The sequence below is a fragment of the Glycine soja genome, chromosome 9 (assembly GCF_004193775.1).
Source record: "Glycine soja cultivar W05 chromosome 9, ASM419377v2, whole genome shotgun sequence".
Classification (NCBI taxonomy): domain Eukaryota; kingdom Viridiplantae; phylum Streptophyta; class Magnoliopsida; order Fabales; family Fabaceae; genus Glycine; species Glycine soja.
The window spans coordinates 28,457,009-28,529,097 of NC_041010.1; the positions used below are offsets into that span (position 1 = coordinate 28,457,009).

At 35.0% G+C, this 72,089-nt stretch overlaps 2 protein-coding genes and 1 long non-coding RNA gene across 3 annotated transcripts; 1 reads left to right on the forward strand and 2 right to left on the reverse strand.

Annotated features, from left to right (window-relative positions):
- Positions 1 to 24,092: 24,092 nt before the first annotated feature.
- Positions 24,093 to 29,434, reverse strand: LOC114367275 (probable peroxygenase 5). The gene is made up of 6 exons (XM_028324426.1): positions 29,291 to 29,434; positions 28,937 to 29,056; positions 27,888 to 27,973; positions 24,862 to 24,956; positions 24,645 to 24,770; positions 24,093 to 24,530 (listed from the first exon to the last, which is right to left on the reverse strand). Exons 1-6 carry the CDS (start codon positions 29,328 to 29,330, stop codon positions 24,383 to 24,385), a joined length of 615 nt encoding a protein of 204 aa, XP_028180227.1. The 5' UTR covers positions 29,331 to 29,434; the 3' UTR covers positions 24,093 to 24,382.
- Positions 29,435 to 35,009: 5,575 nt separating this feature from the next.
- Positions 35,010 to 35,435, forward strand: LOC114367742. Its single transcript, XR_003657261.1, has 3 exons — positions 35,010 to 35,038; positions 35,126 to 35,191; positions 35,353 to 35,435. It is a non-coding gene; the product is annotated as an uncharacterized LOC114367742 (long non-coding RNA).
- A 34,128-nt stretch (positions 35,436 to 69,563) lies between these two features.
- LOC114368315 lies at positions 69,564 to 70,157 on the reverse strand. The gene has a single exon (XM_028325625.1). The coding sequence runs from the start codon at positions 70,155 to 70,157 to the stop codon at positions 69,564 to 69,566; it is 594 nt and encodes a 197-aa protein (XP_028181426.1).
- Between the last annotated feature and the right edge of the window lie 1,932 nt (positions 70,158 to 72,089).

The following is a 72,089-nucleotide window of genomic DNA, read 5'->3' on the forward strand; positions in this document are numbered from 1 at the left end:
ATTGCCAAATGTTCTCTCAACAACTCTTGGGCAAACACTTGCAAATCTATTAAGAGTTCATCCAGGAACTTCAATTGTAATATCATTCTCTTAAAGAGAGAATTCATCTTCTTGCTCTTCTTATTCGAAGATATTGACTAAGGGACCGAGGGTCTCTTAATTTGTAAGGATTCCTGAATGTTGGATCGAGTGGCCTCAAAATAATTAAGAAGGGAGGGTGAATTAATTATTCCTAAACCTTTACTAATTAAAAATTACTCTTTTAAGGCTTTTACTAAATTGTTAAGAGAATGAAGAGTAGAAGAGAAACTTAACAGAAAGTAAAAGCGGAAATTAAATGCACAGCGAAAAGTAAAAGAGTAGGGAAGAAGGAAACAAACACACAAGAGTTTTTATACTGGTTCGGCAACCAGTATAAAATCCATTTACAAGCGACCTGCGGTCCTTGAGATTTCTTTCAACCTTGTAAAAATCCATTTACAAGCAAAGATCCACAAGGGATGTACCCTCCCTTGTTCTCTTTGAACCTAGTGGATGTACCCTCCACTAGAACTGATCCACAAGAGATGTACCGTCTCTTGTTCTCAGTCAAACCCAAGTAGATGTACCCTCTACTTGTACCACAAAGGATGTACCCTCCAATGTGTTGAGACAAAGATCTCAGGCTGTTAAACGCTTGATACTTTGTGAATGGGGATACAAAAGAATTCTCAGGCGGTTAGTCCTTTGAACACTTTTGTATTAGGGAATGGGAAGAATCAAAAGAATTCTCAGACTGTGTCGTTTTGAATTCTTTGACAAGGGAGAAGGGAGACACAAAAGAATTCAGGCGGTTAGTCCTTTGTTCTTTTGGAAAAGGGAGAAGAGAGACACAAAAAGAATTCAGGCGGTTAGTCCTTGGAAAATTCTTTTTGGCAAAGGGAGAAGAGAATGAAAAGATGAATAGCACAAGTTTTCAAGGTTTGGAAAACCAGAAAACTTCAGAAATCTTTTGGTACAAAGAAGAAGAAGAAATTCAAAGAGAGTCAAGGCTTGTAAAGGATTGTTGAATAAGTGTAAAAGTATGAATTGATTGAATTAAAAAATGCAAAACAAAACCTTGCTTTTATAGACTCTTCATGTCTGGTCAAGAAGACCATTTAAAAGAGTTATAACTTTTAGAAAAACTTAAAACCAATTTGAAAAAGTCAAAAACCTTTTGAAGAGTTACATCTTTTGATTTATTCAGAAATAAACACTGGTAATCGATTACCAAATTAGTGTAATCGATTACACAAAGCTTTTGTATGAAAGGATGTGACTCTTTACATTTGAATTTGAATTTCAACGTTCAAAGACACTGGTAATCGATTACCAAAACATTGTAATCGATTACAGCTTTTTGAAAATAATTGGAACGTTGCAAATTCAATTTGAAAACTTTTTCAAAACAATTTTGCTACTGGTAATCGATTACAACAATCTGGTAATCGATTACCAGAGAATAAAAACTCTTTGGTAAAGGGTTTTCTCAAAAACTCATGTGCTATTCAAAGTTTTAAAAAACTTTTTAATACTTATCTTGATTGAGTCTTCTCTTCATTCTTGAATCTTGAGTCTTGAATCTTGATCTTGATTCTTGAGATCTTGAACCTTGAACCTTGAATCTTGATTCTTGTCTCTAGACTTTCTTCTTGAGTCTTGAATTCTTCTTGATTCTTATCTTGAACTCTTGAATTTTTCTTGATTGATCTTTGAGTTTTTTGTCATCACCTTTGTCGTCATCTTTTGTTATCATCATTGTTATCATCAAAACACCTTTGAATCACCTTTGATTCACCATGAAGCTTTGCTTCTACACTGAACACAAGAAAAAGGATTGTCCCTGTGTGGTTCAGACTTTGCAAAAGGAGTTTTTACAAAGAGAGTGGAAAATCTCAAGTGGATTACTTGAGGACTGGATGTAGGCACGGGATGTGGCCAAACCAGTATAAATCGAGTTTGCATTTCTCTCTTCCCTTATCTCATTTATTTTATTGCAATCAATTTTGTCTTGCATGTTTAAAGAACATTATTAAATTGATTGTTGCTTCTTCTTCTGCATTCTGAGTCTATCACTTAGAAGGAGGGTTAAAAGTTTGTTAGTGGGAAATTAATTCACCCCCTCTTAAGTTATTGAGGCCGGTGGTCCAACAATTCATTATCTTTGTTAGTGGCAGACTAGTAGTAACAAACGTGTTTATATTTTTCCTTTTCTTATGATATTTATAATAATAGTATCTCACATTGAATGCCTATGTTTCATGATTGTGTTGGTTTTATCTTGCTAATTAGTTTAATAAAATCCACATAAAGATAAATGTAAACATATGTGTTTTAATTAAAATTATGGTGTTGAAATCTTTGGCTTTTTTTTTTGGCAAATGATATTATAGTGATGACTCAATGGTTATCCATTAAGCCTCATAAAAAGTAAATTGTCCTTGCAACTGTGTCGTCCTTGTTTTCGTGATATTGTAAAGTTGGCATAACCTACACTTTTTAGGCTATTGTCATATTTGATATGTATGCATTTTTTATTCAGGTTGATTTGTCGGATTATTTATTTATTTATTTTTAATTTCAGGCCTATAAAGACTTTCTAAGACGGTTCTTTAAAGAACTGTCTTAGAAAATAGACTTTCTTAGACAGTTTTTTAGAAAACCGTCTTAGGATCTTCAATTTTTTAAAAAATTTTAAAACAAAGAAAAGAAATTCTAAAATGATTTTTATGCAAACCGATATAGAAACTGAGTTTCTAAGACGGTTTAAAAATTGTTGAGAAAATGTTGACTTTTCATGATGGCAGTTTCGAAGATAGTTGAAAACCATTGTGGAAAGTATCATATAACCAATGTAGAAAGTCTTTTTGTAGTAGTGAGAACTTCTACCTACAAAAACATGGTATGAAAGCACCGAACAATGTTATGAAAACTAACTTAATCCATTACTCCACCTTTACCTAATGAGAAAAAATTATTATTATAGTCGTTTGTACTTATTTCCTGCTTTTAATTCTTCAAAAGTCTTGTGATGCTCCACCTTTCTCTATTCTTCTTCTTTTTTCTTTTGGCTCAGCAAAAATCATTATTCATAGAGTACCAAAATGAAAAAAGATGATGGAACTCACAAATCAAGATGGGGGGTGAATTGGTTCTAAATCAAATCAAACAAAAGAAATAGAGTTTTGAAAAAAAATTCCAAGGATCATATCACAAGCTTTTGTTAAAACCAATATTTAATCAATCACCCTTAACACAAAATCCTTTTGTTAAAGATCTTATTCAAAAAGATATTTTCTTTAACCTTCAGCAAATCAAGAATACAATAAGAAAGAAAGATAAGATCAAGAGAAGATGTACATCCATTTTTATATTGGTTCACTCTCTATCTCTAGAGAAGCTACTTCAATTATCTAATCCAAAGCGAATTAGATTTTCACTATGCATATAGAATTCTTACAAGCAATCACAATCAATATCAGTTCCAACCCTAGAAAAAGAGACTACAGTACCCAATCCTAAGGTCTTTTATGAATAAAAGCCTAAGAGAAATCTACCCTTAGCCCAAACTAGAAAAACCTATCCTAGCATGCCTTAAAAAATTCATGATATGCTAACAACATGTAAAACACACGAAAAAACTCGAGTCAAAGAGAGACAGAACCTAATGAATCACACACAAGAACCTTTGATTGAGTGAATGAGTCTATTCTTGATCTCACAAGAAATTCAAAACTCACTTTTTACCATGAGAGCTTCAGAAAAAATAAATTCTAGAAGTTTTGAGTCATACACTTATTCTAAGCACATTTTCTTCTCTCTTTTTTCTTCATGGAAGTGAGAACACAAGGTGGTTATTCATAGAGAAAATAGTTATAACCGCTTGTAATGGATTAAATATCCAATGTAATAAATTATATTTTCATTTCAATCGATTAAGGTGTTCTTCCCAACATTTGGAAAAACTTTCAAGAACAATGCAATCGATTAGATTCTTGATGTAATCGATTAAAGTGTTCTTGATCACTTATGGGAACATGTTTAAGAACAAAGTAATCGATTAAAGCAGAGACTCGTGAAATACCATACATGGTCTCAATTAAGCTATGTAATCGATTATGGTTAACTGGTAATCGATTAAATTGAAACTAGAATCTCTTTGCAAGCTACAAACACTTGTGTAGTCGATTACGATCAGCCTTGTAATCAATTAAAACATAGAGTTTTATGCACAAAAGAAGATTCTAACTTTAGAAACAATCTTGTTACCTTTGCATGATGATGCATGATGTACATATGAAAAGATAGAGACTAAGATGCGACAATCAATAGAAATGTCTATCAAAGAGTTGGACATATAAAAAGACAAAACTTCTTCAAACTCCAAAGCTTAGTCTTCATGTTGTTCCCCCTATCTCTAACAATCTCCCCCTTTTTGGCTTTGATGATGCCAAACTTGAATTGTCATTTGAGTGCATTTGAAGGGTCTTGAGAGTAGAGACTTTTCTTAAAAAACCTGAAATTTTCTAAATACTAAGAGAAGTGTCAAATCATGTCATCATCATCATTATTAAGTAGTGTTGTATACGAATGTATGTATGCAATGCACAACTTCTTCCTAATGCAATGTTTCTCCCCCATTTGGCATAATAAGGCCAAAAAGTCACAACTACTCATAGAGTAAACAAACAAATATATGATGTGAATAAGGGAAAGATCATAGCATTTCATTCGTAGAAAAACATTACTACTTAATCATTACAACTATTATAAGAAAGCATAAATACTTAATCAAACATCACAAAACAAGTGATCAGAGACACAAAAACAGAATTAAACATAATAAGAAAGGACAATTAGACAAGCAAGCACTTAAAACACAACTAAGCTTCATCCTCATCAAGGTTAAGGAGGTTGCTAAGGGTCAGCCTAGTCTCAATGTTTTCCAGCCGGGTAGTTGTATTCTCTAATGAACTATGAACTTCAGCTAAGTGCTCTTGATGGAGGTGAAGCATAGTGTCCCTGTTCTGAATCATAATTGACTCAAAAGGACTCCATTGATGTCCAGGTTCTTGTGGAGCTTTAGCTTTAGCATTTTCTTCCATTTGGTCAAAGTTTCTAACTGCCAGCTCTCCAACCATTATCCATTCATAATCAATAAACCTTATTCCAAGCTTCTTGAGATGTCTTTCGATAATCTCACTAGATGCTTTGGTAAAGTCCACAATCTTATTAGAGACATCAATAGTGAAGTAGTCAATGAATCTTGAGGCAAACACAACATAAGGAAATTCATAATCCACTTAGTGATGACTCTTTAGCATAATGTCTTCAATCAACAGTACCCAGTTCATCTTGATACCTAATTTCATACCATAAAAATCTTTAGATCATCATGTGTTACCTAAGCATGATTGCTTGACCTCAGAGTGAGAATGTAGGTAATGAGGTAAGCCAACATTCTATCTTCTGCAATCAGTCCACCAACTCCTAAGTGATTCCTCAAGTTCCTAGCTGGGTCAAGAAGCATTCCTCTATAGGTCTACATCTTGTTGTACTCATTAGGTGTTTCATCAAACTTGCGGGCTCCACCCATGTCCAGGCCAACTACTTCCTTCCATACAGTAGTGTCAATGACCATGTCTACTCCAATTATAGTAGAGAAGAGGTTACCTTCAAGGTCAGCACGTGCATAGGTGTAGAAAACCTTGACTAACTCTTGATAAAAAGTTTCTTTCATTTGCACCAACTTTAATAATCCTTGTGCTTCCAGCCGATTAAGAAAGTTGAACCATTGTTGAGAGAATCATTCCAAGTCCAAATACTTGAGGATCCTCACGTTTTTTATAGCATATATCATCTTGTAGTCATTCTTCTTGCTTTCATCTGTGAACCATGTGTCCATATGGTTGAGAGTAGCCTATGAGCATTCACCTTGCTTCCTCTTAGAGGTTTTTTCTTTCTTCTGTGCACTTGAAGGATTGTTTGCCATCTTGAAGAGGAGATAGAGGGTTTAAGAGCAGAAGATGTTTGTGTTCAGAGAGGGATGGTAACAGGAGGTTTTAGAGGAGGTGTTAGTGTGATTTGTGGATAGGTTTGGGTTGCCTTATAAATAGAGGCTATGGCGATTTGGTTGGTAGAGATGGGTGGTAAGAGTAAATGCAGTAATAAAGGTGGTTGATGAGGTGAGCATGAAGAGATGTAATGGATTACACAAACACAAAAAACATGCAAGTAATCGATTAAAATTGAATAGTCAGCGATTAAATTGGCCCCTGTTTTCACCCAAAACCAAATGCTGATATAAGTAATCGATTAAAACGTAGGTGTAATCAATTAAATATGCTAGAAAAACTCCCCCTGCGGCCTTTGTAATCGATTAAAACATAACACAAAGCCAAAATAAGCCATAAACCACAACATGTAATTGATTAAAACAAGGCAGTAATAGATTACAACAGAACACAATGCCAGAAAAAGTTTTAAGCCAAACATGTAATCGATTAAAACAATGAAAAACACGAAATGATAGAGTAAAACATATTTTTTTAAAAGATATTCAACCACATATCAAAATGCTAAGATATTGAACATAAATAACAAACATAGAGGGCATATATAACAAGCTACATGTACTAAAACATAATATCATTCAATACTAGATCCATCTAAGATACCTAGTTCATTCCTAATAAAGAAGAACCTATCTCTAGCAAGAAGTTTAGTAAAGATTTCAGGTAGTTGGTGTTCATTATCAACAAACTCAATGTAGCAATCACCCTTTGATACATGATCTCTAAGAAAAGGATGTCTTATCTCTATATGTTTGGTTCTAGAATGCATGATAGGATTTTTAGAAAGATTAATAGCACTTGTGTTGTCACAATTCAAAGGAATGTGATCAAGAATTACTCCAAAGTCTTATAGTTGATGTTTCATCTTTCATACCCTAATTTTGTTTGGGGACTATCATTCGTTGATCTTTTGATCCTTGCTAGTCGACTTACAGTGTTGAACGCCAGTTACAGTACAAAGCAAGGAACCATTTGGTGTTTCGCTCAAGAATACAAAAGATTCCAAGAAAGGAGGGCAAAAGGGTCTTTTCCTTATTTTTTTCTAGGCCCCAGCTTGCCCAGGCCAGCATTTGGCTCGTCTGGGCCACCAAATAACTTCAACGCTAAGGGACTAGCTCACCTGGGCAAGCTGCAACTACCTCAAGGTGGCCTTTTGCCTAAAAATAGGCATCCTAAGGGTGTTTTAAAGGGTTCCAAGGTTTAGTACTTGAGGGAATTGAGAGAATTGAGAAAGAAGAAGAAGAAAGAAGAGGAAACAAAGCTGAGGAGCTACCGAATCATGACTGTGATCGTCCCTACGTCATTTCTTGTTCGGTGTTCTTCGCACCAGTCGGTTAGTTTTATTTTTAGGGATTGAATGTGATCTATGTATCCTTAGTAGTCCCCCTTGTTATTATGTGCACATTCATCTTCTTCATCTATCATCAGCAATCTCTTTTTCTTTGTAAAATTCAATCTTAACCAATCACTAGTGCAGTAAAATTGTCTTTAAAAAGATTGAAAGTTAATAAACAAAACCAAGATAAAACCAACTCATAACTAAACTTCATTTCATCAAATATCACTTGAAATCTTTTCAAGGTCCAACACCTTAACGATTCTCTCCGCTTTTCAAAATTTAAAACATCGTTTCGAGGTCTAACGCCTTAAATGACTCTTTGTTCACAATTAAAATAAATCTTTCAAAAACATAAAATCAATTTAACACAAACATTTAGACTTAAAGAACTACGTAGGTCTGAATTCCTCATTGCACTTGAGGATACGTAGGAGTAAGGGCAGCCCCCTTGTCGACCCCAAAAAAGTAAAAAAATATAAAAAAAAAAGGAAAATACATAATTTTGAAGTGACGTTATACACACTCGATTAAAGGCCGCCGTCCCTTGTGACAGGCGCGTGGGGTGCTAGTACCTTCCCCATGCGTAAATAACTCTTGAACCCTTATTTTCAAAATTCCCAAACCTCTTTTTGGTTTTTCTAAACATTTTCCTCGAATAAACGTTGGTGGCGACTCCCATACATTTTTGCTTTTTGGAAGACACTCCTTTGGCTTTTCGCCCACACTCTTGTCGTAGGGTAGGTTGCAACATTATCCAAAGACTTTGAGCACAACAATTTCCAGCTGCAATGCATTCTACTTTTGCAGTGGATAGTGCTACACAAGCTTGTTTCTTAAAGTTCCAAGATACAAGAGAGATTCCTAAGAGATGGCATGTTCCACTTGTGCTTTTCCCATATAGCTTGCATCCTACAAAGTTAGAATTTGAAAAGCCAATTAGATTTAAGGAGGTACCTTTGGGATACCACAATCCAACATTGGTGGTGTCCTTAAGGTACTTAATGATCATTTTAACAACTGCTAAGTGAGATTCCTTAGGGTTAGCTTGATACCTTGCACACAAGCAAACACTAAGCATAATATTTAGTTGGCTTTCAATTAAGTAAAAAAGTGAGCCAATCATACATCTATACTTTGATTCATCCACTAATTTACCTTTTTCATCCGAATCAAGATAAGTGGATGTTGCCATTGGTGTTAATGTTTCTTTGCACTTTTCCATGTTGAATTTCATAATTAGATCTATACAGTATTTTGTTTGACATAGGAAGGTTCCATGTTCCATTTGCTTGACTTGAAGTCCAAGGAAGAAGTTCAACTCTCCCATCATAGACATCTCAATTTTTTTCTGCATAGAACTGGGAAATTCCTTACACAAAGTTTCATTAGTAGCTCCAAAAATTATATCATCAACATAAATTTGCATAATCAACAACTCATTGTTTAATCTCTTGATGAACAATATTTTGTCAACTTGACCTCTTACAAAAGATTGTTCAATTAAGAAATTGCTTAATCTTTCATACCAAGATCTAGGTGCTTGTTTCAAACCATACAGAGCTTTTTTTCAGCTTGTAAACATGATTAGGATGTTCGAAGTCTACAAAACCTGGAGGTTGGTCTACATATATCTCTTCTTCAATGTATCCATTGAGACAAACACTCTTCACATCCATTGTGAATAAGAGTCTAAGAGAAACCTACCCTTAGCCCAAACTAGAAAAAACTATTATAGCATGCCTTCTTAAATTCATGCATATGCTAACAACATGTAATCGATGAGAGACATAACCTGATCAATCACTCACAAGAACCTTTGCTTGAGTCTCTTCTTGATCTCACGAGAAATTCATAACTCACTTTTTACCATGAGAGCTTTAGAAAAGAAAGTCTGGAAGTTGTGAGTCACACACTTATTCTAAGCACTTTTTCTTCTCTTTTCTTCCTTCATAAGAGTGAGAACACAAGGTGGTTATTTATTGAGCAAACAATTATAATCACTTGTAATCGATTAAATATCCAATGTAATTGATTATTTCAAAGAAGTAATTGATTATATTATCATTTCAATCGATTAAGGTGTTCTTCCCAACATTTGGAAAACTTTTAAGAACAATGTAATCGATTAGATTCTTGATGTAATCGATAAAAGTGTTCTTGATCACTTATGGGAAAATCTTTAAGAACAAAGTAATCGATTACGATCACCTAGTAATTGATTAATGTAGAGACTCATGAAAAGCCAAACATGGTCTCAACTAAACTATGTAATCGATTACGGTTAACTGGTAATCGATTAAACCAAAACTAGAATCTCACTACAAGCTACAAACACTTGTGTAATCGATTACGATTAGCCTTATAATTGATTAAAATAGAGAGTTTTATGCACTGAAAAAGTTTCTAACTTTAGAAAAAATCTTCTTAGCTCTACATGATGATGCATGATGTACATATGAAAACATAGATACTAAGATGCAACAATCAATACAAATGTCACTCAAGGAGTTAGGCATATATAGAGACAAAACTTCTTCAATCTACAAAGCTTAGTCTTCATGTTGTTCCCCCTTATCTCTAACACAAAAGTGCAAAAAATACATGAGGGAACGAAGCTACTTTATTCAAGCACCTATGGAAACTACATATGTTCCTTCCAAGTTGAAAGGTTTGGTGTGCTCACACACGATAGTTTTCAAACCATGGATAATTTGAAGAAAGGAACATCATTCCTAATTGATTTAACATGAATTGTGTTAAGGAGGATTGGGTGGTAAAAGAAGGGAGGGAGGAAAAGGTTGTGGTTTTGATTTCTCCAACTAACAAAAAACTAACAATTAATAGGTCACATTTGCTAATAAAAAAAATGTTTTTTTTTTTTTACAATTGAGTGCAGTTTTACATATAACATTTGAACTAAATGCTATTTATGGTGTGTTGAAATGCGGGTAGTACCAGCCGACTTTAAAGGCCATTTCTGGCAGCAAAGGAGGCACAATGAAAGGGAAGATGGCAAAGATGGTTTGGACGATTTGGAAACACAAAAATGACATCAAATTTGATGGAGTTAATTAGTTGTAACTCATAAGTTGTAATTGATGAATTCAAGCCATACAGGGCATCAGATTGGTGTTATGAAAATGTAAAAGGATTTGATTGTTCACTCTATGTATGGAGTATGGATCTTTTAACTTGTCTGCTGCAACTTATGTTGTTGATATATTTGGGTTTTCTATTTTACATTACAATTTTTTTCCCATACTACACCCTCTATCTCCTCAATATTACCCAAATACACCTATTTTAAATCTATTTCCCATACTACACTTGTTTTTAAGTGAAGAGAGAAGTTGGGGTTGGGGAATCTGACTTCCTTCTATTTTGGTTTATTTTATTTTTAAAAAAATTAAATAATTTTTATTTTCAAAGTTAAGAAGTCGGGTTAGCAAACTTGACTTCTGAACTGTTACTTATTTATTTTTTAAAATATTGTTTTATAAAAAATAATTATTTTTTAATATTATTATTATTTTTTAAATAATGACAATATTGTTTGTTTAATAATTTACTAACATTCTTAAAATAATTAATTAATAGTCTTAAAATAAATAAAAAAGGTAAAGTTTTTTTAAAAAATAGATTGATTAAAATCATAATGAATATTTAGTTATCATATTTTAGTTATATTATATGAAGAAATTAAAACACTCAAATAACAAAAAATACTAACAATTAGAGAGACAAACATAATAAAACGAAAATAATAGAATGTACTAACAATAACACTTGAAACATGAAAATGACGAAGCTAATCATAGTTTGAAATGTGTTGTGTACTGGACATGTCTTCTTCCAATAGTTGGATTACTAATTTGTTAAAAATAGCTAAAGTTTCTATTGGATAAAAATGTTCCAGTAGTTGGATTCTGCTAACATCTTTAACACATCTTCATTGTTTTTCAACTCTATTATTTGATATTCGATTAATTTTTCTTAATATTTTGTATGGCCTGACTGTCGAAAGAACAATTGTCTGACCACTTGTGATTCATGAATTCCATAAAGGGATCCCCTATAGGCGTAACTTGCTTGATGACATCCTTGAGTGTTTCGATGCTACATCCTGAAGGAATTTCAAATCTTATTGGGTTTGTTCTAGTGAAGGAGTAATCCAAAAAATTTCCTTATCGTGGTATCTTCCACTTTCCATTGTAATGCAACATTGCATCATGAGTAGGAGTGATGGTGGATCAAACTAGGTTGGGTATACCATCGAGTGTTTTGTTGATGGTACATAATAATTCTATAGGACCAACACACGGGTATTGCTCATTGCATATTAACATTGTGCAAACATCATCATCATTTTTCAATTGTAGAGAATGAAAGAAAAGATTGTTGACCTGCATCTAGGCATGACTGTTGGAAATGAATTTCATACACAAATTGGTCATTGGTTAGCTGAAGGGTGTTGTTCATTCTACTCTTTAGTATCTCGAAAGAACACTAATCAGGAACTCACATTTGTATTGGAGTAGGACATTGAAAATAAGCACTAGTTTGGTTGTGTTTCATTGATCCATTTGGAAAAATGAATGCTAATTTCAAGTTAGCAATGGTTTGAGTGCTTGTTTCTCCCAAGAATGCCATTATTGAGATTGAATTTCATTTGTGAAGGTATATTGTGTGGAAGTGAGTGACTATATTAAGAGTGTTTGGTGTTATATGTACTCTCAAGGGTCCACATAATACATATGGCACCCAACATGGAACTCTGACACATGTGTCAACCCTCCATGTCAGCCCTGGTACAAGAGCACAAACACTCGGCCTTTAGCAGTCAGGCTCCCTAACTGATAGGTTATCTCTAACCTCTTAATATTTGAATCTCCTTATCTCTTGGTAGGTATTCAATTATCTACAAACTACACATTATCTATAAGGTATAATTATCTACTAGCTTTTATCTTTAAGCTACGTATTATCTCTAACATTATCCATAAGTTACCTACTATTATCTATAAGCCAATAATTATGTGCAAGGGCTATAACAGCCACTACAAACAAGGACCTGCAACTCCACTCTACTCCTATAAATACCAGGTTCCATCGAACCCTCCATACACCTCGAACACACATGGACACCTGCTTGCATACTCGTGTATACAACATCTCTCTTATTCTCCTAACTCATATACTTACTTAAGCATTGAAGTCCTTTGTTTTGTAGTTCCCCCCTCCCGTTCTCCTAACAAAGGTATGCCTTAAAGCCTACGTGTGAAGTCCGGGAGCCCACTTTGGCCACGTCCACCCTAATGTGTTCCAGCTCCGGATTTTGGTATGTACATTTATAGTTGTTTGAATATTTTCCCTATTGATGTGTATTGGACTCTCATAAGGCTAGAATGGTGTTTTTGGTAGAGGCTTGTCTGAAATCCAATATTGATTGAGACATGTCATTATTCCAGTTTTGCTTTTATCAATACAGCGCATAATGTTATCAATTTCGATTGTGATTTTACCCTGCTATCTGGTGTACCAGTCCATTATTGTTTTCAAACTTTAAATTTAAATTGCGAGTTTTCAATTCAAAGTTAGTTTTGTTGGTGAATCATTTATTGTTTTTTCAGAGACTTGGGTAAATTGCAAAGTGTTGCCAATTTTGATTGTCATTTTACTCTGGTACATGGTGCACCAGACGTCCATTATTACTTCTAGACTTAAATTTAAATTGTGAGTTGTCTATTCAATGTTAGTTTTCTGTAAATAATAAAGACTTGATTAATTCGCACAAACTTAAAAATTTGAAGTGTCTGCGTTTTAGGGAGTTGTCATTTTTTGCTATTTTCGTTGTTAACATAAACTAAAACAAATAATTTCAAGTAAGTACTAAAAAAACCAACTTGAATCGTTCACACAGGCTTTTGGATTCTTTGACGTGAAAACTATAAAATAAATTTGCCACATATATTTTTAATGTATTGGACATAAACTTTATAAATTACATAACATGGTCACTTAAACATTGTTTTAAGGGTCGAAAACATAGTTTTCTTTTTACTATTACTTTGAGACCCTTCTTGATGAAATTATTACATGATGTGTGTGTGTGTCTATATATATATATATATATATATAGACACACATTCTTTGACAAGAAAAACTATGAAATCTATTTGCCACATATATTTTTAATGTATTGAACATAAATTTTATAAATTGCATAATATGACCATTTAAACATTGTTTTAAGGGTAAAAAAAACACAGTTTTTTTGTTATTAATTTGAGGTCCTTCTTAATAAAATTGTTACACAATATATTTTTTTGGATTCTTTGATGTGAAAAATATTAAATAAATTTGCCACAGATATAAATTTTATAAAAAGCATAACATGGCCACTTAAACATTGTATTAAGGGTCGAAAACATTGTTTTTTTTTATTTTTTGCTTTTAATTTGAGGTCATTCTTGTTGAAACTATTACACAATATATATTTTTTTTGTTTTTTTTACGTGAAAACTATGAAGTAAACTTGCCAATATATTTTTAATGTATTGGACATAAATTTTATAAATTTCATAACATGACCACTAAACATTGTTTTAAGGGTCGAAATAAACGTTTTTTATTTTTTATCTTTTGCTATTAATTTGAGGTCCTTCTTGGTGAAACTGTTACATGATATATTTTTTTATTCTTTGATGTGAAAAATATGAAATAAATTTATCATAGATATTTTTAATGTATTGGACACCAATTTTATAGATTTCATAACATGACCACTTAAACATTGTTTTATGGGTCTAAATCATACTTTTTTATTTATTGTTTGTTATTAATTTGAGATCCTTCTTCATGAAACTGTTACACGATATATATTTTTTGGATTCTTTGACATGAAAACTATGAAATAAATTTGCCACAAATATTCTTAATGTATTGGACATAAATTTTATAAATCGCATAACATGTTAATAACCACTAATTATGAGTATATTTTGGGGTGAAATTATATATGAATTTGTAATTTTTCTCTTCTAATTCTTCCTTTTTAAGAAAATAATTGTTAAATTAACATCATTAAGTTTTTGTGTAGAAAATATTAAAAGTGATGAATTTATTATCCTTGGTGAGTATAATAAAGCCCAAGAAAGCAAGGATAATTAAGGAAAACAAGACTAATTAAGGAAATGAGGCTAATTAAGAAAAAATAGGACTAATTAACAAAAATGAGCTAATTAAGGAAAGCATGACTAATTAAGGAAAGCAGACTAATTAAGAAATGTATGACTAATTCAAGAAAGTAAATGCATACTTAGTGCAAGAAGCCCGTTAATCTGCACCTATAAAATAAGGAGAGAGAAGAAGGAAAAAACACGTAGAAGCTCCAATAGAATACAATTCCTTATAGAAGGCAAAGGCCTAGAAGAAGGAGAAGCAAGCATTGGGAGTCATTCATTGCCTCCATTCCATTTCTTATCTTTTCCCCCTTTTCTAAATATTTCCTTCTTACAATTGTAAAGCCTCCATGACAATGAGAGGCTAAACCCTCTTTTTTGGGAACTTGGCATCCAACTACTCTTAATGTAATTTCTCTTCCTATCTATTTAACAATATTACTTTTGCATTATCCTTTCTTGTGCTTAATATTATTGCTTGTGGCTTGATCACCCATTTGTGTGGTAAGTTTTAGGGGTAGCGTTGGAAAATGTTATTTTCTAATAGAACTGGGAAAGGGTATCTAAATAAAGTCATCATTAGGGATAGGTTGATTTTTGTTTAGCTTGTTATACATATCTATTCTTAATGCAATTTACTATTTTATCTTTGCAAAGGGATTTGGGAGAGCAAATAGATAAATTATGCTCCTTCATGCGGGGGACCAAAGTTAGTGTATACCAGTAGATGCAGGTGTAAATTGGAATGATTATAAATAGAGAAAAATCATTAACATTACATCAAAGAGTAGCTCTCGTAGGCTAAGTTCCCAACATTCTCATCTTATGAATTTACTTCTACAATATTATTGGGTTCTCTAATCTTTATGTCTTTTAATTTAAATTCTTTTTTAATTTCTCCTCTTTCATTTAATTTTTTGGCAATTTAAAATTTTTTTTTTCTCATAACCTTTTCAAATAAATTTTCTTTAACTTCTTTTACTAATAAAATATTCATATACCTAAGTATAAACAAAGTCCTCATGGATACGATACTCGGATTTCCATTTTAACTTTACTACTTGGGACGAATTGGTACACTTGTCAATCCATCAACACATGGTCACTTTAACATAATTTTGAAAACTACATTAGAAGGATACTTAAACACAATTGATCCCATTATCACAATATTTTATACTTTAACGACCAAGACGATGACCAATCCCATAAGGTGGTGGACGTCGATTACGTCGCGAATTTCTTCTCTCATGTATCATTGGTTCTCCCTCATGATGACGATGTTGTTGTTCGGTCTTAGGGTTTTCACTATGGGTTGCAACATCTGAAGAACTTTTTCCTTGCTCTCCAAACGAATATAGTGCATCAAACTGTTGTAAAGAAGCTAAATATGATGCCGCAAAATTTGGTGTATCCAAATCGACACCAAATAAATTGTTCATCCATTCATGGTTAGTTGCATTGACTAACTCGCGAGTCTGGCCAAAAGTTTGATGAACAAGAGATGGAGTATAAAACCTTGATTGAGGATGGGGAACTGGGAAATATGTTTTTTCAACGGTTGTCCCTACAACATTATGGGTAATTGTTATGCTGATAAGTGCCAAATTTCAGTTATTTTTGGGATTAAATTGTTAGCACTTATCCTTTAATTGTAATATTTTTCTTATAAACTACCTTTAAAACTAGTTGTAACTATATATTTCACATTTACTAATATTGTTGTTCAAATATGAAAGATTCATCCATGATTTTGTAGGTTTTGATGGTTGTTTGTTAGATCCAAAAATAGTGCTAAAAGGAAGGGAAAAATGGTCTTTTCATGAAGATTTCTTACCCTAAATTTGTCCAGGCTAGCATCTACCTCGCCTGGGCTAAGAGAAAACTTCAGCCCTAAGCAAGCCACTCGCCTGGGTGAGTTTCCCCTGCACTAAATGGTTTTCTCTTTAAATAGTCATGCAGGGGAAGAGGAAAAAAGATCCAACAACCTGAAAGCTGAGACAAAAACATGGAAGAACAAGGAGTAGAGGAAAAGCAGAGCCGAGGTGCTGTAAAGTTATGACCGTGGATCGCTTCCTTCGTCATTTCTCTTCTTAGTCTTGTGCTCTGCACAATGATCGGTTAGTTTTTCTTAAGGATTGAATGTAATCTTTGTACCCTTATGTATCCCTTTTGATATTATATATATATATATATATATATATATATTAATCTTTTCTACTCATTATTGGTAATTTCATTCTACTCTTAATGTTTGATTCTATTTGATCACTAGTGTCATGAAATTGGATTTTAAGTGAAACTAGAAAGTAATCTTAGAATTTTAACCGAATGATTTTACTTTTTACATTACGTTGCTAGGAATAGAGCATAACATCTTTATTGCAAAAAGCAAGAGAATATAATTGTAATGTTGGGATATTTACTGTATATGTGAGGGATCGATATTTAGTAAATGTTCTTAGGTTCCTAGTGTGAGGAATCGACTTGGAATAATTATGTGTGCATCAGTAATGTTAGAAAATGATTTATACATGTTAATCTTATTCAGATACTAAGGGTATGAATGATGAAATCCAATCCTATGTTTTCTTGAATTAATTTAAATCATTTCCGCAATTTTCATATTTCTGACGCACTGAATTCTATTATTTCAATAAATCCGTTATTTTTACTATACTTTTACTTTCAGTTAGTTAAACCAAAACCAAATGACATTTGATTAAATTTGTACATAACTATTAAAGTGATTACCTTTATCCGAATGAATTAAGTAATTCAAGTCCCTGTGGAGACAAACTCTTTTATAAATATGAAACCTACAACGACAATTGGTATGTTTGCCAAAATTCTTAACATATGAGTGGATCATTTAGTTGTTGTGCAACAGACAAGAACATAATAGTGTTTTGCCTATATCATTCCATATACTTCGGGGTATGTGTCACTAGCCCTTGAACCCATTGTCTAGTTAAAACATTATTACGTTTGTTTTTCTAGATATTAATCCATCTCACATGATATTCAATCTAGTCAATGTAATGATTGTCTCGCATGTCAATCTGGTGAAGTCGATCAAGATTTATGGGATCAACATGGATATTTTGATGTAGTCCAAATTGTAGCTTGATTAGATTTGTTTGATGCCATTCCACGATGTGAAAGCAAATAATTGTAGTACATGCAGACCAAATGTCCTTGTCTCTGTATGCATGTCTTGGTAGGTGCTATTCAAATTCTATATGGGACCCAAGAAAACTAAAATATATGATAACAATGCAACATTAGTAAATGTTAATATGTACATATTGATGGTGTGGTTAATGATAGTGATATACCTAATGGCTCTCCATATGATCTATACGAGATCTATACCCAACCAAGTCACCATGAGTTGTGCCCTTATGTTATAATCTATCACCACTCCATTTGAAATGTAAATGAAATAAAACCGTTATTCATTGCGATGTTATAATGTGCGCCATTGAAATTGAAAAATTTGATATCATTACGTGTAATAACCTTTTAGCGAGCAGATAAGTTGTTTCGGGCAGTGGGACTCTAGGTGCAATAAAAGGCATGCAGTACCAAACCCATGATTGCAATAGTATGGGTGTAGTGGCACATTGTTCACTCACGTACACTGACAACCGCATTATTATGGATCTCAATAATCTGCATGGGCTCCGTGAGTGATGTGCAACAATGCAGTCAATAGTCATGATGCAATTGACAGGCTGTCGTATGTGATATGTGCAGTTTCACACTATTCACTCAGATGCAATGACTATTGCATTAATGCAGATCTCAATAATTTGTGTGGGCTAGGTGCGTGATGCGAAACAATATGGTCATCAGTCATTATGCCACGGACAGACTATCGTCTATGATTTGCGCAGTTCCACACTGTTCACTCACATGCACTGACAACCGCATTAATGGGGATCTCAATAAACTATGTGGGTTCAGTGAGCAATATGAAATAGTGCGATCAACAGTCATGATGCAAATTAGAGACTATTGTCTGTGATATACGCAGCTGCACACTGTTCACTTACATGCATTGACTACCCATGCGGATCTCCAACCTAACCCTCCCAGCTAACCCTTCCACCTAACTCTCTTACCAAACTTTCTCACCCTATATATAATCCCACCATTTCACAACACATCACACACAACCACATCCTCACAAAAGTAACCTTTGTTCTTAACTCTCATAGTCTTCCCACCCATATCCCCCAAACACCACCTATGGCTCCACCTAAAGAGATATCAATTATCGTTCACCACAATGGTCAGATTGTAGACAACTCGGTTCATAAATCGATGTACTCATGTGCGAACCCAATATTTCTATATGTGAGTAGGTCTATTACATTAACACAATTGATTCAGAAAATTAACAAACGTCTCTCTACTCAGGAAATTGAAACAGTTGTTCAGTTGTTATATCGTGTCCCTATTTCACTTCATCACAACCCAACACGTTTTATTTCAGCACAATTACACATCAATGACAATCTCAGAGGCATGCTAGAAACAATTGTCTAAAATCCAGAATTGAATTCTACCAAATTGTATGTTGTTATTGAGCTTATTCCTCAACCACAACCACAACTACCATCTCCACAACCATTATTGTACAACAACCTTGAAATACAAAATGCCTTTGACATTTATACTTCATACTCACAACTATTATCCCAAAATGATTCTTTTTTATGCCCAACAAACCTCATTTCACCAACAAAACTATCATTCATCACAATATTTTACAACATCACCCCATCACAACAACCACAGACACAAATATCAAACCCAAATGAATATTCCATCACTAATGAAGATCCCATTATACGATTTCATGAAGAAAACATGATTGATTTTAGTGAGCATGAGGATCAAGAGTTGTTTCATCACAACAATGACCAAAGTGATGACGAGGGTGTTGTCATACCAACGTCACCTCCGTTGCAATATCACCAACCTAAGTGTCCAGTGGAGTTGAACATTGACCACCTACCACGATACATTGATCACCATCATTTTGTTCAGCAACAAGACCGTGTACAACCACCAACTAGTGCACTCAGGATTGGCATGACCTTCAATGAAAAAGCATAGTGTATTCGAGCAGTCAAAGAATGCAACATCAAAAATCATTTGACTGCAAAACAATAAATTCTTATTAGAGAAGGCTAAACTTTGTGTGTAAATCACATGAAAATGGTTGTACATCGAGTACAAGCACATGCAATTCAAAGCATAAGAAATAGATTATCAAGAGTATCAGAGGTCATAACACTTGTCTTGCGCCAATGCTCATATAGGATCATAGGCAGCTCGACAAACACGTCATAGCGCAGAACATCCAACCCATTGTCAAAATGAACACAACAGTCTTCATCAAACATTGATTGCAAAGGTCAAAATGTTCAAGAATTATACTCCATCCTACAAAAAGACATGGTTAGCAAAGTAAAGAGAATTGGTGATGATTTATGGAAACTGGGAAGAATCATATGCCAAGCTGCGAAAAGTTTTGGGAGCTTTGCAATCTTGTATTCTTGGGACTATGATCGCTGCTCAAACAAAATCATGTTTGAAGAGTGAGAAATGGTACCCAGCAAAAAAAATGCTTAAACGTGTGTTTTGGCCATTCGGTCCATGCATTAATGGGTTTGCATACTGCAAACTCATCGTACAAGTAGATGGTACATGGTTTCACGAGAAGTATACTGGCACATTATTGATAGCTACAACACGAGACGATGCTAACCATTCTCGATTTCCTACGCCATCGTAGAAGGGTAGACAACTTTAACATGGGGTTTACCTAAAGAATTTGAGAAGGCATGTGTTGGATCAAGTGACCTCGAAATAATTAATGAGTGGTGGTTGAATTAATTATTAATGAATCTTTACTAATTAAAAATCTATCCTTCTTAATGTTACTAAATTCAATTAGGCTTTTACTATAATGTTAAGAAAGTAAAGAACAGAAATGGAAACTTAACCAAAAGTAAAAGCGATAATTAAAGTGCACAACGGAAATTAAAGAGTGTAGGGAAGAAGAAGACAAACACAAGAATTTATACTAGTTCGGCAACAACCCGTGCCTACATCCAGTCCCCAAGCAACTTGCGGTCCTTCAGATTTCTTTTCAACCTTGTAAAATCCTTTACAAGCAAAGATCCACAAAGGATGTACCCTCCCTTGTTCTCTTTGAACAACCAAGTGGATGTACCCTCCACTTGAACTAATCCACAAGAGATGTACCCTCTCTTGTTCTCAATTACAACAACCCAAGTAGATGTACCCTCTACTTGTACCACAAAGGATGTACCCTCCAATGTGTCAAGACAAAGTTCTCAGGCGGTTAGTCCTTTGAAACTTTGTGAAGGGGAAACAAAAGATATCTCAAGCGGTTAGTCCTTTGAAATCTTTTGTTTAAGGGAAAGGGAAGAATCAAATGAATTCTCAGACTATGTCGTTTTGAATTCTTTGAAAAGGGAGAAGGGAGACACAAAAGAATTTAGGCGGTTAGTCCTTTGTTCTTTTGGAAAAGGGAGAAGAGAGACACAAAAAGAATTCAGGCAGTTAGTCCTTGGCGAATTCTTTTTGGCAAAGGGAGAAGAGAGACACAAAAGAATTTAGGTGGTTAGTCTTTTGTTCTTTTGGAAAAAGGAGAAGAGAGACACAAAAAGAATTCAGGCGGTTAGTCCTTGTCGAATTCTTTTTGGCAAAGGGAGAAGAGAATGAAAAAGATGAAAAGTACACTTTTGTTTTTTGTGAAAGAACAAGGTTGGGAAACTAGAAAACTTAGAAAGCTTTTGGCAAAGGAAGAAGAAGAAGAAGAATAAGTAGCAAAGGTTTCTCAAAATTTGTTCTAAAGAATTGTTAACAAAGTTATTGAAATGCAAGTCAAGGTCTTGCTTTTATAGACTCTTCATGTCTGGTCAAGAAAATCATTGGAAGAGTTATAACCTTGAGAAAAATCTGAAAACCATTGGAAGAGTTAAATCTCTTGATTTTTATTCAAAACTTGTCACTGGTAATCGATTACCAAAACCATGTAATCGATTACACAAAGCATTTTATGAAAAGATGTGACTCTTCACAATTGAATTTGAATTTCAACATTCAGATACACTGGTAATCGATTACCAATATATTGTAATCGATTACACCATTTAAAAAACAATTTGAATGTTGCAAATTCACTTAAAAACTTTTGAAATCAAACTTTGCCACTGGTAATCGATTACCAGAGAGTAAAAACTCTAGTAACTTAGAAAATTTTGAGAAAAACTCTTTTGAAAAACAAAATTGTGCTATGTTTGTTTTTTGAAAAAAAAAAATTCAATACTTCCCTTGTGAAGTCTTCTTGATTTCTTCTCTTGAATCTTGAAATCAAACTTCTCTTGATTCTTGAATCTTCTTGATTTCTTCTCATGAAACTTGAAATTTATCTTGATCTTGAACTTGTTAACTGAATCTTGAAATCATTCTTTGGGATTTTTGTCATCATCTTTGTCATCATCAAAACTACTTGAATCAACTTGATTCATCATAATGAAGCTTGCTTCTACAACATGTTACTCTACAAGGTAACATTTCTCTCATTTCAGATAGGCACCCCTCGATTATAAGTGCCTACAACAACCCAAGTAACTTATGGATTGAGGATGCACCTCATTTCTTCTACCTACGCCACAATGGACAAAATTTCCTTTAGTCAAACTCAAACTGCAAACATTTGAAGAAACCACTCATACAGGCTAGTGAGAATTTTTAATTTTCTTTTGTTAAACTATATTTTAATACAAATTTCATAATTTATTAAATTGATTGAGTATTTACATGATACGCATACACGGGGAAGTACACTGGCTAAGTCTTGGGGATATCCATATGAGTAAGCTAAGTGCAGCTGAATGGCTTAATCAGTTACCCACAAAATATTGGGTACAATACTTCGATGAGGCGAAACATTGGGGACATATGACTACAAATTTGTCTGAGTCAGTCAATACCATGTTCAAAAGCACAAGATATTTGCCGATGTCATTGTTTGTTGAGAAGACATACTTCAAGATCACAAAACTTTTTGTTATTAGAGGATGACAAACATAGGCAATGCGGTCAGCAGGAATCAATTATGCACATTTTAAATGAATTCGAAAAACACAACCATACATTTATTGTAAAAGATACTCAAGCCCCAGTTGAACCACCCAGACCACCTGGAAGGTTTAGGGTCATGTTACAATCTCAAAATTGTGATTGTGGTGAATATCAGACTAAACATTTACTGTGTTCTCAAATAATGGCTGCCAATGTTATCCCATGAACTATGTGTCACCGCTATTTACTTTATAGAACATATTTCATGTCTTATTTGCAAACGAATTAAGGTGCCAAAAATATGAAGGAGATCAGTGGGGTCCTGATCCAAGGAGAAGAAATGCAAAGGGTCATCCGGTTTCAAATCACATTCCCACTGAAATGGAAATGGAAATGGACAAAGAAATTGACAGAGATACCAAAAAAGATGTGGAATCTGTCGGCAACAAGGCCATAACAAAAAAAATTATCCAAACCTACCTTTATCTTCCACTTTTAATTAGAAAAATCTCAGTGTTCATGTATTTTATTTATAATGTAATGTATTCTAATATAAATTAATTATTATTAAACCAAAAACATTATCAATTTTTTAAAAATAAACAATATAAGAAAAATTATATTTACTAAAATATTTTTAAAAATAAAAAAATATTTTTAAAAAATATAATATTTAAAAAGAAAAGTTGGGAAGTCGGGTGGTGATCGAATTCCCGAATTCTTAACTTCGTTAAAAAATATTTTTTTAAAAAAAATTTAAAAATTAGAAGTAAGAAAAAAAATGAAGGTTGAGAAGTTGGGATGGCTAAACCTAACATCTCACCAATATTAAAAAGAGGTGAAATTCAGGCATTTCTTTTGAAAGTGGTGTATTTTGATAAATTATAAGAGAGAAGGTGTAATTGGGTAAAAAAACCTATTAGAGTTTACATGTGTTTTATGTTTTAATTAGCTGCGTTGTATGTGCCCGAGGATGCAATCTCTCTTTATAAGGGACATCTAGTGTTTATCTTTGGGGGTTAACATATGATGTACTAGTGTGGTTGGGTTTGGCACTACTTGTGACATGTTCAACCTGTTCTTTTAAATAATGTAATTCATTTGGTGGTGCAAAAATAAAAAATTATGATTATCATGTGTAATGCTGTCATTTATAGGTTAATTTCTTTTATCTATATATTTTTTATGTGCACATATATTATATATTAATATTTTAGGTGAGAACCTAAGATTTTAAAATGAAGTTATGAGTTTTCAACCCCTTTCCAATCCCAAATAAAATCTAGATTTTAACAATTGTGTTTTTTTTTTTTTTACTGTTTTAGGTCTGCAAAACAACCTTGTGGATAAGTGCCTGTGAACATATTACAGATTTGCCTTCTTACTTCATAGACAAAGATACATTTAACTTAATAAATAAACCGATATACAAACAATTTTTCTTTTTATATTACAAATGCCAAGCATGATGAATGACATAGACAAATTTAACTTAACAAATAAACCCAAAACACACTTTGGAAATCGTAAAGTATTATGGTCATCTATTCTTAAAAATAAACACATGGTAACCTTGAACAACTTCCTCTTTCACATTATCGTGTCGATAGTAAATTTTATTGTTAACTGATTGAATATTACTTCTTTTTGCTTGAAGAATGTTCCTTTTTCAACAGTTCAAACACGCTTCCATCATAAACACCACGGATTGTTTCCTTCTGTAGTAAGCCATTCTTATCTTTGGCAAGTTTGTAAAGGAATTTCCATTCAACCTCACCACCAATCCTGTAAGTGCATTATATGGTTGCAACATGTTAATATTTCTATAAAAAATCAACGAGAAAAGAATAATAATTGATAATGACAAATTTGATCCCATAAGAGAAATGACAAACCTACCTTCCTTTCAAATCTTTTGTCTCTCTGTTTGCCTTTAACATCTCCTTCAGCTCATCATATGTTAAAGCATTTGGATGAGTATGTGCATGTTTTGTGAAAATTTCTTCAAATTTTGAAGGAACAAACCTATAAAAGAATTATCATGAATTAATTAATTAATATCACCAAATTAAAGAAATAAAAAATCTAAAATGGAATGTGTGAAAATATTAACTACCTTCCTTCAGTATCATAGACTCCAGTGTCACTGCCATGTTTGCCGAGTTGTATATTCTTAATTTCGATTGGGAAAAGAAAAGATGGAAACTTTCCCTGGAACATAAGAACCGGACAAGCAGTAGCAGTAAGTACTACTAATTGTTAAAAAAAAAAAAAAGTTTTGAGGAGTTTGTATTAATTAATTATTTGTGCCTATTTCTCACCTTTATTTAATTTAACGAGAACTATTAAAAACTTTTGTCATACAACCTTTAATATATAAATGATTTAGATGAGTCTCCACTAAAATATTTGAATAATCACGAACATAAAATTTCACCACTAATATATAAAGCGAAAATAGAAAATATATGATAGTAGTATTATAATTTAAACAAAGAATGGCTCTCTCTTTAGTACAATTAAATTAAAAGTAAATGTTATATATCAGACTCATCACTGTACTTAATATAAAATTTTGATTAAATTATAGTTTTTTCCTTCAAGATATTATAATTCTTTATTTGGTTTTTCATTTTATTATATTATATGTTATTTTTTATTCCTTTCTATCTTTTTATATCACAATACATTTAAGGCTTAAATATGTTTTTGGTCCCTGATAAATATCCAGTTTTTGTTTTTGGTCCTTAATAAATTTTTCCTTCACATTGAGTCCCTAATATTTGAAACTTTTTGTCTTAGGTCTGTGCTGTTAGTCCGAAATTGTTATCTGCCTACGTGGCCATTAATCAACCACACAAGCATGTAACTTATGGTGTCATGTGTAATCTTTGTCTGAGTGGGATTACATGTGGGCTTTTTTTTTAATTTGTAAAAAGTAAAAACAACGCCGTTTCTTACCATGGGAAAGCCATTTTTCACCATTGGATATTTTTACTTTTTAAATGGACAACTATGATTTTTTCTATTATTCCTTTTTCTTTTGCTTTTTTTATTTGTCTTTCCTTCTATGACCCTAGTCTCCCCTTCTCTCTCACAGTCTCACCACCTTTGACCTTCATCCTTCTCTGTTTGTTTCACGTCATTTCAAACTGTGAAAACTCCTTGTGGTCTATTGGAATGGCATCACCACCCTTCCTGCGTTCACAAGGTCATTCTACTTGGTTCTCGATTTTGGATTGTTGTCATTGATTAACGCTTTGGTGATGCTGATAATGAGGTTGGGCGCATCTCAAAGGGTTTCCATGAGTGAAAATCCAATGAGTTTGAAAGGGAATATGGTGCAAGGCAACAAATCGAGACAATGGTTGGTTTGGAGAGTGTCATGATGACCTTGCTGATCAAAACAGACCAAGTTTTGGATCTTGTTCGATTCGAGCTTCAGTGACGAAGCTTTGTGTTGCGCTATCAGCTCCAAATCGTGTGCCATTTGCAAACCAATGAGCCAAAACCAAATTCGCAAACTCTTCGAAGAAAACTAGACGTCTGTCGTGCCTTCTTTATCGTCTATAAGGCCTTCGCCGACAACCTTGGCCAACTCTTCACTTCGAGAGGGTCGTGGTGGGGTTCAACTTCAGCTCCTTCCCGAACTTGTTTTCGCCTTTAGCCTTGGCTTTTAACACCTTATAACAGAGTAAATGAAGAAGATTCTCATTTTTTCCTTTTCTGAGAGCGTCGTGGTTTGGTTGTTCACGATTGGGCTCCTTAGGTGGAGATTCTGTCTCATTTTGTAGTTTCTTTGTTTCTGAGTCACTGCAGGCGGAACTCAATGCCGAAATCTCTAAGTCAGGGGGTGCCGATTGGGAGAGGTTGGGGTTTGTGTTGAGGTTGCCATAGGGAATAGCTTTGAGATGAAATTTGAAGACATTGAGGCTTGGGGGATTGGATGGTGTAGGAGAGGTGGTAAAGGGAGAGGATGTTGGTAGCAACCATTTCCATTAGGAGGACCAAATTCAAGGTCATGGTGGTGAAGGTAAAAATAAAAAGATACACGTTGCATGCTTGCATGTCCAGTTAACGGTCAAGTAAGAAGTTAACGGATCCCGACTAATGGCAAGGACCTCAAACAAAATTTTTCAAATATTAGGGATCCAATTCAAAGGAAAATTTTATTGGCGATCAAACACAAAGAATTGGATATTTATCATGGACCAAAAACATATTTAAGCCTACATTTAATATATTGCAAATATATAAGATCGAAATCGTGATTTTTGCACATTAATTATTTTAAACTTTTTACACATTTATTTTGGTATGGTTAAGTGGTATCCAGACCTATGTGCCTCCATTCCATAACATGACAAGTTATAGTTAATGTATATGGGAATTGTCAAGGGAACCCTGGATCAGCTGGTATGGAGGTCTTCTACTGAAACCATAATTAATTGAAAGTCTTACTTCAGGGATTAAATACTGATGCCATGAGATTACCTTTTCTGAGGTTCTACTTGTTGTTTTTCTCTTCTTTTTTTTAAAGCATAATATTGATATGAAGTTATCTCCGTTGAAAGCAGTAACAAATCTTCGTTGGAGACATTGACAACAGAGAAGGTAGATATTTTCCTTCCAACATGATTTATTTCATACCTAAGGACTAATCAGGATTTGAACTATGGATTACTTGATTAAAAAACACAAGTTATTACCACTTGTATCAACAATTGTTCATTATTTCTCTTTTTTGCTTTGGGTGTTTTTTCTTGCATACCATAAATTTTAAGCACCACATCTTTAATTTTGAAAAAAGATAATTCGTAGTGTAAAAGTGTCACTCCCTTTCCATTTTGGAAAGAATAATCTGAAATGTATATTTATATTCCAAGATTACCCAAATGTAAGGGGTGATGCTGGAGATTTATGGAAGGTAGACGGAAATAGTTTTCTATTTTTTTACCTAAAATTTAGGCATAAATAATATAGAAGTAATAAAAAATAAGATGGTATTCATTCAAATTAACAAAGAACTGAGGTTAAAACAAGATGGATGGCAAAAAAAAAATTCTCAATTAAATACTCAAATAGACATGCAAAATTAAATGTTAGAAAATAAAATTTTTAAGCAATAAGGAGAAGTAGTACTGGACGAGTGGATTGACTAAGAGCCAAATTGATGAAAAGAGAAAGTCCAAAGGAAGCCAAGATCCCATTCCCAATTTCACGTAAGCCTGCATTTAATCAAAACTCACCATAAAAAATGAAACTCAGAAATTCATGATAAATTCTGAAACTGATTTTTTTTATGAATTTATTAGAATCAACTTGCAATTTAAAAGTTTTTGACAGACTAAACTAATTATATATTGTTATATATAATAAAATCTATTAACTTTTACAATAAAAAAACCATACTTAAACTAATTTTTAATTAGTTGTTATAAACGAAAAGTTTTACTCACTGCTACAAAAGGCACATACAACAACAATCGTATAAGACATTCGTTTTTGTAGCCAACATCATTAAAAGTTAAGACTTTTGACAATGATTCCAACAAAAACTATCTTAGAAAATAGTACCTTTCTAAGATGATTTTTAGATAAAAAACCGTTTTAGAAGACTAATTTTCTAAAACGGTTTTCTAAAAAATTGTCTTAGAAAGAGATCATTCTAAAACGGTTATTATATAAAAATTGTCTTAGAAGGGTATCATTCTAAGACGATTTTTAGTGAAGAGTTGTCTTAGAATGATACCCTCCTATGACGGTTTTACAAAGGATAAGAACCGTATTAGAATGGTATCATTCTAAAACAGTTATTTAAAAAACCGACTTAGAATGTGTTTTTTAAAAAATTAAAATAATGAAAATAATATCTTAGAGCTTTGATAATATATGCATGAAAATATTTTTTGTAGTAGTGACTCTAATACTGAATGAAAACTAAACTTTATTTTCCTTATACATGGGAAGTAACGGTAATTAATGACCAAAATATTTTTTTCCTATACACCAAAATGTTAAAATATAGTTAGGATCGTAGTTGTTAAAACCTACAGCATTATTTATACTGTGGCCAAATGTAATTGAGCAATCACCCTCATCCATAAAACCTTAATATTGCTATATTAGAGTTGCAATGACAAAACCTTAATGATGACATTAATTAAAGGGAAAGGAAAAGCATAGAAAACCTTGAAAAGTCTCCCATGGGTAAATAACACCATCGTGATTCTTGTCAAAGAATGCAGCATGCTTCTGCAGAATGTTTTCTTGAAGTGGAATGGGATTCTCCCCAACACCACCAGCTACTCCTGCAAATACATATACTTTGGTTGAAAGAATATAAAATGATTTTTGGACACTCAAATATCTATTTATCATGCACCTAGTGAGAGAGATAAAAAAAAGATTAAAGCATATGTTTTTATTTTTATTTTTTTGAGTGTACAAAGGTAGCGTGCACTGATAGCTAGGTGATGATGTAATAGAAAAAGAGAGATAATGAAATTGTAAGTGTTCATGAGATATTTGGAAAAGTGGCATACCTTCTAGATTTGTGTTTTCTGAGGCATGAGAGGAAGCCATATGGATAGAATTATGCTGAATCAATAAACGAGCAAACTTTAAAGGAGAAGAGCCTTTGGGGTTCAAGCTAGCTATAATTAAGAAGATAGTTAATGATTATTGTAAGAGTTGATTTGGGGTTATATATATACTAAAACTGAGACTGTGGAAAGGCCAAGGTTTAGCGTGTATCACACCATCGCCCTGTTTAATTATAGACGTTTTCATCATATCTTTGACGCTTTTTGCGGTTTTGAACAAAACCTAATAGCTGTATTAATCTGTCTCATCATGTTCTTGCGGAAAATGGCATTTATTACATTTTTTTATTAGAGTTCAATAATTTAGGGAAATTAATTAAAGTCCTCGGTTGTCTTGCAAAAGTGACCAATATGGAAACTTTCAATGTTTAAATGGAAAAAAGTTTGGTTAACACTTATCTTCTGTTCCGCAAACGATGCAGATGTGATTATGATAATAGTTTACAATCTAATAGTTTTCTAATTTTCTTTATGAAAAATAAACAAGTTTTTCTCAAAGAAACCAAATTTAAACAATATTGAAATTGATCCCCAGTAAATAATTTTGACTTTGTGTGCATTTTTTATTTTTACAAGTTTTACTTTGTTAGTGTTAAAAATATATTTAATTAGTTTAAACTACAATAACAAGTTTTACTCTTCCTTTTTTATGGCACGATGGGTAAGATAAATATTTTTTTTCAGTTTTACTTGTTATTAGAGTTCAAAATAAATTTATTTAATTAGCACATGCAAGCAAATCAATATATACGTACATGAGCATGCGTCTGACGTGCTTACTAAAGCTGTTAGGAGGTGCATGCCATAAACAAATGAAAAAATTTCAATGATATTAATCGACAATAGGCAATATGAAAATTGCCTTAACTTCTTCAAATAGAAGAATAAGAATTTGGCTATATTAGCAGTATTATAAAAGGTGCGACCTAAAATTTAATTTTGAGACTATGCATTATATAAGTTGTATTCATGATGACCTTAAGAGAGAAAAAAGTTGTATTCATGTTGTCATTAAATAGATATACGTCGATTGATTAGGAAGCATTAATTTGTATCAACAAGGCTATCGCAATAATGATGGGTTCATAATAATAATATCGAATTTGTAAATATATATTAAAAATTTACATTTGATTTTCAATAAAAATAGTCACTAATATTTTTTATTGGCAATTAATTTTTCCTTTTAGCGACAACAAAAATAGTCACTGATATGTTTTACCGACAATTCAATCATCGCCGGCCGGTAAAGATATTTCCGACAATTGCCGCGAGTGCTGGTAAAAAACTAGTTTTTTAACCAGAGAAGATGCAAAAATTTCAGAACCCTCACAAATACCGTTAGCAACAATATTCAAAAGAACAAAAGAAGAATAAACTGGTTGATCAGAAACACAATAACCAATCAAATCATTATCATACAATTCCATATCCCTAAGTTCTTAACGTAAAATAATAAGTAACTAAGATATGTGTGGTCTAGATAGAGGGTTTCGTTGTGAGTTCTTCAGGGCAATAAAAGTTTTCCAAAAAACAATCAAAGGTAGGGTTCAAATTTTCCTTTACCTATGACATGCGTGGTCTAGATAGATAGTCCCGTTGTTTGACATAGAAAATTGAAAATGCACCTGCCAATAATGGATCACAGACCAAAAGTATCTCAATATATATTTAATTTCCCTTAAAACAGAACAAAGATCATGTTTAGAGTGTTCAATTTACAGAATATTAAATAATAATTCTTATTCAACATCTTTAAAGCCAAAACTAGAGTAGTGAGTATTATTCATGCACTTGCAAACAATATCATGGAATTTTTACGATAACCTAGACATTTGCAGCATATCAATCGCATTCACAGAATATCCAAATTTTGAGAACTACATTTGAATCATTCCAAGCAATCATGGTGAAGCATCAATCAAAAATTACATTCACGGTTTATGTTAATTCCAACAACAATCACTGATTCCTAAGTCCAAATAATAACAATAGTCACTACTATAAAAAGTATTTTCTATGACGGCGAAATGACGACGGTTTTCCAAGATCTATCTTAGTATATTAGGCGGTGACAATTTTATAAATGCGAGGTTTCTAAACAAAGAGATTTTATAAAAAACCATCTTTAAAACTATCATTTGATGATGGTTTCACTAAAATCGTCTTAGAATGATTGTTATTCTAAAATGATTTTCTAAAAATTGTCTTAGAAGTAAGTGCCCTTTAGTCTCTCACTTCACACTCACACTCCCATTCGATTACGGCTATGTACCATCTCAGCCAATGGCTCTATGACACCTTCCTCTCCTCTGACCCCCACATCCACCTGGTAGTCCTCTCCTTCATCCCCCTCCTCGTCAGCATCTACCTCTCCTACATCCACTCCCCGGAGCCACCGTCCCTCGTGGGGTTCGATGCCCCTTCGCAAACCCCAAAGCCTTGCCCTAACCCTCACCACACCACCCTCGCGGGATTCCCTTGTAGTGTGAGATTTTGTAGCCTTCGCTCAGAATCCTAGGGCAATGTCTATTGGAACCATTGAACTCCCACTCTCATGTTTCTCTTTTTGTCGCTTCCATAACCCTTCATAACCTCAAGCCACTCCTCCTCCTGCCTCCGTCGTAACTTGCCCAAACTAGTAACCATCTTCATCAATGCCGCCACCGGCCCACCACACCACCCTCGCGGGATTCCCTTGTAGTGTGAGATTTTGTAGCCTTCGCTCAGAATCCTAGGGCAATGTCTATTGGAACCATTGAACTCCCACTCTCATGTTTCTCTTTTTGTCGCTTCCATAACCCTTCACAACCTCAAGCCACTCCTCCTCCTGCCTCCGTCGTAACTTGCCCAAACTAGTAACCATCTTCATCAATGCCGCCACCGGCCCACATTTCTCCTACGATGATCTCATCCATCAAGCTAAAAACCTAATTTTCAACCTCACTTTTCTCGATCTGCATGCGATATCTCTATTTCCTCGATCTCTCCGATTTGCATGCAATATCTCTATTTCCTCGATCTCTCCGAACTGCACATTCTCTCTCTCTCTCTCTCTCTCTCTCTCTCTCTCTCTCCTCAATGGTGAGCTTCAAGCACTGAATTTAAATCCTTTGTTAGAATCACCGTGTAATTTTTCACAATATGAATTTATCTTTGAACGATTTCAACTTGTAATAACAGATTTTGCACTTCAATTGATGGTGGTTTCCATTTCGCATTCACATTCACTTGTGTAATATCTCATTAGTGATTCATTCTCAATAAATTTTTTTTTTGTAGTAGTTTATCTTTATAGTGATTAAAAGATTTTAGCCAAATGGAAGCTATGTTATTCTATGGTTCCTTCTCAGTCACATCACATTTGTCGATTCGTGATTCTATGATTTTAGAAATTTCTAAGGATTTAAAAAAATTTCTTAATATTTTTAATTTTGTTTTTGTTGCTTGCTTATCCAAATGTTTTAGCCTCTTAGTTATAACATCAATGTGTTTACATTGTAGGTGTAGAAGACAAAACAAGAAGGCAACACGATGCAATGCTATGTATGCTAGTAGTTCTGTAAATGTGACTAGTGTACCATCAATTAGTAGGAACAAGAATGATATGTATGCTACTATTTATGTAAATGTAACTAAGAAATACATATTGTAACAATCAATTAGCAAAATTGTTAATCTGTTTTTGACAAATTTTATTTTCTTTGTTCAATTTGGTTGTCAATTTATTAGAGTTTATGTTGGTCTGTAACCATTCATATGATCAGTTGAATTAGAATGAGATCTTGTTTTTCCATGTTCACTCTACTCTCGTATGAACACCACCAAGGTTACTCCTTACTATTTGTTCTAAATTATGATTCAACAGGGGATATTGATAGTGTGAAAAAACTGTTAAGAATTTTCAGTGAACTCGTAATTGCTTTTACATGCATAGTTTGTCATATGAAGTAGTGTGTTTTATTTCTTAAGCTAGGGACAACCTTTTATTCCTACTACGCTGGTTCACACCAAGTCTAATGGTTTCTAAAATGTGCTTGCACTTTAAGGTGATCCTCCATATTTGTATATCATATCACCCTAACTTTTATTAGGCAAATATCTTCATGAAAACCTTAAATAAGAAAAGGTTTCAACTGAAAACAGACTAACTCTTATAACTTTTCAGTTTTTCATTTATTGTTCCAAATGACTTCTCTATGATGATTAAACTTTAAGCTTAGTTTCATAAAATTTGGTGCCCACTGTTGATTTTGTTACATCATTTGTCTTGTCTTTTGAGTTCTGATTTGTTGATTGTTGAATGTCCATGTCTTTGCAGGCGAATCATATCAAGTCTTAATAGTAATATGGTGACTTTTGTCAATTACGGTAGCTGGCTATCCAAGTAATTGGTGCATAAAGCAGCTTTGAAATGTCTTTGTTCTTATGTAGGGAAGAGATTTAGAGGATCAAAGCCAATAATCTTGCTATCAGTCACAAAGAAGCTTTCAATACAGCTACAAAAAAAGTAAAGACCAGATCAAAATTACTGCAAATATTTTACCCTATTTAATCATGTATATAATCATAATCATCTTGATAAAAACATAATAACTTATAATTGTTTCTTTTTTAGTGGGGCCATTTTTCCCATATTCATTTTGGGCTGATGTTGGAGAGTAACAACCAAGCTAAGATGGAGAATGTAAGTATTAATTAAAGCATAATTATTTCTCTATGTATCACTTATATTAAGAGATAATAATTATGATCCCCCTCAATCAACATTTATTTAATTATATGTATCATAGCTAGGGAATCGAACCCTTGTTCCTTTTTTGTTCTTTCAATTAAAAATAATAAACACCTTATCCAAAAAAATTAGGAAAAAATAGTATCAATCAAGACAATTGCGTATTACTTTCTAATATAACATTAAATTTTTAATTGGAGGTTCAGGAAAGGTAAATGAGTAAATCTTAAAAGAAGAAACTATCTCCATAAAAAAAGTTTTAAAAAATAATACATAAGTTCAATATTTATTAAACCCTGATCATTTACTATATTGCGCATAACTTAAATATTATAAGATCTTTGGTACACAACTTTGGCTAATTAGATGATATTTTATTTCAGGTTTCTGAGAAGCATTTAATGTCAAGGGTTGCGCTATTGAATAAATGAAGGCTATCTTCATCATATCATAGGACTTGAGTTTCATTTGAGTCTATCAAGTAAACAATATCTTGACCTATAATGAGTTTTAAGGACAATCATCTCCTTTTCTTCGTTAGTGTACTTGTCACTACTTACTACTTGTTCAGTGAATGTTTTCACTTAATTTGAAGCAAGAATGCTAGTTTTCCTTGTTATCTTACAATAAGTTTTATCCTCTACCTGATTGAGATCAAGATAAAACATGTACGCTACTGTTTTAAGCTCGATCACATGAACAAATATCATTATCTTTTTTTAGTACTATTTCTGTGGAATTTTTTTGTCTTTGATGAGAACTTAAGTGAGAGGATCTCATAGAGTTCACAGATTAAGGGCACACATGATCTTTATTGAAACCATCTGTAGCTAGCTTATTTGAGTCATATGCCAATTGCTTGATCTGTGGTTCACCTTTCAGATTCCAAAGATAGACAAGATCTATTAAGTGAATGAAGGAAATGATAAAAATTGGGATGGCCCTACTACCAAGTATGTATAAATCTAATAGTGTTAATATGTTTCAGGCATTATAATGCAATTTGTGACATTTTGATTTCCTTTCCTACTCTTTCTTAGGTATGTGGAGAACTTCAAGTATCCAAAAGATGGTTCATCACCAAAGTCCCTAAGATATATTGGAAGGTATAGATAATTTGTAGATAATTTTCCCTTGCGTTATCATCATAAACATATTGTACTTGAATTTGACCACTCAATGATCGAGTCAAATGTTTGGGCACCTTCAACAAAATATATGTTTAATTTATGACTTTCCTCTGTCTGTGATTTCTATAACTTAATAGCATGGTGGCTGATGTTCACCGCACATTGCTTTATGGAGGTATTTTTCTGTACCCAGCTGATAAAAAGAGTCCAAATGGAAAACTTCGGTAAGATAATTTAATAGACTTCTCTATCTTCATGCCACTAGCCAAATATATGCCATCTACATGGATCTTGCTACTTGTATATCCATCAATTGGTGACTTCATCATTATTTCCCATTGTTCAATCATTTTAAAGTAGAATTATATTCTCTTTTATCTGTGACAAATCCCTTCAAATAATTATTATTAATTATATTCAATTATGGGTATCACATGATAATGTACATTACAGGCCATATTGCATAGATATATTATATGGCACTGAACTCCTTATGCATGAATGTTGAGATCTTATATTATAATAGGCATGATAATTCATTACATCAATGAAGCTTTGTGGAATATTTCATTCTTTCTTCATGTTATATGTTAATTAGAAAGTTGTTTCAATGATTTCATGCAGAGCCTATTCTCTAGTGACTACCACTCAGTTGGAACAATTTTTTTTAGGAGAATATATTGCTATACCTATAACAAGTTTTGTGGTTTCCAGAACATTGCATTTCAGCTGATATGCTTATGTTTTTTACTATTTTTTTTAAATCTTGATTAGTATGTTGTCACACCAATTCAATCTTATGGAAATGGTGATTCTAGGAAAAGAGCTATGATATTGCTTAAACACAAAGTTTTGAAGAACATAGTATAAAGACGCACTAAAATAGGCAGGGTCGCTGATCTTGCCCTTCCACCTAGAATTTTGTAAGTTGTTTTCTACATGGTTGTCTGTTCAATGTCAAATATTAAAAGAACACATGCTTATTTGTATACATTCTTGAAGGTTTCATTGAGAAGGGATTGCTTGGATATTAAAGAGCAAGATTATTATGAATCATTATACAATGAAAGTCAAGCACAATTTAATATGTATGTCACATTCTTTTTCTTAATGAAAACATTGTAAAGCATATTTTTCTTCATAGGAAAAAGCTATTGGTAGGTAGGAATTCCAGGACCTAGTCACATTATTCATGAAAGGATCATGATGGTAGAATTAATCATCTGTAATATGCTTGCTCTAGTATAATTAATAAAGCTATTGGTGTTTTCTTGAACATTGCAACAAATACTATCTTCTAACTGCATGATATTAGGCATTAAATATGGTTTAATTACAAACAAATGTTGACTTAAATATGACAAACAAAAAGTCTATTATTATTATAATATCAACTTTCTTTTTTTGCATGTTACTTGTATTTTATGTGATTTTAATAGTTAGTATTGAGTGTTGGTAGTTTTCTAGTTATATTTTTTGTGGATTCTTTTTGTTGATACATCCCTTAAACATAATTTGAATAGTCATATCTTTTCAATAATTTGGTGCTATAAATTCACTTTAACCATCTTAATTATAACTGATGACATCTAAAACGGATTGATTAGAACTTTTTTCATTCAATTAATTTTTCTAATTTTTTTTTAAAAAAATACATTCTAAGATGGTTTTTCCAAAAAAAACCGTCTTAGAATCCTCATCATTTTTAAAAATAAAAAAAAAAAATGATTCTAAGATGGTTCTTAGAAGGGTACATTTTTCTATAAGACGGTTTTTTATGAAACCGTCATCGAAAGTCAAGACTTTTGACGACATCGACTTCAAAGACCGTCTTTGATTGTACTTTACAACTGTCATTGTATTTTGTTTTTGCAGTAATAGTTAAATTCAAATCGAACAAAATCCTTTTCAAATCTCATTCGCGTGTCTGTCACTTTTCCAAGTAATCAAACAAAATACCTAATGATCCTTGAATCATCAAAGGTGAAAGAAACACAAATGAAATTGACTTCAAACAAAATTATAAAAGTAACACAAGAAAAAGAAATAGAAGCAGAAAAAGATCATAAAATCATGAAAAGTTCTTCAAAATGCCAAGGGTTTCATACTACCTAAGTGTTCAACCATAAGAAACAACTTCAATAATCAATTTAGATTCAGATTAGAAACTACAGACATAAATTCATGAAAAGAGATAGAAGAGGAAGAATCAGATTTAGAAACTTCAAACAAATCAATTGTCATTGAACTCGAAACAACAATGCACGATTTTGAAACATAATACTTCAAAGAACAAAAGTGCACTATCAATGGAGACGAATACAGTAAAAAATGCATAGAGCATTCGATCTAGGGTTGAAACCATCAAAAGTGTACTGTCAAGGGAGACGAATATGGTGAACAATGCACAAAACATTCAGATAAAGGGTTGAAGCCATAGAATCCGCTTGAGAGTAGAGAGAGAGAAAACACATGTCAAAGTAAGAGGGAAAGAGAGTGTGGTTGCACATTCTCTTAGATTTTGAGCATTTAGTTTTTAATTTTAGTTTTACCTACTATTAATTAAAAAGGTAAATTTTTACCAGCAAATATATATTAGCCACAATACCATATAGTTTTAAATATAAATTAGTAACAATTACTTATTTGTCGGCATACACTTGTCTTAAAAGATGTTTTTTCGGTAGTGCTAAGGAACAATTGTGAACATTTTAGTGAGGTTTATGTCTCTAATAAGTATTCAAGGCAAAGGACAGAGGTAGCTAGGCTTCAAGCTGAGGAGGGGTCAACAATAAAAACTCAATTTTTCATTAAACTGACTTAAGTTTGAATTTGATTATGTTGTTTAAAGAAATGTTTTACAAAATTCATTAATATCATTTGAAAGAATCTATTTGTGAAAACCGTTATTTATATATCTTCTAAGTTATATCAAATGATAGTTTTATCTTTCGAAAAAGATTTAGAAAAATTTTAAAATCACAATTAAATTCCTTCATATGATATTTGTCTTTACATTATCCCATATATGTTATTACTCCCCCTCAAATTGGTGAGTGAGCATTATGAACTTCCAACTTGGACATGAGATCATGAAACTTCAATGGTCCTACTAGAAGTTTCTTGATACTTCCATCTATGAAAACAAGCTTTTTCTTCTCGCATGTAGAGCCATTCTCATGGATGGTCAACTGCAATAATAATCTTCTCCTTTAAGTGGGACTGTTACCAGCAACGTTCATGGGTTATTTTATTATCCAAGTTAATTTGGTGAAGAAGGCGTAATGATTAATTGTCTAGAGGCATTCTTCTTCTTTGAATCCTCTTGAGGCTTTTTTCTTCTTAGGATCATTATTTAATGTTAAAAAATATGCTTTTTGTTTAATCAAATGTATGATCTTTCTTCATTTTGAAGACATGGTGATTAGCTTTCTGGAGGCATTTCTTTTTCTCTAAATCCCGTGAGTCATTTTTCTTCTTAGGATCATTATTAACCAGCTTTGATACCCCATTAAAAGACAAATTCTTGCTATCATTAGAGATATGTTTCTTCTCTGATTTGAAAGCATGATGATTAGCAGTCTGAAGAGATAAAAGATAAACTAAAAGATAAAAATCTTTTTTTCTAAAGAAAAAAGAAAGATATAAATCTCAACACTCCCTCGTCAAGTTAGAGCCTTGGGAGAATATGAACCTAACTATTTACATTCAAAATGCAAAATCATGTTGTTCATCTTTATCATAAATGAGAAATCATATACCAAATTAGATAAGCAACCAATAATCACATATATGTTATTATAGAGACTAGATAGAATTATAATTTCATTAATGAATGTAGATTTATAAGAGAGATATATATATAGAGTGTTATAGAATAACAAACTCTATGATATCTACAACTTGAATTTAAACTCTAACAACTTGTAACTAATTGTTCTACTATATCAATAGTCCAACATGCTCACGCAAGATGATAGTGGTGGAGACAACACCAATCTTATATATCCATCAAAAATTTGTGACACCAAAGTGTAAGAGCTTTGGTGAGAAATTCAGCACATTAATGACTAGAAGGAACATGGAAAACCTACAAAGCTTAACCACCTAATAAAGACAGAAACTAACAAAGCTTAACCATTAAGAATAAACCACTCAAGGAAAAATCTATGGAATAATAAACTCTAAGATATCTATAACTTGAATTTAAATACTTGTAACTAATTGTTCTATAATATCTAGAGTGAAATGCGTCCCCACAAGATGATGGTGGTGAAGACAACACCAATCTTATACATCCATCAAAAACTTGTGAGGTAAAAATGTAAGAATTTTGGTGAGAAAATTCATACGTTGATGACTAGATGGGACATGGGAAACCTTTAAAGCTTAACCACCCAATAAAGGCATAAGTTATTAAAGCTTAACCATTAAAAGTAAACCACTCTAAGACAAAGCTAAAACCAAAATCTGAATGCTTAACCACCATACAAGACAAAAGCTAAAACTATTAAAGCCAATAGTTACTCCCCATCAACCAATCTTCATGGAACTACAACATTTCCACTAAAAAACACATCCATATTTAAGAAAAGCAAACTCAATAGTAAGATCTCATGTTTGAGCTATAAGAACACTTAGTAATTTCCTTCAATTTCCTTCTAATGTGCAGTTAATTACCTAAACTAAACTACATGTGCCATTATATTATTACTCTTTTAATTTAGTCACTAAATTAGTCATTGAAAATTTAAAAGTTTCATTATATTAGTCTTCCGATCCAAAAAGCTATTTACCAAATTAGTTCTTAAGCTTTCTTTTATCAACACTTTAATACTCCATATATAAGGATTGATGCAATCCTACCCCGCAAGGGCATTGGATAGAAAACTCCAAGTAGATTGGGCCAGAGATGCAAGAGAAGGCCCTAGGGTTCTTATGAGCCTTAGGGTAGATTTCGGGCCCATGGGCTAAGTACGAGCCCACTTATCTTTGTAAATATTAGATTAAGGTTTCATTATTTTTGGGCCTTGTATTTAGGGCTCCATAATGTAGGTAGGGTACCCTAGAAATATAGGATTTTTCAGCCCTTGTATTTTAGGGCACCTAGACTAGTTTTTGTATTAGGGGTAGTTTTGTAATTTCACATGCACTAAGTGGATATTTGATGTGTGTGGTTGGAAATAAATTTAATTGAATTGGTAGAAGCCCAATCCAATTAAATTTTAGAGGGGGAGGTGAGCATTTGCTTACTACACCCCATTGCCACATCATATAGTCACACTTTGTGCATGTCCTTCATGCTTTTCATGCCTCATGACACCTAAGCACACTTAGTGGAGAATCTTGGAATTGATCTTGGATTAGTGGGCTGAACCATAACTAAAATTCACTAATCATAATTAGTGAAATTTTGGCTCCAAAGTTTGGCTCCACAAATTCAATTTCAAATTCAAGTGAAATTTGAATTTCCCTCCAATTTTGTGTGACACTTAGGCTATAAATAGAGGTCATGTGTGTGCATTTTTTTCAACTTTGATCATTTGAATATTAACTTCAGATTTCAGAGCTCTTTTTGAGCACAAAATTTCGTGCTCTTCTCTCCCTCTCCCTTCATTCATCTCCTTCTTCCTCCAAGCTCTTATCCATGGCCTCCTATGGTGGTGAGCTTCTTCTAGACTCATCTTCTCCTTGAAGTGGCGTCTCCTCTCTCTCTTCCTTCTCCATTCCACTGCCATTTATCTTCCAAGAAGCAAAGGAATCCATTGATGAAGAAGATCCTAGGCCTACAAGCTCCAATGGAGCTTGCATCAAGGATGAATTTGATGGTATTTTAATTATTAAGAAATTATTTGTAAAATTATTGTGATGCCCTTTTAAGTTTTTGGGAAATTTATTTAGCAACTAAATTTTTTAAGAGATTAATATAGTCGCGCTTGTAAGTTGTAAACTTTAAAACACAAGCTTGAGGGTTTAATCTATTAATATCTTTAGAGGTTACTTAAAATATACATTTTTTTTACTATACTTTCACATATAAACTTTGTATTGTATCCAAATTTGTTCGTTTGTCATAATTTAGATATTTAATTGCTATTTAAAATGTATAACTTTATGCTTACACGTTCGATGCTTCAATGTTGTTTCCAGACATAAAGCCTTTAAACCCTAAAAATTAGCATTTTCATTACATGATTACTGTTGGAGGTGCCACACTCAATCTATTATTTTATAATATGATCTAGAGTAGGGGTGTAAGCGAGTCGGTTTGGGTTGGGTTTGGTCAAATCCATGACCCAACTCAGTTAAATTTGAATTGGTTTGGGTTGATTTTCTAAGGAAAAAAAATATAACCCAAAACCAATCCGTTGGTAAACAGTTTGGGTTAGGTTGGATCAAAGGGTCAAAAACATTTAATTTTGTCTATTTTTTTAATATGAAATATTTTTTATAACCTAAAATTTTTATTAAATGAACCAAACACAATTATTTCTTGTTAGATTTTTATTAAAAACAAAATTTTGTAATGCTGCTACACCCCACTCCATTCCATTGACTCCTATATATCTATTTACCTATGGAGATGAGAAATTAAGCATACCATATTCAAGATAAGGAATTGCAATAAACATAGTGAGGATGAGTTTCAAACACTTTTTTCTACCAAAACCAATGGGACACTATGAGACCTACTCTTTGTTAATAGATTTGAAATATTTTTAGAAGCTCATCTAAAGTTACTTTAATCAATAAATAAAACTCTTGTCGCTTTGACCATGAAGGTTAAGGATACATTGATGCTTACTCAATTCAGGTCAATAAGTCTACGTAATCAATAGTCAATAGTATTTGATTTTTTTAAATAATAATTTAATACGAATGAATGGGTCAATGGGTTAGCGGATTCATATATTAAAACTAGAGACCCAACCCAAAACTCAACGGGTTTGATTGATTCGGTTCGAGTCTGACCCAAACACAAAAATTACTCATCCCAAACTGTTTGGTTAGTTTTAGTCAATTCGGGTTCGCGAGTGACCTGCATCCGATTAAAACCCTAATGTAAAGGCTTTAACCTTCTTTTTCTAAATAATATATCCAACATTTACTCCTCCAAAGAAAGAAAAAATATTCTTCTCAACTTGGACAACCACTATTACAAAAAAAGCTTTCTACATCGGTTATTTGATATTTTTCACGATGGTTTTCAATCGTCTTTGAAATCATCATGGTGGAAAGTTAACACTTTCCACAATGGTTTTTAAACTGTCTTAGAAACTCGATTCTAAATCAGTTTGCATGGAAATTGTCTTAGAATGTTTTTGTTCAAAAAAATAAAAAAAAAAATTGAAGATTCTAAAATAATTTTTCAGACGTCTTAGAAAGTTTAGTTTCTAAGATAATTTTGAAATAATTGTCTTAAAAAGTCTAGTTTCTAAGATGGTTTTTAAAGAATAGTCTTAGAAAGTCTACCTTCTAAGATGGTTTTTCAAATAATCGTCTTAGAAAGTCCACTTTCTAAGACGATTTTAAGGAACTGATGTTGTTTTATTTATTTTTTTCTTTTTTTTAATGTTTATTTAGCACATAATTAAAAATTGTTAATTTTATAATAATTATTTTACAGAATAAAAATAGAATTTAATTAAAATGAAACTAATAAATGGTATATAGATTTTTTACTATTTATCACGTAATTAAAAATTGTTAATTTTTATAATAATTATTTTTTTAAAAAAAATCATATTTAAAATAATTTCTAATTCACAGGGTGTTTAGAAATTAAACTCAATAAAATATATTACACTTTACTCTTTTGGGCAAGAAAAAGGTAAAAGAAAGAAATGTACAAACAAGAAGTATATTCCTCTTAGCTTCTTTTTATACATCAATTTTTAAAAAATTGACCTAAATATCACGATGCTAAAACACGATTTTTAAATAATGAACAAGCTATATAACTTGTGTGTACGTAAGCCAAGAGAATAGAATATTAAGGGGGTTATTATATTTGGATGCTTATATGATTTAATTATTTAATTGTATTTGAGATCAGTTATTCATTCTTAAAGAAAGCAAATAATCTTTGTGTTCTTTCACGTTATCTATTTCCATCAAGTGGCTTGAGACCGGAAACTATGTTTGTGTACACATAATGGTTATTCATGAAGAATATCTTGGACTAAAAGTTTAAAGTAGTTATATAATGCAAATTTTTAATATATTCATTTGTGTCATGTCTAAAAGCATTAGCATATATAATTTTTTTTCGTTATGTCATAGTTAAAAAATAAACGTATCTTTCAATAATATAGTATAAATTACATATAATTAATTCTTATAACAATATAGTGTAGTTAAAAAGATTTATCTAAATCAAATTAAAAAATTAACAACCCCTGTGCTCTATTTTATAATAGAGGAGGTCCCGTGCTTTAATTTGCATGGGAGCAAAAATGAATACTCAATCCAGATTGATTGAGAGCATATATTTTCAATAATTTTATAAAAATGAATGGTACAACTATCATTTGGCCATACTTTAAAAAGTTACTGACAAGCCGTTTAGCAGAAGAAGAAAAAAATATAACATGACATTTGATATTCGAAGTGGAGATATTCATTATAAGTATAGATTACTCGCTATAATTTAAGTTTTTTTGTGAATACTTTTACAATTTAAGTAAAACATAGAAATAGAAATTAAAATTAATATATTAGACAATGATTAAACTATAAAATAGATATAATTGCTTAAAAATATAATATAAACACAGAAAGAAAGAAATAAAAAGCGGTGTACTTTTTTGTAAAAAATATCAAATTATTTTAAAAGTACAAATAACTTAATATATAAAAATTGACATATATTTATAATAATTTTAGAGAAAAAAGTTATGCATTGATAGTATAAATTATTAACTTTTATAATAATTATTTTAAAGTAATTCATATAATAATTTATAATTAAATATTATTGTAAAATATTTTACACGGTTAATATATACACATATATTAAACTCATAATTTTATAGAATTTGATTAACATATTAAGGTTTAGATCAAACATAAATTATATTATACTCGTCATCTTATTTAATATCATTTTGTACTCATATTAAATTTCATCAATTGAATATTTAAAAATAAATCAACCTTATATGATATGAATCACGTGAAAGTGAAAGTAACAAGAGGAATATTAACGCCAGCTGCAGGGACACCTGTAATGCTTTGTGGAAAAGTTGTATGTAGCTTATTCAGATCGACAACACACTCTTGAGGTGACGATGAACCACTTATCACGAAAAGTAGTTTTATTTGCTTGCTTTTGGTTCTGTCCATTTGATTATTTCGTTCTTTGTATTATAAAATTTGTGGAATCTTGAATTCTAGATGTCCATCATCGTATGTAATATAAAATACGGAAAATGTCTTCTTTAAGACACGCAATATTTTCTTCAATTGTCAACTGTCTATATCCAGTTATTATTTAGGCTTCCTATAAAATTTTTGTAAATATCTATATATATAAAAATAAAATATATTCATTTTTTTCAAATAAGTTAAAATCAATTTGTAAATTTAAATTTTTAGAGATTAGATGAGAAAATTTATATAAAATTTATTTTTTCTAATAAGTTAAAATTAATTTGTAAATTTAAATTTTTAGAGAGATTAGATGAGAAAATTTTGATCAAATTTAATATATAAATTAATTTTAACATATTAAAATTTTAACTTATTTTATTTTATCTTATTACTTTCTTTTCTAAAAATACTTACAGAAAAGTTTATTTAAACAAGACGTTAATAACTTCTAATAAAGAACCCACGGGAGAAATTTACCCACTTTTTTTTCCATTTCTTAATATTAATATTATTTTTTGTTTTAATTTGAGCACCAGTTGAGCCTCAGTCCTTAAACTTTCACCAATTTATTTTAGTCCCAAAATTTTTATTTAACTGATCTTGGTGCTTAATATATTTTTTAGTTTATTTTTTTGATCTTAACTATCATCAAGTCTCTTTGTTAAATGATGACATAATAACTAATTTTTTTTACCATTTTTCTAGTGGTTAAAAAGCCATCAGAAATTGCTTATCTAAAAAACCTACAACATGAGTACCATGAATTTCAACACCAGGGCACACCACCATGACCACATTCCTTTGGTTCTCCAAGCTATTTAGTGAACATAAAGGGAATCAAATGTCTCAAATGCTACGCTTTAGAGGAAGGTGCATCGGGTGTACAAGTAGAGCTTATTGCCCCTCTCGTATGCATCCAAAACCTCTTCAAAATCATTGCAACACAAAAACAACACACTCAAATTGTTGTTTAAGTAAACGATTGAAGTAAAAATCGGAGCAAAGTGAGGAAAGACTGGTGATAGTGGGTGAAGAAAACACTAAGTCATAGGAAGACATGAGGAATGTAATAAGTAAGATGCTCAAGACAATTAAAAAATTTTGTGAAGGAAAAATTATTATAACTTGGTGATTGAAGGAGAAAATATTTGAGAAGTTTGTTATGGAAGAATGGAGGAGCTTGGAGGTGAGCAGGTCAGGTGCATATGTGTTGAAGGAAAAATTAAAAAGTTTGTGAAAAAAATGAGAGAGTGGAGTGTGAATGAGTTTGGTGATGGAGTAAAGAAGCAAAAAGATATTGTAGAAAAAAAATGAATGAGCTTGTGGGACTTAGTGAGGAGGAGTTCAATCAAAGGCAAAACCTTTATGGAGAGTTTTGAAAGGTAGCTTCCAATAACGAGTCTATATCAAGACAAAAATATAGATGTAGATGGGTAAAGGAAGGGGATCAAAATTCAAAATACTTTCACCCTTAGGTGAAATGGAGGGGGGGGGGGGGGATAATATGTTTGGAGGGGTAGAGGTTGACAAAAGTTGGGTGGTTAATCCTATAGAAGTAAAGGAAAAAGTAAAGAGGTCTTTTATGAGTAGATTCAAGGAACAAGGAGAAACAAGACCAAAGCTAGATAGGTTGATGCTTTCACAAATTACTATTGATGAAAGCCTTATACTTGTGGTTAGTTTTGAAGAGAAGGAAGTCAAAGATACCATTTGGGAGTGTGATGGAAAAAAGAGTCTGAGGCCGGATAGTATAAATTTTATCTTCTTGAAGCGGTTTTGGGAAATTATGAAGGGAGATTGGATGAGGTTAATAAATGAATTCCATGCAAATGGTGTGCTACCGAGAGGGTGTAATGCTTCCTTTATAGCACTTATCCCTAAAGTGAAGGCTCCACAATCTTTGGAGGAATATGGACCTATTTCCCTAGTGGGGTGCATGTACAAGATATTAGCAAAATTGCTTGCTAATAGATTAAAAAGAGTGATGCATGTGATCATAGATCAAAGGCAAAGTGCGTTTTTGACAAATAGGTACCTTACTCATAGTGTCTTGGTTGCAAATGAGGTCATTGATGAGACAAGGAGGGAGAAGAAGAAGTGTCTCTTTTTCAAGGTAGACTATTAGAAAGCATATGATTCTATCAATTGGGAGTTCCTACTTTATATGCTTGGAAGAATGGGGTTCCACAAAATGGGTGGAGTGGATTAGGGTGAGTTTGGAGTCTTGCACAATTTCAATCCTGGTGAATAGAAGCCCTACAAAGGAATCTAAGGTTTAAAGAGGGTTGAGACAAGTAGACCTTTTGGTCCCATTCATTTTCAACATTGTAGTCGAAGGTCTATGTGGGAAAGAATAAAGTGGAGGTGAACCTTCTCCAATATGTTGACAACACTTTATTTTTTTGGATAGGCTACTTTAGATAATGTGCTCACAATATAAAAATTATGTTAAGATGTTTTGAACTCGTTTTGGGTCTAAAAGTAAATTTCCATAAAAAAAATTGGTGCTTTGGGGTTGGAGGAGAGAGTGATAGAGAGTTATGCTAGAGTGATGAATTGTAAATGATAAAATTGCCTTTTGTATATCTTGGATTACTAATTGGTGCTAATCCAAGGAAGTAGAAGACATGGAGACCTATTATAGAGAAAGTTACTAGTAGACTAAACTCGATAATTTCCTCTCTCCCACTATTTTTATATCTTTTTATAGGATGGAGTAAGCGTGAAAGAAAAATCATGTGGATTAAATGGAGTAAGGTATGTAAACCAAAGAGTCATGGTGGTCTATGGGTGAGTGGGGTGCGGAGAAAATAATCTTGCTACTATACTCACCCGAGACTATTTGATTTATCACTTCAACAAAAGGATAATATAAATAGGATGGGGTTTTGGAGTGGGGATACATGGGCGTGGGAGCTTGAATGGAGAAGAAGTCTTTTTGTGTTGGAGGAGGAATTAAAGGAAGAACTTATGACTATGCTTAGTCATATTTCTTTGAGGAGACTAGAAGATGATTCTTGGCTTGGCTGAGAGACTTTAGTGGTGTGTATTCAGTGAATTCGACTTACTTGGCTCTTTGTGATTTAAAGGAAGGTAGCCAAGTATGTTCTATGATGTCTTCCATTTGGAAAATCAAAGTCCCTTCGAAAGTCCACTTTTTAAATTGGAGCACTATGTTAAATTAGCTTCCTTCGAGGCAAAACTTGGTTAAGAGAGGGGTCCAATTACAGTCCACCCATTGTCCATTCTATGAGCAAAAAAAGGAAACAAGAGACCATGTTTTACTTCTATGTAAGGACGTGTAAAGGGTGTGGAGTACATGGCTGGTTTGGTGAATGTTATGTCCTTCCAGCAATTGCAGCGTCACATTATTTGCAACAGGAGGGAGCTACTTCGGGCAAGCAAGCCACCACGGTGAGGATGGTTATATGGGGAGCTTCCCTTTGGTGCATATGGAGGACGAGAAATAATTTGGCCTTTGATCAAGAAATACTGATTGTACAAAAGCTGGAGCAGGATATCTTATTCTATTAATGGCTATGGTTGAAAAATATAATGCTTTGTGATATTCCCTCCTTTGTACAATGGCAGATGAATATAGGATGTTGTGTCAAGGGGTTCTTAGGAACAAAATCAATGCTCAATTGCTGAAATGAAAGTGGTGAAGGAATTGTGAATGTCACTTACGCATATCCTGTGCGTAAAATCATGTGGGCATCCAGAGAACAACTTCCATAGTTTTTGTGCAATGTACGGCTGTCATATTAATTGCAGAATTGGCTCCAGAGTAGGGTATATGTTGGGCTGCTCGTGGGCCACAATGAGACTGCAATTAAAAAAAAAGATAAAAGAAAGTGTTTTTCAAAAGTGAAAAATAAAGGAGTTGATATCAACGTTTATTTAAGAAAAATGTCTGAAAAATAAAAAAGATAAAAAATGGTCTACGATATGAGAAAAAAGATTCGGTAGTTGTTTACGCACGGGGAACATGTTAGCACCCCACACGTCCATCATGAAAACGGTAGCCTTTAATCAAGTGCACTAAAAATAAAGTGACTTTTAATTATTTATCTTTTCTTAAAAACATGAATTATATTTTGTTATATTTTTTATTTATTTAGAAAAACAAAACTAAATTTTATTTTTAAAAACAAAAAGGGATTTTTATTATATTTTAGTTTTTTTAGGTCGACAAGGGATTTATCCTCATTCCTACGTATCCCCAGGTATAATGAGAAAATCAGACTTACATAGTTCTTTGGGTAGACTTACATAGTTCTTTGGGTAGAAAACTATTTGTGTGTTGCATTGAATTTATTTTTTCAAAAAGATTTATTTTAATTGTGTAAAAAAAGAGTCGTTAAGATGTTGGACCTTGAAACGACCTTCAATTTTAAGAAAATAGCGGAGATAATTGCATAAGACATTGAACCTCGAGTAATGTGTAGAAAAAAGAGAATGATAATTTATTTGAGTATTTTTAAATTTTTAGAAAATATTTTATTTTTGTTGTAAACTTTGTAAAGTCAAGCAAGTTGGAAACCTAGCATGACATTCACAAAATTTATTCACATGTTATTGAAACACCACAAATACGGGCTAGGCCCAAAATGAGAAATGAGTGCATGTCTTAAAAATGGGTGTAAATAGTAAAAAGTTTCATTTTTATTTTTATTTTATTGGGCTTGGGTTGGAACCGGGTTAGGGCAACCCGGTTGAACCCGTATTATGCAACAAGATTGGAAAACCATAGTTGCTTCACGCAAAAAAAAAAAATGGCGTGGCCAATGGGGAAACCCCCAGAGAGGGTGTCGCCCTGCCCCTGGCACCCTTAGTGCAATGTCCAGTGACGTGATGCCACCACGGGGACGACGATGGTTGTGCTGTAGGGACATCGCGAACGCAGCACACGGGCTTCACCAGAAAACAAAAAGAAGGAAGAAATAGAGAAAAGAAGAAAAAGGATGATATAATGCGAAAAAAATCATGAAACAAAATAAAACAACAAGAAAAAGGACGATATCATCATGTACAGATTTTATCAACGACCATGGAGCTCACCGACGAGATGAACGACGAAACTACAAGCAAAAAATGACGTAGTAGAAGAAGAAGAACGTGATAGAGAATGAGGGGACTACCTTGAGACCCCTCTCTCTTTGGTGACAGAACTTACCAAATGGCACTGCCGGATTGGTCTGTTTTTCATCCTCGGGATCCGTACTTGTTTTGTGCATTAATTGCACATACTTTCCTTCTTTTCCTTTTTTATGCAATGCTCTCCTCTTGACCTAATGGGCTTTCCTTGAGAGCCCAATAGGTCACACAGTCCTTTGTTTTTTTTTTTTACCTTTTCTTTATTTTCTCTTTTTTTATTGTTCCTTTTTTCTTAATAATTTTTTTGTTTTGTTTTCTTTATTCTTTTTTTTGTTTTATTTTTTTCTTTCTTTTTATTTTTTGTTTTTTTGTTTTTGTTTTTGTTTTTTTAGCGCCCCAGACAAAATTAGGGTCTCACAGTTGCTCCTCTCTACTTATCTTTTATTGAAAGTAAAAGATAAGTAAAGGCAAAGACACTAATTCTATTCGGATGATTTTTTGAAAGATCACAACATGAGAATGAAGAATCTTTGGAAAAAACAAATTTGGTGTACTAACAAAATAAAGGACTTTGAGTTGAACGACAGGTAGGGAAACGAGTCTCATGAAACAAAAAAGCGTAGGACTTTGAGTTCTATGAAACACTAAGACTGAGGACATTAAGTCCTATGAAAACATAAAAAAAAGGACGTTGAGTCCTATGAAAAGATAAAGACAAAGGATGTTGAGTCCTATGAAATATAAAGACAAAAGAAGTTGAGTCCTATGAAACGTAAAGCAAAGGACATTGAGTCTTGTGAAACATAAAGGTGAGGATGTTGAGTCCTATGAAAACATAAAGACAAAGGACATTCAATCCTATGAAACATAAAAGTAGAGGACGTTGAGTCCTATGAAACATAAAGGCAAAGGAAACTGAGTCCTATGAAAACATAAAGAAAGAGGACGTTGAGTCCTATGACAACATAAAGATAGAGGACGTTGAGTCCTATGAAACATAAAGGCAGAGGACGTTAAGTCCGATGAAAACATAAAGACAAAGGATGTTGAATCCTATGAAACTTAAAAACGAGGATGTTGAGTCCTATGAAAACATAAAGACAAAGGACGTTGAGTCCTATGAAACATAAAGGCAAGGACGTTGAGTCCTATGAAACATAAAGGCAGAGGACGTTGAGTCCTATGAAACATAAAGGCGAGGACATTGAGTCTTATGAAAACATAAAGACAAAGGATGCTTAGTCCTATGAAACATAAAGGCAGAGGATGTTGAGTCCTATGATATATAAAGATAAAGGATGTTGAGTCCTATGAAACATAAAGGCGAGGACGTTTAGTCCTATGAAAACATAAAGGCGAGGACGTTTAGTCCTGTGAAATTTAAAGGGGAGGACGTTGAGTCCTATGGAAGATACCAGCAGGTACTAGTACCCAAGGGCTCAAGCTTATAAGAAAGCAGGAGATTGACTCTTTAAGAGGGCCACCCATCCTAAAATCAAAAGATAGGACATTGGATTTTGAAAACTGACATATAAGGGTAAATAGGCATGCAAACTTCTCCCTCAAATGCAGTAAATGTAGGCTTTGTACCCAGCAATGTAATGTAAAATGTTTTGAATCATGAAAACTGTGAAATGCTCATGACATTTTTTCTCTCTTATTATACTTTTCTTTGTGAAAAAAACAAATTGACCATCTCTTTCTAAAAGATGTGATAATTCATGCAACCTCATCCTATTTTTTATGCAGATCTCTTCGGAGACTCTTTCAAAGTGTATGTTTTGTTTGATTTGATCACTTGACAATTTGGATGACGGTAGTGGAGCCATTTGACATTTAATCAATCAACTGAAATATTAATCCTAAAATTTTTCTCTCCTTTTTTTGTTTAAAAAACTTTGATTATTCTGCACAACAAGGAAATATAAGGCTTTGGGACCGACCATATTGATTCGCTCTCCGGGATACTACTTGTTCGTGTGGATGCGAAATCTACCGGCAAGTGCACCGGGTCGTCAAGTAAATAATTTAAACGGTTTGAACCGAGTATCGAACTCAGGGAACTTGTTCATTTGGTAAAGGTTTGTTCAATAAGCAGACATTTGCAAACAGAAATCATGATCGGGAATGAAAGTAAAAGTACGTTCTATTCTAATTACAAAGCAATAAACGTGAGCAAGTAAGTGTGAAAATAGATATCTAAAGGCGTTGGGTCCTATTACTGAGCAAATTGATGCAATTAAAGATGTTTCTCTAATTAAAGATGTTTTTGTGTTCTATGTTGAAGGCTCAAGTACTAAACACCGATGTCTCGTGAGTTTAGCCTAATTCTAATTAAACTTCGTTCGCAGATGTCTCTTGTTGAACTTAACTTAATTGAACAACTTTATGATTGTAGCATAATAAAAACTAAATTACCGCACTCCATGTCCAGACATATGGTAACCTAATCCTGCGCTATCAAGTTCTAAGGAGACAATACATCTTTCAATGCTAAAGCTCCTAACAGTACACATATATGGGTGATCAAGCCATAAGCATACAATAATATAGTACTGATAGAAACAATGAATGCATAAAACAACCTTAATTAGATAGGGAAAGAGTTTACATCAATTACTCAACAAGAATCCCCAACTCAGGGTTTAGCCTTCCATAGCAAGGAAGCTCCTTTTACACTGAAGAAGAGGAATTAAGAGAAATTGCTTGCTTACAAAGGAGTGGGGATGTCTCCTCCACCTCTAGGAATCTCACAATCACTCAAAACCCTTCCTAAAAGATCAAAAGTTGGCTTCTTTGCTCTGTTCTTTGCCTCTGTGTATTTCACTCTTGAAGCTCTTACGGCTATTCAACGCTCTCTTTTCTATCTCCCAGTGCCCCTTTCTTTTCTGCTATTCCAGGCTTAAAAAGGGCTCACTTACCTCGATGTCGCGCTTAGCGTGAGTAAGTGAATTTTCGCTCAACGCCAAACTCGCGCTAAGCTTGGAAAGTGACAAACGACTCGCTGAGCGAGCTGATGACGCGTTGAGTGCGTGCCTGCATGACAGATTCCCTTCCAGATTCCTCCTATCCGCTAAGCGCGTTGATGCCTCGCTTAGCGGATGAAATTCGCTAAGCACATTGAGCTCGATTAGCGAGACATCAACTTTAGCACTTCTTCAAAATAACTCCTTTTTGCCTGAAATTGAAGAGAAATTGACATTAATTCCACACACAAGGCTTCTACTGAGCACAAATAAAAACAAAACAAAATTTATTTACAATCCTACAAAAAGAACCATAAATTGGGGAAAATATATACATTTTGTAAAAGTTTTCTATACAAAATTTAGTCGTATAAGACGGCTAACAAACTCCCCCAAATTTACAGTTTTGCTTTCCTCAAGCAAAGAAAGAACAACTCACTTGTCCCCAAGTGACAAAATCACAGTGGTTATTAACAAAGTGTTTGCTCCAAAGAATTCAATCACATGAAATGAATGGCATACAATGGTTCAATCAACAGCTTCTCACAAGACATGCAGCTTTTAAAAGATATAAACATGATTATTAAGAAACACAACTGAAATAAGTTAGTAAGAATGACAGATATCAAGGAAGGATCATTAACCAAAGCCTCACAACTACTGTTTCACTCAAACACAAGTGTTTAGGCTTATTCAACAATCAACAACTAACACAAGTCTCAATCTTTGCAATTCATCTCATGCCATACAGTTAAGAACACACAAACTGAATCCGAAGGACTTTACTAGGCTTGTAACGAGGCTGGGCTGCAATCAATCATGGTTTTTCTAGGATGCAAAAGCTTAGGTTCTAAGAGAGCATTCATCCATAGATAAACCTTTTTTTTCTTTTTATTCCAGCTCTATTACTTGCCTTTCCGCACTTAGCTTTTCTTTTTCTTGAATAGCAACATACACACTTTTATTCTATACTTACAATTTTTTTAAATACTTGTTGTTTATTAGATGATTGTGTGTGTTGCTCTTTTCTTACCATTACAAGCTTTCACCCCATAATTCCCCAAAATTTGGGAAAATTTGCTTTGAACCAAAATTTCCTTTTATGAATGATGCTCTCCTACAACCTAAGACAAGGTAGAAGGAGATAAACTGTACAGGCTCAAGGTTCAATCAAACAATCATACTTTCAGCTCAAAATGGGTGCAAGGGATAAATCAATCATGCATAAGGTAAGCTTTTTAGCTAAGTGGCTATCTTCAATCAAAACATGGCCTTCATCATCTTCAATTTCACGCATCCATTCCATACTCAGAGATTCATGCAAAAATCATTACTTAATGTTAGTCGTTCTCTCACAATCAAAGATCACACTCTCACTGGGATGCGGCTAATGCGTTCCTTCACAATCAACCTGACAAACCAACTAACATTTTCAGTCATGATCCTAATTCCATTTTCTTTCTCTTCTAATGACTGCATGCTCATTCAAGGCATATGATCTACGCATTTCAATTCACTCACATCATACAATTGGTCAATTCAAACCAATCACAAATGTGACATCCTGGACATTTCTACCCGGAATTTTTGAAAACGATGTATTTTGAATGATTATATATATATAAGTATTATTCAGTGTATATGCATATATGTTCTTGGTAGAAGTAGGAATAGTGGGGGCAAGATACACGGGTTAGGCTAATTAAGGAAGAGAAATCCATAACTAGGAGGTTATGGGTTAATTCTTAATTAATTAGTTAAAAATTATCATTTTGCGTGCGACTTAGAATTTAACGAAACCAACCTCTGGACCACGCTCGGGGTTTTATTCTGAGCGTTTTGATATATATATTGCTTACTTTCGAAAACTGACCCCGACGGACGCAGAGAAACGCGAGAAACTGGAACCAGAGAAACGGCACACAAACCGAGGCAGGATTTTAGCGTTTCAAAGGTTAGATTTTCCTCACTTTTGTGGCTGAGTATGAGTCACAATTAAAAGGGAAAGTGGGCCCTTCTTGCTCCACTCAAACGGAGACATGTGGCATAGCTTAAATAAAATAATAGAAAAAAGAGAAAACCCTTTATTTAAAAAACCAAAAAGCTTTTCTCTCTCCTCACTCAGCCAAAGCAGAAAAATTCAGAAGCTCTCCCTCTCTCTCATGCAGCCTTCTTCTTCTCTTCTTCCTCCACCATTGTTGCCCAACAAAGCTCCAACCTTTGGCCATCATTTCTGCTCCAAATCGCGAAAGGAGGGCATTTTCGGGGTCGTGAAGTGCGTGTCTACGAGTGGGACTTCGAAATTTCAGGTTTGGGTGGACTTCTTTCTCCTTTGATTTTCGTGGGTATGGGGTTTTGGGAGATATGATGGGTAGTTTTGTTAGTTTTCTGCTTCATGATAGTTATTTGTGAAGACTCTTGTTGAAAGCTCGTTGAACTTGCCATGTTTGGATGAGTTAAGCTTACCCATTCTGTTTTAGGGTTTTTATGATGATGCTTGTGATGTTCATGTGCTGAAATTGCTTATGGAAAACTGTTTGAGATGAAGGGTAGAACTAACCTAGGGTTAGAAAGTGAGAATGTGGTGTATGAGTGGAAAAAGAGTGAGGCTTTGAGAGTTGGAAGGCTAAATCTGGATTCTGTGGTAAATGAAGGTTAAAATGGGTTAATCCTAGCTTGAAATGTCGTTTAGGACATGTGAGAAAGGTTAGGCTGAGCTAGAGAGAAAAACAAATGACCAAAGTGAACCAAGAGTCATTTCTAGGGCAAAATTGGGTGTTGAGGAGTCAAATTTTGATTCGGTGGAATTTTAGGTGTAAATTCAGTTTGAGCAAGTTTAGATTGATGTTATGGACTTGTGTGAGGTGAGAGTTTGCTTCAAATTTACCTCGTTCTAAATTTCACTTCTCAAACCTAGAAAACCCATTGAATTGAGGGGTGTTGGACACCTAGATTCTGTGTTGCTGTGTTTTGAAGCTTGGTTTTGGGTTAGACATGATTGATACATGATTTGGGACTTGTAGGAATTGATTTGGGCAAGATTGGATGAGAGGAAGTGTGATTTTCGAAATCTGCTCTTATGCAGAATTTTGCTGTCAAAATAGGTGCAACAGGATTTTAGCTTTGTGCAGAAAAATGCTTGTGTGTGGTTAGCTGTGGAAAGAGTAGTGCAGAATGAGTTCTGAATGTTTGCTAATAGATCCCAACGGTCAAAATGTAGGCTTATGTACTATAGACTTCCAGTAAAATTTTGGAGTCGATCCAACGGTTAACGAATTGGATCGAAGGAATTGTTACTGGGGTCTTTAAGTGAGAAAAGCTGTGATTTGGTTGGTGTTTTGGCAGAGTTTTCTGCCTTTGCTCTGTTTTGCTTGGCTGTGATAGCTGTGCTGTTTGAATGTGGTTTTGCTTGGATGTTGTGGAAGCTTGGGAGGATTGATGGGGACCCGGTGTTGAGAGAAACGAGGATATGGGCTACGTGGGAGTACGTGAGCTCAGTTGGAGGTGGGCAACAGGGGATGGTGGATTTATGCACGCATTGTGGATGTGGAAAACTTGTTGCGCACCATCGCCCGACCGCCACCTAGTACCACATGTGATGGGTACCCCATAATCCTACAAGCTTGAGATGAGGAAGTGTTGAAGGGTAAAACTTCCTGCTTTTATTGTTGACCACAGAGTGGTACCTTGAGATATGTCGCGGGGGTTAGGAGACCTTGGGGACGTCAGGTGGGGTGCTATTGCCCAAAACCAAGCTTGACCAATCCCGACCCAACCCGGGCATAGTCGGTCAGTGAGAACCTGTGATGTACCTAAGCAGGCGAGCTCCTGACAGTCAACAGATAAAAGGAACAAAGACCACAAAGCAAGGAGGCTTGTGGTGGCTGGCCAGCTGTGAATTTTGTGTGATATATGGGTTGTGGCCTCTGGTAATCGATTACCAAGGGTGGGTAATCGATTACAAGGCTTAAAAATGAAGACAGGAGGCTAAGATGGTCTCTGGTAATCGATTACCACGGGGTGTAATCGATTACCAGGCTTGAAAACGAGGTCAGGAAGCCATAAGGGCTTCTGGTAATCGATTACCAAGGGGGTGTAATCGATTACCAGGCTTAGAAAGGGGGCTGGAACATTGTGGAGGCCTCTGGTAATCGATTACCAGCTTGTGTAATCGATTACACAGAGGGATGGGTCACTGGTAATCGATTACCAGGCATGTGTAATCGATTACATAGTGCCTTTTTGCATATTTCATGTCCTGAGGTTGTGTAATTCAAGTTTAGCCTCTGGTAATCGATTACCAAGGCTATGTAATCGATTACCAGAGATGAAAAGCCTTAAGATACTCCTTTTAATTGCATGTAGTGGTTATGAGACGCATTGTGCGGCGGCATAGTTAGATTCTTGTGAAAGAGTCTACCCCTCTCTTTTCTTTCTTGTAAATCGTGATGGCGGCGCAGCTAATCCGTGATCGAGTAGAGATGGAGTGCCTAGAGGGAGCCTGGGAGACCCTCGAAGGCAACACGAGGTGCCGATTTCGGGGCACCATTCGATTCACGGCTACTTCTTTGGTGCATCCAGATGAACCTGCACGGACGCTTCAGCGCACTGTGGAGTGGATACTACCCACGCCTACACCATATTGTCTAGTGGAGCCCGTCCAAGTGATCGAGGTAACGTCATCCGAGGAAGACCCTGAGGAGGATCTTGAGGAGCTACCTCCTGAGCCTGTGGTGGATGCTCTTGACTTTCTAGAGGGTGATGAGGATCCACTTCTTGAGGTGGATTCTCCCGAGGAAGTCATGTCGGCATCTGAGGCAGATTCTACGGAGGATAGTGGCCCGGGGGAGATGGCGATCAGCGGAGGCTCTTCATCATAGTGGACTGTTCCATGGATTAGTTTTATATACTTTTTGAGGGTGGGTGTATCTAGGACTGACTGTTAGGTTTACTTTTTTGTTTTTGTATGGGTAGACCTGTTGTATAGGAATTTGATGATTGTATACATGTGGCTGAGGCCACCACTATGGACACCTTTGCTCTGGATGACACTATGTATTTTGTAAAACTCCCATATTTTGGACAGCTTTAAATGATGAATGCATTTATGATTGATCTTGTTATTTGAAAAGAAAGCATTAGCAACTTTATTTGTAAAAGAGTTTATCGACCGTATTATATTCTTTTGTTTTCACGTGAGACCTAAAGTAATGGCTGGTACATTCTTCCTTTTGAAAAAGCAAAATAGTTTAGAGATTATGAGCGGTAAGAAAGAAATGACTCCGAATAGAGTTGTGAACTGGCCATTCAGGACTCTATAGTGAGGACTTTCCTTCTAAACTTAGTTATGGTGAAAAGAGAAAGAAATGAAAAAGAAAAAGAAGAAAAAAATTTTTTTTACCATGGTTTTTGTTATTTAAATTATTGCTATTAAACCAGTCATTAATTTAGGGACGCCACAACAAACACTGAATTCCAAAATCAAGTATCAACCATTGGATAATATAAATGCACTGTTCAATCAAGCTTTGTACAAGCTTTCAACCAAAATAAAAACTATAAACTGAAATTAAAAAGCTGAAACATAAACATAAATCTAAAGACTGAAACATAAACATAAATCTAAATTATAAAATGTACTAAAGACATGATAATAATAAAACTGTTCAAAAAGCAGGGAAATAAAAATCGTGATCCTGTCAATGATCTTGTGCAGAGTCCATGGCATGCTCATTCAGGTCCAGTGCAGTAGTGCCTGATGGTGAATCCTGAGAAAGACGCAGGTCTGGCATTGGTGCAGATGACTCAGGTTGAGAAGAAGACATGTCCAGCACTGCAGTGGAAGACTCTGGTGTCACCTATGGGGCTTAGCGCAAGTAACTCGCTTAGCGCGCCTTAGTAAAAACTATTCAAGCGCTAAGCGCGATAGCCACATGCTTAGTGAGTGAACACAGAAAAAAAAATTCTGTAGAATTGGCTTAGTGGCTCGCTAAGCCCAATTCCACAAATTTTCAAAATAGATAAGGATTTGCACTTAGCGCAGCAAGGCGCGCTTAGCACAACTACTCTACTGAACAGCACTGGCTTAGCGAGTAGGCTCACTAAGCCCAATTCCCACAATTTGAAAAACATAGAGATAATTGCACTTAGCGTGACAGGGCATGCTTAGCGCACAACAAAACACAAAAAATTCTAAGTGTCTGAGAACACATTACTCGCTTAGCGCACAGACGCGCTTAGCGAGTTCATAAGCAATTGAACTTTCAACCAGAGAAGATGAACACGCTTAGCGGGACAGGGCTGCGCTTAGCGAGTTCATTTAGAAATCCAGATGTTCAACAAAAATGATGAACTTGCTTAGCGCAGCAAGGCGCTTAGTGCGCTCATCGCGATTTCCAGAAAAAGTAGGGGCTTCTCACCCCTCCACTTAGGCCCCTATTAGGCCATCTAACCCTAATCAAAACAAGCACATTGTATACACAATAAAACCCTAATTCTAGTCTAACGAACAACTAACCTAACAAAACTAAGTATTAATAGAAATTCAACCTAACACTACTAAGTTAACTAGCCTAAAGTTTGAAATTTGGAAATAAAATGAACAAAGTTTAAAAAGCTTACTTGTGCTGTTGAATATGAGTGCAATGAGGGAGCAAAAATGCAGGCAATGCAGGGAGATTGAAGTACTGTGTAGAGGGTGAATGCAATGAATGGGAGAAAATGCTCAGAGGAAGTAAAATGGTAACTACCTAAGGCAGTTGCCTTATTTGCTGGCAGTTTCGAATGACTCGCTTAGCGCATGGACTCGTTAAGCGAGTCAACATTACGTTTGAGTTTTAAAGCTCATGCGCATAGTGGATCTGCTCGCTAAGCCCAATACAAAATTATGAAATTCTAGAGAAGTTTTTGGGCTTAGCGCGAAGGTATATGCTGGGCGAGTTCTGCAGCTCTGATTGGTCTTGCAACTCTCGCTTAGCGGGCCAAGGCCGCACTTAGCGAATAAAATGCTCCTTGAATGCAGTAGTGGCCCACGCTTAGCGCGTCTGTCTCGCTTAGCGCTATTCCAAACAGAGATGGAATTGGGCTTAGCGAGAGCACTCGCATAGCCCAATTCTCAAAATTAATCAGACAGAGAAGAATAACGCTTAGCGCGTTAGTGCGCTTAGCGAGACCAGACTTGTGAACTTAGCAAGATGACTCGCTTAGACCAATTCCAAAAATTAAATGGATAGAGAGTTTATTGGGCTTAGCACACAGGTCACGCACTTAGCGCAACCAAACTGAAATTCTGATACTGAGGACAGATGTCGTACAGGATGTCACGACATCGCGCTTCAGAACATGCAGATTGTATATGACAGTATGAACAGATTAAACAAGTAAATAACACAAGAGAATTGTTAACCCAGTTCGGTGCAACGTCACCTACATCTGGGGGCTACCAAGCCAGGGAGGAAATCCACTAAAATAGTATTAGTTCGAAGATCTAATAGCCACTGTATACAACCTTCTCACCTAACCACTACCCATGCAACTTCTACCTAAGAGCCACTCTTAGATATGAGAACCCCTCTCACTCCCTCTCAATCACTCACCCGTGTTTACAAACAAATCAAAGACACACCAGAGATTGCTCTCTGAACAATAGAGATCAACTCTGCACACTCAGGTCCAACACTTGATGTTAGGGTAACATCAAGGTGGCTCACAAAACACTCAAGTCACAAAACTCACAAAATAACTCTTCAATCTCTGACTTGATTAAAAACCCGTGCAGCCTTCATGTTTATATAGCAGTGTACGTATCTGGGCTGCAACAACTTGCGCTGGATAAGCTCTATCATTCTCCTGAAAAATCTGCACTTAAAGATCTAAAAGATAAAGTTTTATCTTTTAGTTTTTATCTTCAATCTCTAATCCCTGAACGAAACTATTCAAGTTTGTAATTCAATCTTTAATTACCTTTTAATTCGTTCCTAAAGATAGAGCTCCTAATCTGTTGCTGACTGCACATTAATCTGTTAAAGATATAACAGATTTATGTGTCCAGTATTTTCGGGCAGGATGTCCTGGACATTGTATCCGACATCGTGGATCCTGCAGCTTCAATTCTTCATTTGACATTTTATCTTGCCTTGTGCATTGTGCAGCCCAATCTGATTCCTTGACATAATGTTAGACATCATGTGCAGCAACTCCAGCTTTCCTTCATTGTCTAAGTGCTTATGTTTTAACAAAATTTTAGCCAATCTTTTAAAACTAAGTAAAGCTAAGCACTAACAATCTCCCCCTTTGGCAAATTTTGTCTAAAACATACTTAGACACTTCCTGAGCAGGTACGAGCAGTCATGCAAGTGGGATCAGCAACTTTCATTATCAGAGTAATCAAGCACAGCAGTATCTGTAGTGGTGACAGCAAAATTCTGCAAGTTGCAAATCTACAAGTCTTTTCCAGGATGTCAAGACATCTCACGTGACATCAGCTTTCTGCTCCCCCTGTCTCCATGCTCTTACTGCTGTGAAGTGAATATTCTGCTAGGCAGCAGTTCACTGCAGCATCTTCTATCAGCTACTAGTTTCAGTAGCTTACATCAATCATCATCAGCAGCAGCAGTATAAATACTACTCCCCCTCAAAATCATATAAATACTACTCCCCCTCAAAATCATAAATCATGCATACTATCCTACTACTCCCCCTTTTTAGACAGAATTTGGCAAAAGTAGAATGCATGAAGTTAATGTGCAAATATTACAGACCAATAACAATCAATTGTTCAAAGGGACATGCCCCAATAGCTAGTAAGAGTAAAAAGCAAAAAAAATAAAGGTCTGATGGTCATGGGGTGGCATCAGAATCATCATCATCTGATTCTGTATCCTCTGCTGCATCTTCTTCTTCCTCAGCTGCTTCTCCATCATCAACGCCATTGTCTGAGAGTCTTTTGATCAGGCGTTCCAGCTCCATTTTCTTCTCTGTGTTGGCTTTGATGGTTGCCTCCAGCACCTTGCATGTGTCCTTGAGTTCAGCAATCAAATCATCCTTGGACACAGCACCTGAAGTAGCAGCTTTCCCTGATGTCGAGACAATGTCTGGGACATGTGTCCCCTCAAACAGTTTGTAATGCAGGGATAGAGGAGATTCTCTCTTCTTCACAGAGTCAATGTTGTTTAAAATATTGGGATGTTGACTCAACATAATGCCACACAATACAGTTGGGAAGGCAATGGGTAATTTGACAGCAAAAGATTCTGAATGCTTAATAGTTTGATCAAAAATATAGTTTCCAAAATTAAATTTGGACTTGGTTCCAACAGCATACAGAAATTTACCCAAACCTGTGGCAACAGTGGAAGTATGATTGGTGGGTACCCAGTTGGCAGTGCCAATCCTATGCAGGATTGCATACTTCACACTTAGCTTCCCTGCAGAAAGCTTCCCTTTCTTTGGCCAATGCTGGACTTGCTTGGCAGTGATTTCCTTGGCAATTTGATGCTCAGAAACAGCAATATCCACCACTCCTTCAGTTGGTCTGCCCAGGTACTTGTTGATTACAGCAGGGGAGAATCTAATACATTTTCCTCTGACAAACACTTTCTGATACTCATCATTCTTTCTGTTTGTTATGTCAGAGGGAATGTTGACAATGAATTCCCTGACTAGACTTTCATAACAATCTCCCAACTTGGTGACAGTTTTCAGCAGTCCAGCAGCCTTGATGAGGTCCATGATCTCCTTGCAATCCAAGGCATCTCTCCCCAGTTCTCTTTCTAAAGCAAGTCTGCGTTGATATACAAATTTCCACCTTTCAACATTGCCAATGGAGTGGAATGAAATGTTGTCCAATGGGGCATCAGGGACATTTCCAGGCACCTTTTTCCCTGATTTCTTGGCTCTCTGGATGTCGGGAACATCTAGTTCGACATCATCATCAGAATCAGATGAGGAAATTTCTTTCCTCTTCTTGGAAGGGATTGCAACTTTGCTCCATCTGGATGTGGTAGGAGTGATTGGTGTGCTCTTCTTCTGTGCAGTAGTTTTGATTCGTCCAGACCTAGTAATGGGGGTTTTTCCCTTTCTGCTTTGTAATCTTTCTGCAATGCCAGGTGCCAACTTTTTGGCAATGGGTTCCTCATCAGATTCTACTTCTTCTAGGTCAATGAAGTCACCTGGAGCAGGTTCTGGTGCCCTTGGTGCAGGGGTCTCCTCTGTGGCTTGATCCTCTTCCTCTGTTGATTTCTCTTCACTGGATGAAGAGAGGACTTCAGCATTTGGGGTGGAAGATGTTGGGACATCTTTATCAGCATCAGGGACAGAAGCATTTTTCAAAATGCTATTCACAAAACTGCGGATCTTCTTATCCATCTCAGTGTCTTCTTCCCTAGGGCTTGTTGCAAAGCTAGGGTTTTCAGAAATCTTCACTCCCTGTTGTCTTTTAGGGACCAGTTTCTCAGGAACAGGGCCTGGACCAGGAATCATTTGTATGGATTGGATATTGAGTGCAGGTTGTTCCTGGTTTGATGGAGTTTTGGAGGATGATGGAGATGATGGTACAGAGGGTGAAACAGGGGATGAGGTTTCTTTTGGTGAGGTAGCCATGGAGAAGCAGAGCTTTGGGAGTGGTTTCGTGAATATCTGAGAAGTGTTGGGGAATGCTGATGCAAACGAGATTGCCACGAAAATGTAAGTTTGAATGAGGAATGTAGGAGAACGTGTGAAACGGAGGTTGAATTTGTTTTGGCCCAGTAGTGAACGTGCTATTAATGTTGAGTGAGAAGTTTGAGCACGTTCAGATAGAAGTAACTGCTATAACTCCTCTAGCAGACAAATGCCCAGCTTGCCCCTCAGTTTTTCAAACTGATTCGCATCCAATGCCTTTGTGAAAATATCTGCTACTTGTTCCTCAGTGGCAACATGCTCCAGTGTGATAACTTTATCATCAACAAGATCTCTAATATAGTGATGTCTAATGTCAATGTGCTTGGTTCTGCTGTGTTGAACAAGATTTTTAGAAATATTAATAGCACTCATGTTGTCACAGTACAATGTCATGACATCTTGTTCGACATTGTACTCCTTCAGCATCTGCTTCATCCAAACTAGTTGTGAACAGCTGCTTCCTGCTGCAATATACTCTGCTTCTGTAGTAGATAGGGACACACAGTTCTGCTTCTTGCTGAACCATGAAATAAGATTGTTTCCCAAATAGAAACATCCACCAGAAGTGCTTTTTCTGTCATCTGCACTTCCAGCCCAATCAGCATCACAATATCCAACCAGCATTGAATCTGAACAATGACAGTACATAATCCCATAGTCACTGGTGCCATTTACATATTTTAGAATTCTCTTTACTTGATTCAAGTGACTTATCTTGGGATTGGCTTGATATCTTGCACAAACACCTACTGCAAAGGTGATGTCAGGTCTGCTTGCTGTTAAATATAGTAAGCTCCCAATCATGCTTCTGTACAGACTTTGATCAACACTGGTGCCAGCTTCATCCTTTGACAGCTTCAAGTGAGTAGGTGCAGGTGTTCTTTTATGGCTGGCATTTTCCATCCCAAACTTCTTGACAATGTTCTTTGCATACTTGCTTTGTGAGAGGAATATGGAGTCTTCCATCTGCTTCACTTGGAGTCCTAGAAAATAAGTCAGCTCTCCAACAAGACTCATCTCAAATTCAGATTGCATCTGTTGGACAAAATGTCGAAGCATCTCATTCGACATCCCTCCAAACACAATGTCATCAACATATATCTGTGCTATCATCAAGTTTTCAGCATCTTGTTTGACAAAGAGAGTCTTGTCAATTCCTCCCTTCCTATACCCTTGCTGAGTAAGGAACTCTGTTAGCCTTTCATACCAAGCTCTTGGAGCTTGCTTCAATCCATAGAGAGCCTTCTTGAGCCTGTATACATGATCTGGATGAGTTGGATCTACAAATCCCTTTGGCTGCTCCACATAGACTTCTTCATTCAGGTATCCATTCAGAAACGCGCTCTTCACATCCATCTGGTACAGCTTGAATTTGAGGATGCAAGCTACACCAAGTAACAATCTGATGGACTCAAGTCTAGCAACAGGGGCGAAAGTTTCATCAAAGTCTACACCTTCAATCTGAGTGTAGCCTTGAGCAACAAGTCTGGCCTTGTTTCTGGTTATAACACCTTCTTCATTGGTTTTGTTCTTGAAGATCCACTTGGTGCCAATCACATTAGTTCCCTCGGGTCTAGGAACTAGCTCCCAAGCTTCATTCCTTTTGAATTGCTCCAATTCTTCTTGCATAGCATTGATCCAGAACTCATCAGTCAGTGCCTCTTTCACATTCTTTGGCTCAGTTTTGGAGACAAAGCATGAATTGGAGACAATCTCAATCTCCCTTGATCTTGTAGTGACTCCTCTGTTTGGATCTCCTATAATCAGCTCCTTGGGGTGCATCTTCTGGATTCTAATGGAGGGACTCTTGTCAGGTTGATTGATGTTTGGTTCATCTGTAGCAGAATCAGAGTTTTCTGCATTTTCTGCATTTTCTGCACTTTTAGCTGTATCTGCTACATTGTCTCCCGATGTTCTGACATCGTCTTCGACATCCTTCTTTCTTGCTGGAGTTAGATCATCAACAACCACATTGATGGATTCCATCACAGTTCTGGTTCTGGAATTGAATACTCTATATGCTCTGCTGTTTGTAGAGTATCCCAAGAATATTCCTGCATCACTCTTGGGATCCATCTTTCTCCTTTGCTCTCTATCTGCCAAAATGTAACATGGACTTCCAAAGATGTAGAAGTGCTTGACTGTTGGCTTCCTCCCTTTCCAGATTTCATACAGTGTGGTTGGAGTCCCTCTTCTAAGTGTGACTCTGTTGTGGATATAGCATGCTGTGTTCATGGCTTCAGCCCAGAGATTATAGGGAAGTTCTTTGGCATGAAGCATGACCCTAGCAGCTTCTTGCAAAGTCCTGTTTTTCCTTTCAACTATGCCATTTTGTTGTGGTGTGATGGCTGCAGAGAACTCATGAGTGATGCCTTCAGATGTGCAGAATTCAGTAAACTTGCTGTTTTCAAACTCTCTGCCATGGTCACTCCTAATTCTCTTGATGACACAGTCTTTTTCTCTTTGAAGTCTTAGACTCAACTCTTTGAATACTTCAAAGGTGTCTGATTTCTCTCTGATAAAGTTGACCCAGGTAAATCTGGAGAAATCATCCACAACAACATAGGCATACCTCTTTCCTCCAAGGCTTTCAACTTGCATAGGCCCCATCAAGTCCATGTGAAGTAGTTCCAGCACCCTGGAAGTGGTCTGATGTTGAAGCTTCTGGTGGGACATCTTGACTTGCTTTCCAATCTGACATTCACCACAGATTCTGCCTTCTTCTATTTTCAGATTGGGAATGCCTCTAACAGCACCTTTGTCAATGATTTTCTTCATGCCTCTTAAGTGCAGATGTCCAAATCTTTGATGCCATATTTTGACTTCATCTTCTTTGGAGGATAGACATGTGGAGGAGTAACTGGTTTCTTGAGGTGTCCATAGGTAACAGTTGTCCTTTGATCTGCTGCCCTTCATTAGAACTTCACTCTTCTCATTTGTCACCAAGCATTCTGACTTTGTGAAGTTTACATTGAATCCTTCATCACACAACTGACTGATGCTGATCAAGTTTGCAGTCAGTCCCTTCACCAGCAGTACTTTGTTCAGATTAGGAAGTCCATCATGGACTAGCTTTCCCATTCCAGTGATCTTTCCTTTAGAGCCATCTCCAAATGTCACATAGCTAGTGGAGCAAGGTTCAATGTTCACCAGGAATTCTTTAACTCCTGTCATGTGTCTGGAACAGCCGCTATCTAGGTACCAATCTTCCTTAGCTGATGCTCTAAGTGAAGTATGAACAACAAGACTAACAATCTTGTGTTTTGGAACCCACATCATCTTCCTTCCGCTGCTGCTACTTTGAGTTCCATGATGTGGATGGCCATGTAGATGATAGCAAAAGGGCTTTATGTGACCATACTTGCCACAGTAGTGACACCTCCACTTCTTTCTTTTGCTCTTTTTCTGCTGCGTTCCATGATGTCGAGACCGATGTTGTGACATCGTGGCTCCAGTGCTGTTTTTGGCAGGAACAAATTCTGTCATGGTTGTTCTGCCAGCAGATTTATGATTAAATCCAAGTCCTCTCTGGTTTCCACCATTCTTCCCAAGCTGTAGCACCTCATCAAGCATATCTGAGCCTTTATTCAGCATCTTTATTGATTTTGTCATGTTTTCCAGTTTAGAGTTCAGAAAACCAATTTCTCCTTTAAGCTCAGAGATCTCCTCTTCATGTGCCTCCTTCTCAGCCTCCAGATTTGCAATGATCTTCTTCAGTTGAGCTTCTTGCTGAAGAATCTTCTCACTTTTGATGCATAGTTCTCTATAGGATATAGCAAGCTCATCAAATGTGATTTCAATATCAATATCACTTGAATCTTCATCAGATTCAAATCTCCCAGTGAGTGCATTCACATCTCTGTCAGAATCACTTTCTTGTTCACTCTCTGTATCATCAGACCAACATACAGAAAGTCCTTTCCTCTGCTTCTTGAGATGGGTGGGACATTCAGCTTTGATGTGTCCATAGCCTTCACACCCATGGCATTGAATTCCTTTGCTGTGACTGGGCTTTTCATCTGACTTCTTCTGGTATTCACTACCTTTCCTGATGTCGAAAGGGATGTTCCGGACATGTGGTTTCTGCCTCCTGTCCATTCTTTTCAGCACTTTGTTGAACTGTTTTCCAAGGAGCACAACTGCGTTAGTCAGACCTTCATCAGTATCCAGGTCATACTCATCTTCTTCTCCTTCATCATTGGACACGAACGCCAGGTTCTTGCTCTTCTTTTCAGTCCTATCCGAGAGTCCTAGCTCAAAGGTTTGAAGGGAACCAATGAGTTCATCTACTCTCATGTTGCAAATGTCTTGGGCCTCCTCTATTGCAGTGACTTTCATGTCAAATCTCTTAGGCAAAGATCTGAGGATCTTTCTCACCAGCTTTTCATCTGTCATCCTTTCTCCCAAGGCAGTGCAAGCATTGGCAATTTCAAGAATGTTCATGTGGAAGTCATGAATGCATTCTTCCTCCTTCATCTTCAGATTTTCGAATTTTGTAGCCAATAGTTGCAATCTGGACATCTTCACTTTGGAGGTTCCTTCATGAGTGGTTTTCAGAATCTCTCATGCATCCTTGGCAACTGTGCATGTGTTGATCAATCTGAAGATATTCTTGTCAACTCCATTGAATAGGGCATTCAAGGCTTTGGAGTTTCCAAGTGCCAATTCGTCTTCTTCTTTTGTCCAGTCTTCTTCTGGCTTCAATTCATCAGTGGGCTTTCCTTCTGCGTCCAGCATCTTGGGATGTTCCCAGCCTTTGATGACAGCTTTCCAGGTTCTGCTATCCAGTGATTTGAGGAAGGCCACCATCCTTGCTTTCCAGTATTCATAGTTGGTTCCATCCAGAATTGGTGGTCTGTTCACTGGTCCTCCTTCTTTCTCCATGTTCATCAGAATTTATCTCCCTAGATCTCACTCAGTGATTTAGAGTGCCCGCTCTGATACCAATTGAAATTCTGATACTGAGGACAGATGTCGTACAGGATGTCACGACATCACGCTTCAGAACATGCAGATTGTATATGACAGTATGAACAGATTAAACAAGTAAATAACACAAGAGAATTGTTAACCCAGTTCGGTGCAACGTCACCTACATCTGGGGGCTACCAAGCCAGGGAGGAAATCCACTAAAATAGTATTAGTTCGAAGATCTAACAGCCACTGTATACAACCTTCTCACCTAACCACTACCCATGCAACTTCTACCTAAGAGCCACTCTTAGATATGAGAACCCCTCTCACTCCCTCTCAATCACTCACCCGTGTTTACAAACAAATCAAAGACACACCAGAGATTGCTCTCTGAACAATAGAGATCAACTCTGCACACTCAGGTCCAACACTTGATGTTAGGGTAACATCAAGGTGGCTCACAAAACACTCAAGTCACAAAACTCACAAAATAACTCTTCAATCTCTGACTTGATTAAAAACCCGTGCAACCTTCATGTTTATATAGCAGTGTACGTATCTGGGCTGCAACAACTTGCGCTGGATAAGCTCTATCATTCTCCTGAAAAATCTGCACTTAAAGATCTAAAAGATAAAGTTTTATCTTTTAGTTTTTATCTTCAATCTCTAATCCCTGAACGAAACTATTCAAGTTTGTAATTCAATCTTTAATTATCTTTTAATTCGTTCCTAAAGATAGAGCTCCTAATCTGTTGCTGACTGCACATTAATCTGTTAAAGATATAACAGATTTATGTGTCCAGTATTTTCGGGCAGGATGTCCTGGACATTGTATCCGACATCGTGGATCCTGCAGCTTCTATTCTTCATTTGACATTTTATCTTGCCTTGTGCATTGTGCAGCCCAATCTGATTCCTTGACATAATGTTAGACATCATGTGCAGCAACTCCAGCTTTCCTTCATTGTCTAAGTGCTTATGTTTTAACAAAATTTTAGCCAATCTTTTAAAACTAAGTAAAGCTAAGCACTAACACAAACAACCAATGATCAGGGGTCAATGCGCTTAGCACGAACAACAGCTCGCTTAGCGCGTGAAGAAGATGGTGCTTAGCGTGAGGAGTACGCTTAGCGAGTGGACAACAAAAATTTTTCAAGTTATTTTTCCATCCACAACTTCACAAAAGCTTTTAACCCCTTTTCCAATACTAAACATGTTGAATTCAAACAATCACAAGCAATCAAACTTAACTAAATGCAAGAAAAATAGAATGAAAAAGGGTTGGGTTGCCTCCCAGTAAGCTCTCTTTTAACGTCATTAGCTTGACGCAAAAGTCTTTGTCAACCCAGATCAATCTTGGTTCTCTCCTTCAAAACCTTCTCTTCGCTCTCCTTGACCTCTAGACAAACATTCTGGTCCAGCAATGTCCTTTCTTCATCAAATATCTCAAAGCTAATCTTTTGTTCTTCAATACCCATTTCTAGCTTCTTCTTTCCCATGTCTACTACACAGCTTGCAGTAGCCATAAATGGACATCCCAAAATTAAGGGAATATATGTATCTTCCTCTATGTCCATTACCACAAAGTCAGCAGGAAAGATAAGGTGTTTGACTCGAACCAAAACATCTTTTATTACTCCATAGGGTCTGGTGACGGAGCGATCTGCTAACTGTAAAGTCATCCTAGTCGGCATTATCACCAACTCTCCAAGCCTCCGGCACATTGAAGGTGGCATCAAATTAATAAGAGCCTTGCTAACAGAAACATCACCAATTGCACACGGAATAGTCACACTCCCAGGATCTTTGTGCTTAGGTGGAAGAATCCTCTGAATTACAACACTGCAGTTTCCTTCCACAATGATGTTTTCACTGTGAATGTACTTATTCTTCCATGTGAGCATATCTTTTAAAAACTTAGAGTACAACGGCATTTGTTAAAGAGCTTCTCCAAAGGGCATAGTAATCTCCAATTTCTTGAAGATATCAAGGAAACAAGCCAGATGTTGTTCCTTGTCTTTCTTTGTTGGTACCAATGGATATGACACATCCTCCCTTTTGCTTGAACTTGCCTCCTTTCTCTTTTCTCTAGCTAGCTCACTCTTGGTCTTTTTCTTCTCTTCTTTTCTCCCATTCTCTTTTTCTTTTTCATTTTTTTCATTTTGTTTTTTTTCTCTCTTTCTTTTTCTTTTTCTTTCTTTTCCTTCTCACTTATTTCTTTTTCACTCACAATTATTGGTATCTCCTTCTACTGATCATCTTCTGCTTCCACTTCTTCCTCAGTCTCACTCAAAGGTTCCACCACTAGATCAATTTTTGGTTCAGTTACCAGCTGTTGTTTTTCTTCACCTATCCTCTTCTCACCTTCATTCATGCTCACCATTTTGCTTCTAGTCATAACAGCCTTGCACTCCTCCTTAGGATTCTTCTCTCTGTTGGCTCCAAAGTTGCTTAACGGTCGGTCTTCCAGTTGTTTTGCCAATTATCCCACATGGACTTCTAGATTCTTGATGGCTGACTCTGTGCTCTTTTGATTGGATATAGATACTTGCATGAACTGAGCAAGAGTCTCTTCTATGGAAATGCAATTCACTTCATGTGCTGTATCTTCTATGGAAATGCAGCAGCCAGAATCATGTGCTCCACCACATATAACACAACTTGCAACCTGCAAAATAGAAGAGGGTGAAGGTTGTCCAGAATGTAATTGGGTTGGCAACTTACTTAGTGTTTCAGTTAAAGCTTCAAGTTGCTTGGATAGCAACTTGTTTTGGGCCAACAAAGCATTCTGTGATGAAAGCTCCAATAGGCTTCTTTTGGTTGGGATGTGTGCTCTATCACGCAAGATTGCGTGGTCACTAGCAACCATATTCTCAATCAATTCCATGGCTTCTTTAGGGGTCTTCAATTTTATTTTTCCCCCTATAGAAGCATCTAAAAGCTGCTTGGATTATGCCTTAACCCATCAATGAAAATATTAAGCTGGATTGGTTCTGAAAATCCTTGAGTAGGCATCTTTCTTAGTAACCCATGAAATCTTTCCAAAGCCTCACTCAAGGACTCGTCTGGAAATTGATGAAAGGATGAGATGGCAGCTTTTCCTTCAGCAGTCTTGGACTCTGGGAAGTATTTCTTCAAGAATTTTTCAACCACTTCATCCCAAGTCTTAAGACTATTACCTTTAAATGAATGGAGCCATCTTTTTGCCACTCTAGACAAAGAAAATGAAAACAAGCTCAATCTAACAACATCCTCAGGCATGCCATCTAGTCTGACAGTGTTGCAAATCTCAATATAAGTGGCTAGATGTGCATACGGGTCTTCATTTGGCAGACCGTGAAACAAATTGTTATGAATCAACTGAATTAATGAATATGGATAGGTTATAGTCTGTGCTTGAACCTCCGGCCGCGCAATGCTAGTAAAGAACTGCGGCACAGATGTACTTGAGTAATCTTCCAGGGTCACTCGTCGAGGGTTGCTCTTCAGCCATGACTTTGGCTTCAAATTCTGCTATTTGAGATTCCCTGGATGTAGGTGAATTAGAGGATGATGACTCAGAAAAGTGAGCCTCTTCAAGGATTGATGCTACTGTTCTATCGTGCAAAAGCTTTCTTTTTCTCTCTACGTTGTTTCTTCTGAAGGTTGCTTCAATTTCTAAATCCAATGGAACCAATTCACCTGCAGAAGATCTATGCATGCAAACACTAATAGGAACAATAGTTAACCAATTCAAGAAGAAAATAAATTCAGAACTAAACAAATATTAACAAAAAAAAATTAATAAATCAAAGAATAATGAAATTAATGCCTTCAAACTGAACTAAACTTTCCAAATGGAAAAAGCTCCCTGGCAACGACACCAA

Bases quoted from the DNA above. Each gene is read 5' to 3' on its own strand.
- LOC114367275 (XM_028324426.1), bottom strand. From the start codon at position 29,330: ATGGCTTCCTCTCATGCCTCAGAAAACACAAATCTAGAAG. The intron at 27,974-28,936 runs GTTTTCTATGCT...GATTAAATGCAG, and splicing joins CCCATGGGAGACTTTTCAAG to GCTTACGTGAAATTGGGAAT. The intron at 24,957-27,887 runs GTACTACTTCTC...CTTATGTTCCAG, and splicing joins TTAGTCAATCCACTCGTCCA to GGAAAGTTTCCATCTTTTCT.
- LOC114368315 (XM_028325625.1), bottom strand. From the start codon at position 70,157: ATGCCGTTGTACTCTAAGTTTTTAAAAGATATGCTCACATGGAAGAAT.